General features: G+C 32.1%; 5 protein-coding genes across 10 annotated transcripts in view; 1 reads left to right on the forward strand and 4 right to left on the reverse strand.

Moving 5' to 3' along the window:
* The first annotated feature begins 1,207 nt into the window (after nt 1-1,207).
* LOC133699865 (transcription factor bHLH112-like) lies at nt 1,208-4,454 on the forward strand. Of its 3 annotated transcripts, none has more exons than XM_062123367.1 (8): nt 1,208-1,766; nt 2,036-2,627; nt 2,734-2,838; nt 2,975-3,040; nt 3,154-3,213; nt 3,467-3,517; nt 3,635-3,783; nt 3,865-4,454. In XM_062123367.1, the coding sequence occupies exons 1-8, from the start codon at nt 1,396-1,398 to the stop codon at nt 3,914-3,916; spliced, it is 1,446 nt and encodes a 481-aa protein (XP_061979351.1). In that variant the 5' UTR covers nt 1,208-1,395; the 3' UTR covers nt 3,917-4,454. The 3 variants fall into 3 exon arrangements, with proteins under 3 accessions (XP_061979351.1, XP_061979349.1, XP_061979352.1); XM_062123365.1 differs by having other exon boundaries at nt 1,213-1,766; nt 3,154-3,219; XM_062123368.1 differs by having other exon boundaries at nt 1,215-1,766; nt 3,154-3,219; nt 3,635-4,454.
* A 17,290-nt stretch (nt 4,455-21,744) lies between these two features.
* LOC133698764 (probable NAD(P)H dehydrogenase (quinone) FQR1-like 1) lies at nt 21,745-24,606 on the reverse strand. Its single transcript, XM_062121811.1, has 4 exons — nt 24,450-24,606; nt 23,026-23,119; nt 22,277-22,539; nt 21,745-22,158 (listed from the first exon to the last, which is right to left on the reverse strand). Exons 1-4 carry the CDS (start codon nt 24,470-24,472, stop codon nt 21,927-21,929), a joined length of 612 nt encoding a protein of 203 aa, XP_061977795.1. The 5' UTR covers nt 24,473-24,606; the 3' UTR covers nt 21,745-21,926.
* A 13,210-nt stretch (nt 24,607-37,816) lies between these two features.
* LOC133698357 (U-box domain-containing protein 8-like) lies at nt 37,817-41,559 on the reverse strand. Of its 2 annotated transcripts, none has more exons than XM_062121253.1 (2): nt 38,685-41,559; nt 37,817-38,348 (listed from the first exon to the last, which is right to left on the reverse strand). In XM_062121253.1, the coding sequence occupies exon 1, from the start codon at nt 41,448-41,450 to the stop codon at nt 40,332-40,334; it is 1,119 nt and encodes a 372-aa protein (XP_061977237.1). In that variant the 5' UTR covers nt 41,451-41,559; the 3' UTR covers nt 37,817-38,348; nt 38,685-40,331. The 2 variants fall into 2 exon arrangements, with proteins under 2 accessions (XP_061977237.1, XP_061977236.1); XM_062121252.1 differs by having other exon boundaries at nt 37,817-38,494.
* Nucleotides 41,560-50,412: 8,853 nt separating this feature from the next.
* On the reverse strand, nt 50,413-55,776 carry LOC133699756 (G-type lectin S-receptor-like serine/threonine-protein kinase At1g11410). Of its 2 annotated transcripts, XM_062123186.1 has the most exons (7): nt 54,435-55,776; nt 52,659-52,784; nt 52,255-52,460; nt 51,948-52,158; nt 51,580-51,817; nt 51,150-51,300; nt 50,413-50,923 (listed from the first exon to the last, which is right to left on the reverse strand). In XM_062123186.1, exons 1-7 carry the CDS (start codon nt 55,711-55,713, stop codon nt 50,621-50,623), a joined length of 2,514 nt encoding a protein of 837 aa, XP_061979170.1. In that variant the 5' UTR covers nt 55,714-55,776; the 3' UTR covers nt 50,413-50,620. The 2 variants fall into 2 exon arrangements, with proteins under 2 accessions (XP_061979170.1, XP_061979171.1); XM_062123187.1 differs by lacking the exon at nt 52,659-52,784.
* A 10,817-nt stretch (nt 55,777-66,593) lies between these two features.
* LOC133699757 (G-type lectin S-receptor-like serine/threonine-protein kinase RKS1) overlaps nt 66,594-72,089 on the reverse strand; it is an 8,640-nt gene continuing 3,144 nt past the window's right edge. The window contains exons 2-7 of one of the 2 annotated variants that reach the window (XM_062123188.1): nt 68,579-68,704; nt 68,175-68,380; nt 67,868-68,078; nt 67,504-67,741; nt 67,063-67,213; nt 66,594-66,978 (exon numbers count right to left, since the gene is read on the reverse strand). In XM_062123188.1, coding sequence (XP_061979172.1) covers nt 66,676-66,978; nt 67,063-67,213; nt 67,504-67,741; nt 67,868-68,078; nt 68,175-68,380; nt 68,579-68,704 — 1,235 coding nt within the window. In that variant the 3' untranslated portion in view covers nt 66,594-66,675. The remainder of the gene's footprint in view (nt 66,979-67,062; nt 67,214-67,503; nt 67,742-67,867; nt 68,079-68,174; nt 68,381-68,578; nt 68,705-72,089) is intronic. The other variant, XM_062123189.1, reaches the window with a different exon arrangement.

Here is a 72,089-nt window from a genome sequence, read left to right on the forward strand (position 1 = left end):
TTTTATTGTAGAAGAGAGGTTGGAACTTAAAATCTTTTATGAGGATAATTGACATTAATTAATATTAGTTGAATTAGGAACTAATCAAGGTGTATATATTTATTTATTTTTGGTTTTATGATCTGGTAATATCTTTATCCATGAAGCTATTTAAATTCAACTTTCCAATATAGTTGAAGGCAAAACCTAATTTCATACCACCCAGCAAAATTAATTATTTATGAAAATCTCACAAAGTTCTCTAATAAAAATCAAACTACTATTAATTATTTTAGAAATTTTTTTTTTTGTGTTATGGAAAATTAATAAAATCAACTCATTTTTTAGTTGATTTATAACACTTTAATGGTTTTTTTTCTTCACGCGCCAAGGATTAGAATCCATGGCAGGTAGAAACCAAACCTCCTATACCCTCCACCATCATGCATTTAGGACCGTCGGTTCTATATGGTCCTATTTCTCAGGTTTATCTTTACTTTTTTTTGTTTACTAATCAACAAATGAACACCAACCGTTGGATTTAATAGAGAAAGAACATTATTCGTGGAAAACTATGACGTGTCATCTTGATCAATCCCCATCATAATCATAACCATGCCCATAAAGAACAAAAACTTGCATCCAAAAAATATTTAAATAATTTTGTTGTGTAAGTTAGAGTTAATAAAAATTGAAATTTTAGGAAATTAAAATTATTATTTATTTTGATATTAAAATTAATTCAATTTGAATTTGTGGCCATGCGGTAATTTTCTATAATTCTTTTTATAACATTAGCCCAGTGGATCGATCAAAATTCAAAATCTAATGAGATCGTATTGTATAAAATATAGATAGAGAATATTGGAATGTGTTTGGTATTATGACATAGAGTACTTTTTTACTTGAAAATATATAAGAATTTTTTAATATTTTTTTATACTAACAAATTAAATAATAAAAAATACTAAAAAACATTAATTTCATGATTTTTTTTAAGCTATATGCAGTTCGAAACTTAAAAACAAATGGGGTCTTAGAAATAATAATAATAAGGGAAAATAATTTTTTTTAAAAAAATTGTACCCCAAATAATTAAGAAAAAGTGAGAACAAAAAATAATTGAAATAAAAGTAAAGAAAAAGAAAAAAATTCGATTCAAAATGCTTCCTCTCATTTGTCCAATCATCCCCCTTTGATATGTCAACTATCAATTATTTCTGGTAAATTCCCTTGCCCGTACCCCTCAACCGTTTCATATATAATATTACATAGATTACATTCCCTCAGCCATATAATATATAGCTTCACTATAAAGAGAGATCATAGCTAAGCTAAGCTCAAAGTCACAGGTTGCAAGAAGACACACACCCACAAAGAGAACTCGAAGATTATTAATACAACAAGTTTTTGGCCATGGCGGAGGAGTTTCAGGCCGGGATTTGTGGCGAAAACTGGTGGATGAATTCGTCGAAAAGCGTGTTCATGGGCGGCTTGTCACCATGTTCTACGGTGAGCATCGCTAGTGATCATATGGGAACTTATGGATCATGGACCACGGCTGATATGGTAGACTTGAAGGCAAGGTCAATATCATGCAACGAGTCTAATCATATTACTACCTCAGTGTCCGATGCCTCTATACCTTTCCTAAATTCTCAGAAACCTCAACAGGCTGATTCAGATAGTGGTGGTAGCAGTATTTTGATTGACTCCACCTTGCAAATGATGGGGTATGGCCTTTCGTCGTCATCTTCGTCATCATCGGATTGGAACCAAGCTTTACTGTAAGTTTGGTAAACATGTTGTTCCTTTTCCTGTTTTGTTTTGTTTTGTTTTTCTTTTTCTTTTTTCCCTTCTTAAATTCAGATTATGGTGGAAGTCCAACTTGAAGGTCTTAAATTCCAAAAAATTTCATTTCAACTACAAGTTAGAAAAAAAAATACATGGCTATGTTTATTGTTTCTGTTACAAAAAGCAAGTCAAAATGATCATCATTTTTTTATCAAGTGGTAAAGATTTTAAATCAGTGATAAGATCCTTGATCTTCTTGCAGTCCTGGGAATGGAAGAACTGAGAGTTACAACTCCATGATGCAAGAAGAGATGAATTCAGGAGGACTAAACTCTTCTCAAATCCAAAAAGATTGGAGTCCAAAGAGCTATACAAGCACTGCTGAAGATTTTTCCTTGGATCAACAAAGGCTAAATCCGGTTAACAGTTCCGGCAATTCGCCACCAACTTGCCAGGGATTTTCTACAGGCTTTTCAATGGAGCCTTCAGCATCTTATGGCTACCCTTCAACATTGATACAAAGTTTATTTGAACCTGAATATCCTCAACCACAACAAGCACAATCTCTTTTCAACAACAGGTTCATGAATTACTTGTCGCCAACAGCTCCAAATTATGGGACCAACATGACTGAATTGTCATCTCCTTCTTGGCCTAAAGTATCTCCGTTAATAAAATCTTCTTTGCCAAAGCAACAGCCTAGCACTTTGCACTTTACTAACAACACACACTATTGGAATGCCTCGCCAACTGGAATAAACGATATTAGAGCAAACCTTTTACCCTCATCACAGTCTCAATTTCTTCTGCCAGCTTTTGAAGAGAAATCCAATTGCTCCAACCTCACTACAAAGGTAATTAAAGATGATGATTAAACATTGATTAATTAGCCTTGTTCATCAATTAGTGACTAGGGTTTCGGACTATACATCATTTTTTCTGTGTATTCACAAATTTCAGCCTAGCAAAGAAGTTCGAGACTCGGTTTCGGTAGTTAAGAAAGGAAGCGAACCAGCTTTCAAAAGGCCTCGAATTGAAACACCATCTCCATTACCAACCTTCAAGGTATAGAGAACTCTAAGTATCGAGCTCTTGATGAGTACTGGAATGTACTTGACATATTTTTTTTCATTTTTTTTCTTGCTTGATTATCTTTTCATCTTTTGAAGAAGTGAATGTGAAGATGTTACTTTGTTATCAGGTCCGGAAAGAGAAGCTAGGAGACCGAATAACTGCCCTCCAGCAATTGGTTTCACCTTTCGGAAAGGTTAGCTTTTGGATTTTTCTACTTTATTTCAAATAGTACAAATACCAAAATAAGTCTTTGCTTTATGATTCAATTGAAAGCTCACCCTTTGGTCATGTACTCTACCTGTCCAGACTGATACTGCATCGGTTCTCCATGAAGCTATCGAGTACATCAAGTTCCTTCATGATCAAGTCAGTGTATGTTCTTTTATCTTCCTGACACCAATATTCGAGTGTTTAATCCATTGATTCTCACTTCTTAATTCAAATTAAATAGGGTAAAGAAAAAAGTCACAAGTTCGAGTCCTACTCTTAACAACCGTGTAAATGTTTACATTCATTAATTAATGGGAACCATACCTCATTCAGACAGGATTAAAATATATTTAAGTGCTTAAATTGAGGGATTATTTGTTAATATATGTTTTTGTTATTGTTAATGTAGGTGTTAAGTGCTCCATATATGAAAAATGGCAACCCCATTCACCATCAGCAGGTATAACAATTCTTTATTTCTTCATGTTGATTACTTTTGGCCAACACTTCCACTAGATGAATCAAAAGACTCTTTTGAAGCATAATTAATTGATTTGATATATATTCATATTTACAGGCTCCAGCTGACAAACTGAATGACCTAGAAGGGCCAAAACAAGATCTAAGAAGCAGAGGACTATGTCTTGTGCCTGTCTCCAGCACATTTCCTGTTGCTAATGAGACCACAGCTGATTTCTGGACACCAACATTTGGTGGTACTTTCAGGTAGAAGGATGATATATAGTAAAGCTAGCTAAACGTACAGCTTCTATCCAATGATCAAGTACTGATTCTAAATATCTGTAGTGTTGTATCAATCCAACCAAGATGGAAGGAAATGATCATAACTTCAATATAGGAATTGAGAAGATTATATTAGGAGCTGAGCTACTGCATTGCTGTGCTAGCTAGCTGTATCAGTCTTGAACGAAAAGCGAAAGAAAAGAAATGAAAAAAGAGAAAAGGGAACTCAAGCTTCATAGATGGACAGACAATGCTGGGCCAGCTGCAAGAAGAATTAATGATGTTAGGCTAGCAAATGATCATTAGGAGCCTCTGGAGATCAAGAATATTATAAATATCTATAAGGATTATTAATTAATCCAAGTTGTAGTGCTGGTTAATTAACTAGTAGTTTAAAGGTGGGATTAGGCACAGGAACAACTGCTAAATTCAGCTAAATTTAACAATATTTGTGAAATTAGAGATTAACTGTATGTTGTTGATTGTTATATATGAGTGGGGTGAAGTTAGCAGATTGGGATAGAAGGCCTTTTGTTCCTGTTGCTCTAAGATTGTTGTGGATGGCACCACCAGTCCACCTTTTTCAATATATTGGCATTGTTATTATTGATGAAAGAAAAAGAAAAACAGAAATAAAGGGATCATTGTACTCATTGGCTTGTTTTTTATTCATATATATATATATATATATATAAGAGAGAGAGAGAGGAGTGAGTGGAGCTTATTTGATTGGTTTGTAACTTTTTCTTTTGTTTATGTGTTTGGATTGTGCATGATAGTGCTAAGTCAGAGGGCGGCCCACTATTCCTGCTTTCAGGGTTCTTGTTTATTTTTTCCAGATGAAGAGATGTATGTGCATGCACGCTTGTGTATGAATTATTAAAGGTTGTTAATAAGGAGATTTGAATCTAAGAAATGAGTCTAGTCTCCATAAATCTTGAATCAATTTTTAACCAAGCCTAAATCCTTGGGATTGTTAGAGATGATGGTGTCTATATTCTCACCTACACACTCATTTTCAATTGTGATACAAGGCACACGAGAATTCAAGATTGAAAAAAATTATTATTCTAATTTTTTGCTACGAGTAAATTTTGAATTCAATAATTGAGTATTTTACATACGTGAAGTATGTTTATTAGATGTAAATAAATTATCAACATATAACAATAACAATAATCTCAATGGAAATCCTTAATGACTAACCATACATGTTTTAAAAATGTATATAACAATATAAAGAAAATTATCTTTATTACTATACATGTTTTAAGATTTAGAATTTAGGGTTTAAGTTTGATGAAAAATATATTAGTTTAGTTAAAATTTTGTTATATTTATAAATAATATTTAATGTCATTAAAATGCCATTAGAATTCAGTAAATTGTCTAAATTTAGACTCATTCGATAATATGGTTCAACCTGTTTTTTAAATTAATTTTTATTTGAAAAAAATATCAAATTATTACTTTTTAATTTTTTTTAATAATCTTGATGTACTAATATCGAGACTTGAAAAATAAATATGAAAAAAAATCATTTTAATAAATTTTTAATTAAAAAATTCTTTTATAAAAGTATTTTACACCATGTTACCAAACACACATAAATGTCATTAAACACACGCGTGTGCACACACACACACACACACAAAAATAATATTAGTTACTAGAAATTTTGTGGTAAATTGTTTTATATAAAAGGAAATTATAGTTTTGAAAGAATTGGGCACTAAAATTCACTTTTTTTCTGTTGGGACATGAATGAACATATACATGAGAACGAGAAAGAGAATGCAAGACTTGATCTCATCGTATCCTTACTTCAGGTAGCTCTAGCTAGCTTATTAAACATTCTTAATGGTTGTCCCTTAATTAAAAGTTAATTCCTCCCTAATCATTTCTGCTTTGTACTGTTAATTTATGTAAAAAGTGTTGCTTCTAGGGTAATAATTGTACTTGTGCACACCTTTATTCAACATGAATATCCAGCATGCAATATTGTTATAATTACTGCTGTCTTAATCCATTTCTTGTGTTCAGGCTATAAGAAAATAATAACTATTACAATGTTGAATAGGAATTTTGATTTTCACAATTTATCTAACCCATATAATTAATTGGGGTTTATTTTTTATAATAATAAAATAAACACTTCACTAGACAGTTTTTTTTTCCCTGATAACTAGTTTGTTCATCAATTAAAACTAGATCTCTTCTCTAACCAATCTTCACACAAATCAAAATATACATGTCGATATTACTTATTAAAGACTTGTATATATTTAGAAAAGATTTTTTTATTATTTTTGTGTTGTCATTTCTACATTAATTATTGTACATTGCCTTACATATACAAATCTCTTATTATTCTCAACTTGGTATCAGAGTCATTACACTTTAAATCTATTTTTCCTTCTCTCTAATGAACTCTTTGTCTAAGCCTACGGTGCAAACTTCTTCTTCTCCCTCTGTTTTGGAAGATTTTCTGTTATTGTCATGAATCCTCAGTCTTTTTATTCTCTTTGTGCTTTGGAATCTTCCCTTGCTACTACTACTTTGCAACCTTCTTTTACTACTGCTACTATGACTTTTGCCACTATAGAGGCTTCAATTATAAGCATTGTTTTCAATACTTATCTAGTTATTTCTTTTAAGCTTATAAACACCAATTATATTTATTGGCAAATGCAAATGAAGTCATATCTTCTTGGATAAGTTGTTTTCCCCTTTGTTGATGACTCTTTATCGTCTTCTTCTCTTCATAAGATTGTTGCTGATGGTTCTTCTCTTCAGTTTAATAATTCTTTTCTTTGTTAGAAACAATAGAACCAACTTATTTTTAGTGCACTACTTTCTTTTCTTTCAATAGATATATTATATCTTGTTGTTGATTGTCGAACCTTGCACTGTATTTGACATACTCTTAAACCCTCGCTTCTTTGTCTATTTCTCGTATTATGGAACTTTATGATTCTTTTCAAGATCTTCGTTAAGGTGATGATTCGGTCACTGTATTTATTCAAAAAAGCAAAGACTTTTTTTTTATGAATTAGGCATTGTAGGCCTGCCAGTTTTGTTAAAGGATTTCAATTTGTATATGTTTTTTTTTTTTTAAGGTGAGTTTAAGGACTTGGTAACAAGTCTCGTGACCAAGGCAGAACCTCTTTTGTATGTCGAGCTTCATAGTAATCTTATTACTCGTGAGTTCCTTCACAAGACATCTCTTCACTCTATGAGTGCTGCTATCACTACTCCTTTACTTTCCATGCCAGCTCAGCCACCATCAACTTATGTTGCTCAACGTTAGCCCTCTGGTTTGTATAATAGTAATTATAATTTTAGTCGTGGCAGAGGACAATCTTGTGGAGGCTAATATAATAATTATAACAATAATTGTTACAACATTAATGTCAAGTCTGATTTTTAAGGTTTTCATAGGTCTTCAAATAGCAATTGGAGGCAGGGTAATTTGCAACAAAACTAACAAAATAATGGCTCTTCACAGTGGTCTAACGTCAGGTACTAGTTGTGTCAAACCTTTGGTCATTTAACCCTTTACTATTCTTCACTTCAAAGCTATGGACAATAGCTTAATGTCAATCTTGCGCTCAATAATACTGCCTCAATAAACTTTATAGATTGGTTTCCTGACACTGGTACGAATCAACATGTTACACCTGATCTTGTAAATCTGACAGGGTCCTAACCATATTTTGATAATGATCACTTGCATATTGGTAATGGTAAGGGCTTTTCTATATTTAATATTAGACATACTAAGTTACATACACCAAAATAGACCTTCGTTTTATCTAATGTTCTTCATGTACCACATATTCAAAAGCCATTGCTTTTAGTTCATAAACTTTATCTTGATAATAATATATTTTTTAATTTCACCCATTTGTGTTTTATTTTAAGGATCTCAATACCAAGCCATTGCTTTTTTCTAGTCAAAGTAAATATGATCTCTATGTTTGCCCAAGTCTTCTGCCATGTCAATTTTTTGAGTTTATTGGTCTCCTTGTGTATATGCTTCTGTTGATCTATAACATCATCGATTAGGTCATCCTACTTCCCGTGTTTTCAATTTTTTAATGTCAAAAATAAAATTGCTTGTACCTCTAGACATTTTCAATTTCAGCGTCAAGCTTGTCTGTTAGGAAAGTCATCGCGTCTGTCGTTAGGACATATAGGCTACAAAAATTTTGCTCCACTTGGCATGATATTTAGTGATGTTTAGGGTTTTGCTCCTCTTTTTTCTTCTAATATTTTTTGTTACTTTATTATTTTTGTCAATGCGGACACAAAATATATATGGTATTATCCTCTTGTTGCAAAGTCTGATGTCCTCTTTGTTTTTATTTTTTTTATCAATTTCAAACTTTGGTTGGATGCTAATTTTCACTAAAAATTAAATTTGTTCATACTGATTGGGGTGGTGAACACCACAAGTTACATATTTTTTTTTAGACAACTGTTATTCATCATCATGTGGTTTTTCCTTATACTTATGAACAAAATGACAATTGAACGTTAGTATAGGCATATTGTAGAAACTAGTGTTACTCTTCTCGGTCAGTGTAAAACACCGTAACAATTTTGGAATTACACTTTTCAAACCTTGATTATCTTTTTCATAGTTCTCCTAATTATAATTTTTTATGTATGTTTAGGTGTTTTTGTTTTCTATTTCTATGTCCATATCATAATCATAAATTAGATTTTTTATCCTCTCCATGTGTGTTTTTAAGCTATAACTCCTCTCATATTGGTTATAGTTGTCTTGATCTTGCATCTCAATAAATTTATATTTTTGGTCATGTCCATTTTCATGAACATATGTTTCATTTTAACAAATCTAAATAACCAACCCTTACTCCCTCTTCTAAAAATTCTATAAATTTGTCTAATTTCCTCACGTCACCAATTTTTTATACTCCTATATTTGTAGCCTCTCAGCCTTTCATTAATGCCACCTCACAACAGCTTACTAGTTCTGCTCTTACGTCACCACATGCATGTTTCTCTAATAATCAAACCACAGGTGCATGTTCGACCCCTCCTGAATTGCAACGTGATAGGTCTGTTGTTGTTGATTCTCCCAAGTCTCTCGCTACTAGTTCTCCAATGTCTAATAGTGATGTCTCTGTTGCAAGCTCTACCTCCTTTACTAGATTAAATTTGGTTGTTGACCTGTCCTCTTACATCATCATCAGATTTCTACTCTCATTGCCTTAATGTCTATGGTTCGTTGACATTATATGGTTCTTCGTCTATGACTACAGAAAATGATCAATCTAATAACTTCTTCAGCCTCATTTGATAGTCATAAATCTTTGGAAGTCTATAGTCCTGCCTATAAACCACTTACTTTTTCTGATGCTGATAGATATGAGGCTTGACAAGATGCTATGAAGGCTGAAATTCAGGAGTTGTGTTCCAACGATATTTGGTCCTTGGTTCCTTTTCATCATTCAATGAATGTTATCGATTGTTATTGGATGTACAAGATCAAACATTATGCTGATGACATCATTGAATGCTATAAGGCTAAGTTAGTTGCTAGAGGTTTTAGTCAGCAAGAAGGTATTGGTTACGTTGAGACTTTTAATCTTGTTGTTAAGCAAGTCATTGTTCGGTTAATTTTCATAATTGCGGTGTTACGTGGTTGGAAAATTAATCAACTTGATATTTATAATGTTTTTCTCAATGGGAAACTTGATGGAGAGGTCTAGATGCAGCAACCTCTAGGTTTTGTTAATTCTAATCTCTCTTCTTATATATGTCGGTTGTATAAATCCTTATATGGATTGAAACAAGCTCCTTAGAAATGGTATACTCGGCTTAATGATTATCTTTTCTTTATTAGCTTTCATGCTTCTAAGGTTGACACGTCATTATTCATTTTGTATGTGGGTGATGATATTTTGTTAATTGAAAGCAATTCAATCTTGCTTCACTAATTTATTTAATTGTTGAGCTTCGAGATTTAGGAGCTGTTTATTATTTTTTTGGCATTAAGGTTCATCCTACTGCTATTAGTATCATGCTACGACAAGATGAATATATTTTTGACATCTTTCACCTGGAAAATATGTCTTTTTGCAGCCCTGTTGACATTTCTATTTCAACATCAAAGGTTGTTGAGGTGTCCGATTGCTCTCTTTTTTCCCTTCTAATCCTACATGTTTTTAAAAATTTGTTGATGCTTTTTAATATCTCACTTTTACGAGATCAAACATTTGTTTTATTGTTAACAAAGTCTGTCAGTATATGCATGTTCCTGTAGATGTACATTAGGTTGCCAACAAACGAATTCTGCATTATCTTAAGGGTATGGTTTCCTTTGGTCTTCATATTACATGTAGCTCTTTCTTTTCATTGCATGGTTTTGTAGATGGTGATTGGACTAGTAACATTGACAATCATAAATCTACATATGGCTATCTTGTTTTCTTTGGACATATACTGATATCTTGGAAGTTAGGGAAACAACGCATCGTGGTTCATTCTTTTACTGAGGTTGAATATTAAGCTTTAGCCAATAGTACTTTTAAGGTCTTATGACTTCAATATTTATTATCACATCTATATATTACTTATTTTTAAGTTCCTATGATTTGGTGTGATAATTTGGGTGCTTCCTTATTTATTCACCAAACCTATTTTTTATGCCCTTACTAAGCATATTGAGGTTGATTATTACTCCACTACTTTTTTTACTAATTTTAGGTTCAACCTTCGAGTTAAACCTCCATCCTCAGCTTGAGGGGGCGTATTGTAGTATATAACCTATTAAAAGCTTGTATATATTTTGAAAAGATTTATTATTCTTGTGCTGTAATCTCTACATTAACTATTGTATATTGTCCTCTATATAAGTAACGAAGATTAACTAACTAATAGGTTAAACCTTCTATTATTTTCAACTATCCAGATATGTGTTTATAAAGTTGAAGCTGCTATTTCATTTCATATCAATTTCATTGACACCAAACAAATAGTTTTAGTAAGGCTATCCCCTTTTCTGTTTTTTTTTATCATGGTGATCAGTCTTTGCAAAATTCATGTTCATGCATTTCAAAGAAGCTTTTTGCTAGTACTTGATGTTCATAGAAAGGCTTTGCAAATAATCTTTATTGTATGTGAAAGTTTTGTGCACTTCCAAATAAAGCAAATACAATAAAGTCACGACTACTCACTTCATAGCTTATGAAGAAAAGCAATCAATATTCCTATAAAGTTTGTAATTTACCTATCACTCATCCTTTTTTGTGCATTTATGGCATGAGAATCCCTAGCTAAACAAGCCATCAACATTTCAAACACTAGTAATTGCTGTATATAAACATATCTTTAATGCTAGAACTTCATAGAATGATAAAAAATATCAAGCCCGTAAAGCAAAAGCTTGTGAAGTATAAGTAGGGAATACAAATTGATCATGAAGAGCCTAATCATCAACTGTGCAACATTCATATATGCTTAAAATTCAAGAATTCATGTGATGACAAGTGACTAATCATAAGAAACAAAGGTGCTTTAATGGCTAATATATATCTTCTTGATTGGTATCTCTTACACTTGCTTTATGATTTTTTCATGACTTTGGAATTGATCAATCGGTTTGTTGATGGGGTATATCATAGCATACCTTCAAGCATTAGGATCGGTATATAGCATCAATGGAATTGAAATTTTTTTTTTTTGCCCCTAATGTGAGGTTAATAAAAGAAGAAACATAAAGAGAATACTAAAAAGGAAAAGCATCTAGGGCATCATTGTGATGTTAATAAAGTATGTGACTCCCAGCTGCTGCTGCAGTTACATTCTTTTACTTTAATAACTTGCTTTTCTTTTTTCTTGTTTTGGCTAATCAATGGAAAACTTAAACAATTCAAGATGTCTTATGCTAGAAGTTTTCTTTCGTGCTTAAAAGGGTTATTTCTTTTCTTCCCACTTTATGTCTAATCTTGCAAGCCGTTAAATAATCAAAACATATCTATATAAAAGTTCTTTACTGGCCAAGATGGTAAGCTTTCTCATTAATAATAACTTCTGTGTGGTCCTCGATTGAGTTGTCAATCTCTTTGACCTTATTTCTCTACCAACTAGATTGTTATTAACTTATTGATAATTTGGTTTTTTTAATAAAATCTCGACTACTATAAAATAAATAATATCTTTGACCTTATTGGAACTTTTGTTAGCATTTCAAAATATATATATTCTATTCATAAGGTCATGCCAATCCAAAACTCAGAGAATGAAATCATGGAGAACAACAATTCTAACTTTAAATTGGAATAAGTGAATATTTTTATTTTCAATTCAAGTGATTTCATTTCATCCACTTCATCCAATTACATGGCAAGATGACTGCCATGTGCTAAGATTAACTGGGAAGGCGATCTCAAATCGCCTTTAATAGGAAATGGAGGTATTAATTTGATCCAATGTATTTTACATGATTTTGTTTAACCAAATGTTCAAAGCACAGGGACCCTGATGATTTTTAGCCCTTTGTTTTTTACTGTAATATCTGGTGTTGGAAGAGTTCGCTTTGAGAGCGATGAGGCCCAGCCAATTCTCTTATAGTTAGGTCTTACCATTGATCTTGGGCTACCTGAAAATTTGGGCCATGGCTAAGACTTCGAAGAACAGCACAAAGACCAAAAACAAGTGATGTCATGTGTGTTGTTGCTGTCCTGGTACCCAAAAACCTTGGCCATGGGGCTACGGTCAGTGATGTAGAAATAAGGAGCGGATGTCCAAAACATCAAAAAAAAATTGCAGAAAGTAATGGGAAAGATCATACAGTAAATAGATAATAAACTGACAAGGAAAATCTAGAACTTTTGCAAAGATTTTCTTCATAAATGTGAGGACATCTCTCGTCCGAGATCAAATTGGACACTCGCTTAGAGACATTCCACAACAGTCCAGAAAAAAACAAAGCAAAAACAAAAAGGAAAAGATGGAGTGAGAAAGAGAGAAGTTCACATTGCTTCTGTTGAAAATTTTATAGCGAGAAGAGAGTAATTAGATTCATCTTATTAATTTATATATATATATATATATATATATATATATATATAAAAGAGAAAAAAAATCTTAAGTCAAGATGTTCTTATTATTTTTTTATAAGACATGAATTTTATTTTCTCCCTTCAACGTAGACTCAAAAAAATAACTAATAAAATGTCAATAGTTACTTCTTAAACACCATAAAATTTTCTCTATCTTAAAGCTCTAGATTATGGTTGTCACACCTGGTCAACCTTGACTTGGTTAAAATGCCTGTCATTGGATCGGTAGAAGTAACTATATTGATTAGGGCTAGCCTGAATTTGGTCAGGTTAACTAAGTCTTGGGTTGACTCATTTGGTCAGTAGGTTTATTGTCCAAATTGGTTTAAAAAAACTCAGTTCAGATCAAGCTCTAAGTTAGTAGGTTGCTAGTTTTAAAAAATAATATAAATCATATATTGAGATTTCACCTAAAAACTTAAACTTTTGTGATGAAATGGTTATTTAACATAATATCAGAGTATTGATAACCAAACGATTACGAGTTCGAATCTCATCATTCTCATTCTAATTAATAAAAATTAAGCACAAGATAGTATAGGATTGTGCAAGTTCCAAGTTTAAATGACTTTCACTTGAGTAGTTATGTTAAAAAAATAATAGAAATTATATATTTACACCTAACTTAATAGCTTAAACTTTTAGGTTTATCAACCCGTCAAGCCGAGTTTAATAAGTATGCTATAAATTTTTTAAAAAAGTTAGTAAAATCAACATGTTAACCTTTTCATTAGCTCATGTTGCGATGTCGCGGTCGCACAAATTAATTACCCTAGCTTCAAACACAACACACAATATAGTATAGAGCAAGCAAAGGGTCGATCCCACGAGAAAGATTCAAGTTAGATTTTTATGCTAGATGATATGTAATTTGGGGGGGTTTGGACGTTATCTAGGCTAAAGCAAAAGAAAACAGAAAACTATCAAACTAAATTTAATAAAATCAGAAAATTATCAAGAGAACAAACCTTGGTCACAAGCACACATCCACCTACAGAAATCAGAACTGATCATGGAAACGAAACATCAATTTATATTCTGAATATTTATCTCTTCTTAACATTAGTTAGTTAACGGATCCGCCGTATAACTAGCCCTAACCATCAAACAACCACAGTGTCCGCACTAGTAATTTAATTCAATGGCAGTCTTAAGAACTAGATAAGTTGATTAATCAAGAAAACATAATTGTCCGCAGTCTATGTTTGATTTGATTGAATGTTCTCCCTAAGATTAATAACGTAGATCCGCCATAATTATTAAACTCAATTGCTTCACAAGTTCATATACCACAACTCCGGTTTTGATATCAAACTTAACAATAGATTGTCTACAACAATAACTTAGAGTCCGCTCTAGCAATTAAAATAAACAATCATAGAAAAAATAAGCATAGGAGAACAAACATATTCATCATATAAACTAAAAAAAAAAGGTAAAATAAATCTCACAGTTCTTGAAATCCGAAGGTTTCCGTGTCCTTGCAACCAAGAAAAAGTGTTTAGCCTTGCATGTTTGTTGAACAACTAATCAAAAAGAAGGAAGAATGCATAATTTAGGGTTTCTTAGAGGAAGGGGGCGTTTTTCTCTCCTTGGCTGGTTGCCCCACTTCTCTTCTCTCATTCTTTTTATATCCTAGGAAACTCTAGGTCTCTATTTCACAAAATAGTCCTCCATTAAGTAGACTGTTTACATTTAAGTACTTCAATAACTATTTTCCTAAAAAAGAAGAAACAGCCTTGCATGAAATCTTCAAGCTTTGACTTAGAGGAGCTAAATTTATGAAATAAAAAATTGGATATCGGTTTAGATGCTTCGGAACGTAATTTGGACTCGTTTCTTCGCGAAACCTGTTTGCTGGCAGAATTTAGATGTCATCTTTGAAAAATCATATATCCCTCATATGACATCGTTTTTGGCTGACATTTTGAGCGTTTATATAACTTTGAGTCATGAATCCAAAAAAATTGAGTTTGCATCAATTGGACTTTTGTAGCTCCAGATATTCAAGTTGGAATGGCCGAAGGTCAACACTGGCAGATTGCGAGATTTGACTTTGAAGGCTGCGATTTCCATGCTCTTCCTTATTTTATTTTCTTGCCTTAGATGTCTAGAAAGGTATGGATGTTACCTTTTTAATTCCACTAGAATTACTTCATTTCAACCTCTAGAGCTCACGCTCTGCACAAAACATCGACTGAAGGTCAAATCTGCCAATTATCTCCAATTTACTCCTTTTTGCATCTTTCATCCAAAAGTGCCTTCAAAACATAAAACAAAGAATATCAAGGCATTTTATATATAAAACATAGGCAAAACACTAGTTAAATGTGGGTGAAGCTATTGAATAATATGGTTGCATCAGCTCATCATAAATTGATTAGTACCTAGTCGATCATGAGTAGTATGTCTATTCCTATCAGGATCTTCTTCAAAGCAAGAACATGAGCAAATACAACATCAGACTATATCTACCTATTTTGTCATTTCCACTAAAGTGATTTCTTCTTCTCCTTCTTCTTCTTCTATTCAGGGGCATTTCATGCTTCTTCCCCGTTTTCATGTTTTATTCTACTGTTTTCAATTACACTAATGACAATTATTAATGATGTATTGTACTTTAAATTTTGAATTTTTATATTAGTAGTTACGTTCATTATGTTCGATAGTTTTGACGAGCACATTTATGGGTGGAGTCAGCTATAAATGAGATTTTATTTTAGCCAGCCAGCCACAAAACCAGCTAAATTAACTCCTATCTCTATTTCAATAGAAAATTGACTTCTTAGCAATGTTCCCATCCAAAGAAATAAATTAGTTACCCTATTTAAAGTTCCAGAACAGTCGATTTTGTTCTAAGGTCTTGAGGGGCAGAAATTCAAAAAGGGTACAATTTGGAATGAAAATTCTTTGTACTCTTACAAGTGACCTAGCACTTGCCTACATGAGATTTCATTTTTGACCAATCCATGGCCTTATAGTTAAGCTAGGTCAAATGAGGTATATCACCTTAGCAAAAATTAATGTAGCCTTTTTATCTAGAAGGTTTTGACATTGTTGTAGTAGAAAACTACGAAAGAAAATGAACCCTTTGAAGATCTTCAAAAATCCAGGATATATAAATAATATATTATTTAGTGTTTGAGATAGTAGTTAAACAATATATCCAGATACTTGGATTTCTTCTATTTAGATCAAGGAACATTAGACTAAAGGTAAAAGCTTAAATATCTACAAAAATAGTCCCAATTAGAGAAAATTAAAGACCCTCCGATTATAAAGTCAATATTTTTTAGGAAAAAACAATAAATAATTAAAAAGTATCTTAAATTCAAGAAACAAAGACATTTGTTCTTGAGTGTTGTTATTTATTTTTTAGCCCCGTAAAAAAATTAGAAAAAGGAAATACAAAAAATATTGGAAAAAAAATACATCAGTAGGAAGAATATGAAAAATATCTAGAAAATTATCAAAGACTAGATGAAGATCAAAATATCCAAGGTTGGAATAATTGACAGTTCAATCTTGACTAATGAAGGCCCTATAAAAAAGGATAATTCGATTCGAGAAGGAAAATTCAAAATTAAATGTTTAAGGACTCAATTGAAATTTTTCAGGGTTTTATTTAATTTAGTGAGGGCATAATTACAAGAAAAAATGATTTTTAAAGTTGATTTAGTCTTTAACTAGAAGAAATTGAAATTTAGAGGTTAAATTGCAATTTTAAAGGGTTAATTTGGTCAAATCAGAGGCCTAATTATATAAATATTAAAATTTTAAAGCCACTTAAGGACTTAATTATAGATTTCCAAGACTAGAGATCGATTTGTAAGTTGCGCACAATTTCAAGGGAAACAACGGGTGAAATTAAAGGTCAAATTGAAAAAAATTGAAAGTTTGATTGTTAGTTGAGGGCCAAAATGCACAGATCAGAAATCAAGGATCAAAATGAAAAAAAAATTGAACTTTGGGGCTAGAAATTGAGTTCGATAGGGTTGAAATTGCATGCAATTAAAAGGTGGAAGGTAATTATAGGTGAACAAGGAATAAATTAAAGTTTGCCAAATCCTAAATCAAAAACCCTAATTTCTAGGGTTTAACCTAGACGACGCGTCGGTCAGCCATAGTTTTGGCTGATCAGGTAGGTAATTTCAGGCGAATGAATATGACATTTTCGACCACCTATAGGGTTGTAATCACTACCATTCAACTAAGAAATGCCCCCTCTACAAAGAGTAGCTACTCCTATCAAACTTTTACATCCCATTTGCTTTAATAAACTCAAAAACATCTTGTTCTTGATCAACCATCACTCTATTTTTAGATTCTATATTCATCGGGTTGGCATTTTCAAATGAATAAACGTGGAGCTAAAGACCTTCAAATTGAGCAAGGATGAAAAAAAAAAGAGTATGCTTCTCCTTTACTAAGCTTAAATGATCTCCAATGATGTTTACATCAAAATTGCTTCGGAGAAGCCTCGAAATCGGTTAACTCATTCAGCCTTGACTAAGATACTTATTTGTGTAAATCCACTCAATGTTTTCGTGTGTTCACACTTAGAAACCTTCAGAAGTCTCTTATCAAAGGCTTAAAATTTCTCTCAAAATTAGAGGGTAAAAAACACCTCATATTAGCCTTCAAGTTTGATAAAGAAAAAAAATACATTCTTGAGTTTGTTACAAAACCATCATCCTAAAACCATTAAAGGTACAAAGCTCACAACAATAAAAATATCCAAAACTCTCATATTTTTATCAAAGGGCCAAACTTTGATGAATAATGATCAATCTTTGATCAAATCCATAAAGATCCTAGCTTGAAATCGTTTAATACCCTTTAGAAAATCAGGCCACTGGGGAAAAGAGAAAAAAAAGGAGAAAGAGGGAAGAAAATAGGACAAAAAAGAAAGGACAAAAAGCTTATTCTTGGAGTTCATTAGTAATCAAGTGTATTACTTGGAATTTAAGAGTTAAAAGGATAAATTAAAGGTTGAGCAAGAGATTGGATTTTCGAAGGAAGAAGGGCAATAACTATTCTAACTTATGGGAATATATAATCCTTCATTAAATTAGTAGGTGATATCTATGAGGCATACCTCTAGCTTGTTTTACATGTTGAATGATGTTTGTAAACTTATTTTAGTGTTATGATGTTCTTTAGTTTTGATTTTGATTAATATGTAAAAATATTGTTGTTATTTGTTTAAATCTTGCTTAGAGTTGTTGTTGATGTTACTAGATGCTAAAACAATATGTTTGTGACTGATTTTGATAAAATAAAATTGTTTTGAAATGTGCCAAATATAAAAATAAAGATGTTGATTGTTTTTTGTTGTTAATGCATTTTCTTACCTTTTGGTTTTGGTTTAGTCCTAATGAAGTGTTAAAGTATCAGTTTTGAACCTCAGATTGTCAAGCAAGCTGGTTGTCTTGATTTGGCAGTTTTGGAAAATGGAACTTCATGCATATTATTGATAATTTGATGTTATTTGTTAATTTTTTGGATTCAACTATACTTAGTATTGGTTGTCACAGCGTCAAACAACGGATCTGCCTCCTAATAGTGTGCAAATGGAAAATGTATCACCCTCAATGCACCCCACCTAAGGTAAGCTACATTGTTGTTTGATTGTTTTTTTTATGTTGTGTTTTTATCTATTGGTCTTGTCTGTGGTTCGAGGTAGATCTCTCTTCATGAAGAAGTCTCAACCTTAATAGGTTAAAGCCTAACTATTCTAAAATCCAAATTTTTGCACCACATTTATTTCATATAACTAATTCCTAACATTTCGAACAAAATAATTGCTATGAGTTTTTTGTATTTTGACCAAACCTTAATAGATAATTATAAACTGGTTACGATATCAATTTTTACATTTTTAAAATATGATAAAAACAATTTTATCTCCTTCTTAGAAAATATGTAAGAAAACTTTTTAGGACTAAGTCGTATGCACAAAAACAAAACAATTTTTTTTGCTTTATGAAATGAAAAATTATTTTAAAAATTTTTGATTTTTTTTTTTGAAGTTTCAGAGGAAACCAAATATTTTTAATACCGGGTCTATATCTTACAATGTAAGTCTACAGTCTGATATTATGCAAAATAGTTGGAAAAACATGTAACCTAACATAGATCCCAACCTAGAAAAACAATCAAACAACAATGCAGCTTACCTTAGATAGGGTGCACTAAAGGTGATGTGTTTTTTACTTACACAACTAGTCCCTTACCTAGAATCTCGCAGATCATAGGTTCCTAGTAACTATAATACTAGGTGGTGACTCCTGAATCTTAATCATAATTTTATAATTAAATCCAAAAAACTCTTCTCAACAACACACACCTCCTTAGGAGGCACGAGATAAGCATCATCTTCGCCCCTGATGTCGTTGTGCGCCTCGCGACAACATCGGATATGAATAACTCATATAATTATTTTAGATGGAGAGGCGTTGCGGTTTATCATGCCTACAATACTTTTAATCTGAGAGATCGTCTTGGGTCCTATATATAGTCGTAGAACCCAATAGTCTTTGAATCCAAGTGTTTTAGGTCTGATATATTTTGTAAAACTCGTGTTTCCCTTAGGGTGCTCTAGGAGTGATGCGTTTTTTACTTACACAACTAGTCTCTTATCTAGAATCTTGCAGACCATAGGTTCTTAGTAACCATAATAATAGGTGGTGACTCCTGAACCTTAATCAAAATTTTATGATTAAATCCAAAAAACTCTTCTCAACAACAAACACCTCTCCTCAGGAGGCACGATAAAAGCATCATCTTCACCCCCGACGTCGTTGCTCGCCCCGCGACAACATTGGATATGAATAACTCATATAATTATTTTAGATGGAGAGGCATGGCGGTTTATCATATCTACAATACTTTTAATCTAGGAGATCGTCTTGGGTCCAATATATAGTCGTAGAACCCAATAGTCTTTGAATCCAAGTGTTTTAGATCTGACATGTTTTGTCAAACTCGTGTTAGCCTTAGGTTCGGCTGATCGTTAAACTCAAATGTTTTGGGTCTGATACATTTTCCAAACCTATATTGCATTGGGTTAGACTGATTGTCGAACCTAAATATTGAGTCTAGCATATTCATCTAAATCATAGTGTCTTGGGTTTTGCTAATTGTTAAACCCAAGTATTTTGAGTCTGACATGTGCATTTACTATGTCCATGTCATTTTAATACCTTTTGAATTTATAAAATTTAGGTAAAAATTACTGACTCATCACCCTCACACCTTTATTTACATTTTAAATTGTGCCCAGTGAAAAAAAATACACTCTTACTGTGTATTGTTTGTTCTAGCCTTCATTGGAAATGATGCTAAGTAAACTTGTTGACGTTTACTAGAGGAGCAACTATGCTTCTGGATGACTTTAATTTATCATAGCCTAGGACTAAAGAGTTCAAATGGTCGATATTTTGAACAAAATTCAAAACAGGCGCCATTCCTTCCACAGAATCAGCTCCTTTTAAAATTCCTTGAGCTAGTCTTGCAACATGTCCATACATGGAGTGGCAACTGCAAGGGCAAGGGGCAGAAGGGCAAAAAATAAGGAATAAAGGCCCAAAACAACAAAAGAATTGCAGAAAGGCAAAAACAATTGAAAAGACTACACAGTAATAATAGATAATAAACTGTCAAAGAAAATCTAGAAGTGAAAGAAATTAATAATCTTCTTCATAAATGTGAGGCCATTACAGAAACAAGACCAGATTGAACCACTCAGCTCACTGACATTCTACAATAGTCTAATGAAATAAAATTAAGTGTAACAATAGTGAAAAAATGTTCTGACCAATATCCTATGAGGTCTATTTTTGAATTAGAAATATAAATTTGACAACTCTTTATTTTTATATTTTATAGGTGCATTAAACTCAAGCATCAATGGTGAATGTATTATACTTGAGAATTGAAATTACAACCACACCTAATATATTCATCACTCTCCTCTAGAAGCACATGAAATCTACTTGATTTGATTGGACTAATATATTCATCACCCTCCAGACTTATTCATACTTCTGGTATTCCTTCTGCAGCAAGATTATTGGAAGCTGTGATTAAAGATGGTAACTGGTTGGCCCAATTCTGGATCTGATGACATGATAGAAATCCAGATGTCTATATGCAGTGCTGTGCAGCCTGATCCTTCTGTTAATGATAGTGTGATTTGGCAGGCTGTGTTCTAATTGTGTTTTTACAATCTTGGGAATTGATCAGGTATAAAAGTTAATTGGTATAAGCTTTAATCTTGGCTTGTTATTCTTAACAAGTTATCTACAAGAGCGTGACAGTTTCTTATGAGGAGAAATATTATTGCTGATTGCCTTCTTTGTGGTGCTGCTAATGAGGTTCGTGATCACCTATTTTCTCAAAGCTTATACTGTAAATCAGTTTGGGGTTATATTTTGCTTAAATATGGGTTTTCTAGGCCTACTGGTGACTGGATTTTAGAGTTTCAATGGGCGAAAGAATTGTTGTAGAAGAGAACCTTTACGTCTGTGATTACAAGAATAGCTTGGAATGCTACCATAAATGGTATATGGAAGCAGAGAAATGTGAAGGTCCATGGAACTGCTTATATCTCTCTTCATGCATCAGTAAAATGGATTTGGATGTTAGTCCATTGTAGACTGTACAATTCCAAGCATCTTCAAGAAGCTGTTTTTGAATCCTAATATTTCTACCATACGTAGAGAATGGGGATTGGTGTGACTTTATGTAATCTGATTAGAATTTTTCCTTTTGTAGTAGGGTAAGCTCCTACTTGTTGCTTATGATCAATGGAAATACTTCTGTAATTAGAGATAAGCAACGGAAGTGAAGATTCAAAATGAATTCTCACACTAAATGCATGAAAAAAATTTCATCGCTACAAGAAGCCTTAGTTATCAAGGAATAAAACATAAGTTTGCGCCAAATATAACCAGAAGAAGCACATTATTCATCAGGTGAACATAAGACTGAAATTTCTAGGAAGGGAATACAATTGCTGGAGTTAAATTAAGCTGTTCCCTTGAATTTCTTTGCAATGCCAGCAAAGTACTTCCCCTGGTGGAGAGCTTGTCCTAGCTCCAGCTCAGTAGGCTGTCTGGTGCCATCCCCAGCATAGGTACCTGCACCATATGGACTGCCACCCTTCACTTTCTCAATTTCAAACATGCCGGCTCCAAATGTGTATCCAATTGGCACAAAGATCATTCCATGGTGAACGAGCTGGGTGATAGCAGTCAAACTGCGTCGTGAAAAGAAAAACAAATACATGAATTTCAGAATTCATAAAGTAAACAACAAGAATTATGAACTTGGAAGAAAAACAGAACCGAAGTCCAACGTTTTCAAATGGAACTTACGCGGTTGTCTCCTGTCCACCTCCCTGCGATGCAGTGCTGTAAAAAATTCCAGCAGGCTTGCCTGCAAGCTGTTGTGTGCCCCATAGGCCACCAGTTGAATCCATAAAAGCTTTAAATTGTGCAGCCATCATTCCAAATCTAGTGGGGAAACCAAGAAGAAACCCATCAGCCTCAGCAAGATCACTGGGTGTAATAATTGGGACATCACTCTTTGGTGGTGCTCCCATCTTTCCAAGAACTTCTTCTGGCAGTGTTTCAGGTACCTGTCAATGTGCCAAGATTATCAGGAACTCAAATTATAACTTTTGGGGTAGAAAACTAGATACATTAAAATTCTGTATATCCCTTTCGCAGAGCACAATTCAAAAAATTAAGTGTTTATAGCTCCCATTTTCGACCGATCCATGGCCGTACAGTCAGCTATGTCCAATGAAGCATATGACCTTAGCAAGGGAGGTAACATATAAGGTAGCCTGTCTGTCTAAAAGATTTATGACATTACTGCAGTCAGAACACTACAACAGAAAACAATACTCTTATTCAGTATGCGTTCTTATGTTAGTCTTCATTTTTTTGTGAAATTGCTAGAAGTCTTCCCTTGAATGCAATGATGCTAACTTGTTTGACGATAACTAGAGTGTCAAGGGGTACATGACAAGTCAAATATGCTTCTCAATGACATTTATTTATCTCAGCCTAAGACTCGAGAGTTCAAATGGTCAATATTTTGAACAAAATTAAACAAATACCTGCCATAGCTTGACTTCTACTCCTTCTACAGAATCAGCTCCTTTCTTAATTTCTTCAGCTAACCGTGCAACATGTCCATACATTGAGTAGTAACTGCCGAAGAAATCAAAAAAATTACACTTTGCATGATCAGTGTGGCTATTCTAATGAACACGGAAAGCAAACAGAACCAAACTGTACATTTCCCTTTTCTTTTTTTTCAAAATAAAAGAAAGTTCTCTCAGTCATCATTGATATGATCTTCCCTACAAGATGGTAAAAGGGAAAAGGAGATTTGCGTAAAGGCAATTGATTCATATTGAAGTTATCTCAATGCATGATGGAGACAGGAAGCTTTGAAGGGAAACTATAGCATGCACTATACGGAGGCCTACATCAAGAAAGAAAAAAAAATTCCAAAAAGCTCTTAGGTCATAGGAGTGGTGTGACCAACCATTAAACATCAATTTCGGTGGATGATAGGACTGAACCATCACCAGGGGGACAATTTTAAGTGCATAAATTTATAAGATCAACAAAACTATTAAACCTATTATTAATTTTAATCTCATATCGTACTAGCATATCTTTTCAAAATAAAATTTCAAGCAGAAGATCATTGAAGAGCTCATATAGTGTCTTCCAGGCCATGAAAACGAAACCCATTTGTATTAGTTAATTATGCATATAAAATTAAATGCCAAGAACTAGATTCAAATTTCAATAAGTGAATCAAGTAACCAAATTCTTTATAAGAAAAAGGCAAGCATTCCTCTCTGATCTGAATTATAATTTCAAAAGGTAGGTCCAGCTTAGGAACTATTTTTCTTGGCTAATACCTAATGATGACTGATGTATTCACAGTTTTACCAGTCTTATTGCTTACATTTCTTGTTTCATTGATTGAGATTGATGAAAAGGAAAGAACGCCAGAGCCTCTCTACTTGAAACACTTATCATCAAGTCTTATAGCCTATCACACCTTCTTAGCAAACACAGGTGATAATGGCGTATGAGACTCGTCCGTAATTTAGTGCTAAATGTAAAACAAATCCATGAACTTATCCTACAAGAAACGCCATCATCCATGGATGAATTTGATTCTTGAAATAAATTTAATACCCTGATCAAACTTTCATCAAATTTCATTCAACCCAGATACCAAAGATAAAATTCTGGATCTCTTAAAACACTCAAGAAAACTGCCTTCCAGGAGCCATATAACATCAAGAAAAAAAAAAAAAAAACAACTGGTTATAGCATTAACAATCAGAGATTCATTAGAAACAATGAAAAGAGACTAGAACATCACGACAGCAATCAAGAAATCATCAGTCAGACGTTAATGCACGGCAAGAATCATGATCATAAAACACACAAAGAAACACAATAAAAACAAGAACCCAAAAAGAAGATGATAAGAAGAGATCATAGTAATGCTTACATAATATAGATTTTTACAGCCATTGATAGAGTCTTTCTGTCTTGAAGTATGAAGGAAATGTGTTGTTGACAGGGAAGGAATGGTATGGAGAATCGCTGGAAGGGATCCTTTATTTATATTTGTTGTCTTAGTTGACACTTTTGATTGGTCACTAATTGTATCGTTAGAAATGTCATTATATTTTTTTTTTTCAAGTCCACCTTGTAATTTGAGATTTGGGTTATTTATTATCATTGGTCAAAGTCATATCTCCAAATTACAAAATAATTAGATTTTTGTTTTATTAGTACTGATTTCCCTTTTGTGCTTCATGAATTGATTAATTAATTTGTAACAGGAAATCAACATCACAATTTCACTGTGTAATTTTCTCAATTAATGAAACACTATATTCATATTTTATTATTCCCATTGAAGAAGGTATCTTAAATACCACCTTTTTTTATATAATAATCATATTTTTAGAATATATCTTAAGTTTTTATTTCAACTATTTGTGATGATATAGAAAGTGAAGTTTTTATTTTGCTTTGTCAAAGGAAGGAAAGGATGATTTTTGTTTTTTTTCAGTTTTCAAATTCAAGTTTTAGGGTTAATATTAAAATAATTTATTCATCTTCGTACATTAAAATAATATAAGAAATACCCATTTCAAATAGTTCACAAAGATGTTAGCAAAAAACCAAAAAAGTTGAAGTTCAGCCGGTGTTCATATGAACCTCCTACTCCATTCCTTTTTAATTTTCATCTTTTTTTTCTTTTAATTATATTCTTTTTATAATCTAATTATATGAAATTAAGCTTCAAATTAAAGCATGAAGAAAAAGCATAGCTCATCCTAAATTATCGATAATTTTATTTTGATCCGAAATTTTTTTTTTTTATTTTTCAATCCTTAAATTAAAAAGAGACGAGAAAAAGTAGTTGGAGAAAGGTGAATAAAAAGAAAAAGTTATTGGTTATCGCAATACCAGCAGCAAAAATTATCAAACTTGACGCCAAGAGGTTTCATCCACCAAGATAAGTTTGATGGTGGGTTTTCCTTGTAAACATGTATGAAAAAGAAGATTTAGTCTTGTTTTGATTTTTGAGGTTTAGTTGATTTTGGTTTTCTATAGTGATTTTAGTTTTCTATAGTGATTTTGGGTTATTTTGAGGTTAGTAGATGATTTAAAAAGATTTTTATAGTGTTTTTTAGATATTTTTTGATGAAAATAAATTAAAAAATAAATTTTCATAAACTTCATAAAAATGTGTTAATATGTTTACTTTTCAACTGATACAAAAATATGCAATTGAATAGGATCCTTTCTAACTTGTGGAAATATGACTTTAATTCTCTATTAACAATTCTACTAACTATTATACTCGTGCAATGTCATAGATTCAATTTTATAATAATTAAAATAAATATTTATAAGAATTAAAAGTTCATGCATGCCTAAGTTTGAAAGTTTAGGCTTTCACACCTAGCTTTAAAATAGATAGTGGACGACAAATCATCCATCTAGCGAGATAGTGTATCATTCTCTACAATAATTTTCAACCACCTCTGGTGATTAAAAACTTAGAGAACGGTTTTTTGATCTCTAAAACTCAAATTTCAACCTAAAAACACTAAAGAAAAATATCCTAGGAACCTTTATAACCTCATTTCAACCACTAAACACACGTCAATTAGTCAAAACACTCAAGATCAAATCAAATTAAAAAAAATCTAAATTTCAATCTATTTTTTCTAACATGATCAAAGGCTAAAACAACCTCAATTAAACTCTTCTCTTCAAGATGAACCTAGTGACACAAAGATTGTAACACCCCACCTCACTAGCAAGATATTGTCCGTTTTGGGCCTCCTAGTCCACCCATGTCCAGGGCTTCCACCCAGGTCCCCCTCACGGGTTTGTTCTTGGCAGCCACGCATGGCCCCAAAACGCGTCTTTTAGAGTAGCGCAACACACTCACCCTGTCAGATACTGTCCCCTTTGGGTCTCCCAGTCCACCTATTTCCGGGCTTCCACCCAAGTCCCCCTCAAGGTTTTAAACGCGTCTTACTAGTCAAGGTGAGCATGCACTAATAAGGCCCTGGCTCTGGACGCTCACTTCCGATGTGGGATATCACAATCCCCCCCACCTTAAGACGAGCCGGCCTCGGCTCTGATACCAAATGTAACACCCCACCTCATTAGCAAGATATTGTATGTTTTGGGCTTCCCAGTCCACCCATGTCCAGGGCTTCCACTCAGGTCCCCCTCACGAGTTTGTTCTTGGCAGCCACGCATGGCCCAAAAGGCGTGTTTCAGAGTAGCGCAACACACTCACCCTGTCAGATACTGTCCCTTTTAGGCCTCCCAGTCCACCCATTTTCGGGCTTCCACCCAAGTCCCCCTCAAGGTTTTAAACGCGTCTTACTAGTCAAGGTGAGCATGCACTAAGGCCCTGGCTCTGGACGCTCGCTTTTGATGTGGGATATCACAAAGATCAACCTTTTTTTATCATTGGGATGTGACTAATTAAAAGCTTTCTCTCTTCTATCTCTTTTCAATGACTCTCTCCTTTTTTAACTTTCAAGAATAGAAATATGATAGAAATAAAATTTCATGACCAAATCATAAATGTTATAAAGTACAAGGATCAAAGTGTAAAATAACAGTATGGTGAATGGTATTTTATAAATGTGTGTAATTTATTGATTGATGTATGGTAAAAGCCATCTCTTTTAGTTTATAGTATGATTTTGCAACCCTTATTTAGAAGAAATTTCATTTTGGACTTTAATTTATATACTTGTTCTAAGTTATATCCAAAATCTTTACATTTTATTGATTTGATTCCAGACATTTCAAATAACTCTCAACCTTAAGGACATAATTGTTAGTGCATATAATTTGTAGTTAATTGATTGATTACACATGATATTAACTTTATTAATGTATAGATAAATCTATTATTAATAAAGGCTTCCTGTATCTTTAATATTCATTGATGTTTGATTAATGAGTTTATAGTAAGATCAAGTCCTTAAAACAAAAATATTTGAAAAGAAAATTATATAGTGGTTATAATTATAAGGTTCTTATTACACCAAAGTATTGTTCTTAAATATTTCTAGTCGATGCCATATTAAGTTTAGATATTAATTAGAGCTATTAAAACCTATATATGTATATATATTCTGAAAGAAAACAATTGTTTTCATAAATTGAGATATGAGGGATACATGAAATTAATATGGAGGTGATTGTCATACGACATATACACTAAACTAACCTACATGAGAATTATATATAGATAGATCACATATGTTTATGTAAAGGTTCACGTGACATATGTGTACGTAATCTTTACACTTGAAAACACTAAATTATCTTATATAACAAATATTATGCTATGATCTTGACAACATATTGTCTTAATCAAGGGTAATAAAAAAAGCAAATATTAGGTATAGCAAGAACTATCTGAAAGTAATTGAGTGATCAAAAGATAATTTATCATCCTATATAAATTAAGAAAAATATTTCACATATTCTCAAATACTATTGATTATAAAATCTTTGTGCAAGGTGAAATGAGATTTGAAAAAAGTTTCAAATCTTATACAAATAATCAATGACTATGATGTTGATAATAAATATGATATGACATAGCATATATATATCATATTTAAATATCTGAATTAGAACATTCTTGATGAAGAGATAATAATTACATTAAAAAACTGATCACTGAAAGGTTAAGTCAAATCAGTTATGACTTTCCTAATATTTAAGGGATCATGACACGTAGCTAAATAGTGCACTTAATCTTCAAGTATAACTCAATGAATTGTTGTATTGATAATAAATTAAATTATTTAATTTCTTTAATCTTATTTTATTTAGGATTGTGATTTATATTTTGACCAATATATTACAGAACCTAATGGATTACACACATAAAAAACTAATGGTAAGATTTTTAAACTAGGATAATTAATCAAGTGAGACTTGATTGTAAATAAGTTTTAGAAATTAAAGACTATAATGTATCTATACATGGGATTGTGATTTTAGATCTAGAAAAATTAAGCAGGAACTTGATTGCATAAGTTTCTAAAACTATATTGAAATAATATGTGTGATATTATTAAATGGGTAAAGTGATATTTTGCCACTAACATGATTATTAGGTTTTCTTACAAATAAAATGTTATGCCTTATACTTTTTTTATTGAGAAATAGAGAATTTTTGTTACAAAAAATACAATACAAAAACACCTACAAAAAAAAAACAACACTCAAGACATAACATTTGCTCTCTTCTAAAAAGGTTTTAAGAGATTTATGATCTAGTAATTCGTGTAAATTATTATTAGAGACCAAACAATTGAAGAGTTAATCAAACCTCACAAAGAATATATGATTTTAATGCAATCTTCACTCAAACTTTAATTAACTCTAGATTATCTAATAGAATTTCTTGAGATTCTTAAAAAAAAAAATATTATTTCTGTTCCATTTATATGTTTTGAAAAACTGAACAAGAACTTGTAAGATGATGTGGGACATTCTATTGCGGAGAAAGTTTATATTTTAACCTTAAAATTTTGAAAGGTTTTTAATTATACTTTTTATTTTAAGGTTTATTGATAGAAAATATATATTTTGAACCTCTATGTGGTTTTCCATTTGTTATTTTATTTGCAAATTTATTTTTTTTCATAATGAAACCTCTAATCATAAATTTTTAATTTCATCCTTATATTTCAACCCGATCCTTTCGTTAATGTTAATTAACATTTCCATCAAATTTCATTCAAAGCCATATCATTTTATTTCCTAGAATATGCACATTACACAGACAATTTTGACAAAAGTACATGAAAAACGCAATTGAGAAACGTGGTTGATATTTTGGTACATATAACTGTGGGGTTTTTTATTATTATTATTGTAATAATCCAATGTGGTTGTTGTGACGAATGGTCACGTGCAGTCTCTTTACACGAGACATTAGTTCATTGTTCCATATATAATTAAGCACAATTATCCATACAATTGTATAAGAGTATTCAACTGGACAGGTAATTAGTACTATTATTTTATAAAAATATAAACTAGTGGTTAAACCCAGCGGGATCTAGAGTCTAATTTAAATCGAATTTTTAATTGAACTAGATAAAATATTAACTTAATAAAATATAATTAACTTGAATAAAATTTTAGTAATTTGATTGAATCAAACTTAATAAGCTCAACACCAAAAAATAAAAAATTTGTTATTTAATATTCAATGACTTTTGAGTTGATTCAGTAATATGAAATTTTTCCAAATCAATCCAAACTATTCTCACAATATTAATTTTTATAAAGTAAGTTCTTCCCTAATTCTAGCAACTCAACTATTTCTTATTCATATTAAAAATGATATTTATTTGCATGTAATTAAAAAGGATGGCATTTCATATCATGTGATAGAGGGTCATGATTTAAACATGCAGGTAGTGGTGTAGTTATGAGGTACAAACACCAAGAAATAAAAAAACAAGATGATCATTAACTAGCACAACTTGGGTTGGTTTGATTTCTAAAAGGAATCTGCTACCAAATCGACTTGTATTATAAGATAAACTGAAAACCATTCCCTTTTCTTGAAGGAAAAAAAAAAACTAAGTTCTAGGTAGGGTGATCGATCAAGGCCGGGCATGCTTGATAGTATTGGTGGAAACAAAGCTTATTTTCATTAATTAACTAAACTATCCTATCCTTTGAGAACTCATTAGCTAAGAAATTTAAGGCACCGAACAATGTAAAAAGGCAAAAGGTCAACTAAACTATCAACTTCATGAGATAGCCATAACCAGCTCTTATTACCATTTGCACTGTATTGATTTATATATTATGTTCGGTGTCTTTCCATTATTAGTTCTTAATTAGTTTATTTTCTTCTGTTACTGATATGATTAACGAAATCCTTAACTTAACTTAGTTGACCTCTCAAGCTAAAAGATTAGCATTTTCTAGCAATAACGGGACGTCAAATATAATTAACCCATTTCTAACAATTTGCTTGCACACATGCTTCACACGTGTTAAACCCTGAAGAAGAAAAAAACATTATACCTTGTTAAAGAATCATTTCAATCTAAAAATTTAAGTTGTTTGATAAGATTTCAAGATATGATTTATATTACTTTTTAATATACTCTCTTCAATAAAAGCTCTTTAAACTTGAAATATGTACAGATTCACACTATATTGTATTTAATTTTTATCAAATAAATAAAAATGCTAAGATTTGAACTTGCAACCGCTTAATTATCAAAATTCTGATATCATATTAAATAATTATCTTAATCTAAAAACTTAAATTATTAAATAAAATTTCAGGATATATTTATATTATTTTTTAAAATAAAAAAAGTTTTCCTCGTCAATTGATCTCGAGAGGTTGTTTCACATGCTCTCTTTGTTTGACTTTTCATATAATTAAGAAAGTCATTAATTGAAGTCTCATGTAACCATTTTTTTATTCGTACTTTTTTAAAATACCTCTTGTAGACCTTTTATAAAAAGAGTTTTAATTAAAAATATTATAGTGAAATGTATAACATGAAATTTTAAAGACAATTTTTTCAGGGCAAACAAAAATAGAAAGTACGATAATCTCTAGAACCGAGGGAATATATAAAAAGGTATGCCAAATTTTGGCGGTAGCAAAGACAAAATCAAACACTTTTGAATGAATTTTTCTTGCTCAAAACAATCTGCCGATTGGCAAATGTTCATTAATGCATGGAAGATCTCAAATCCTTAACAACGGAGTTAAGTAAGACTTATTAAACATAAGATGATTTAACATGATTAAATAACATTAGATAATGTTGTTTTAGTGAGAGGGCACATGGGATCATGCTACTAGCTGTTGAAACAATGTTCATCCCTTGTACTAAACATAGCATCATCAATGCCCTTTGTCTTCAAGCGTGCTTCTCTTCTTAATTAATATCACTCCATTACCCCCTCAATTTCATCCCTTTTACTCAATCCATCCATTGTGATTATAACTATAAAGCAAAAAAAAAAAAAACACTATAATTATGTCATCTTTTGTCTACATGGCTCCTTAGTATTCACTCTTTAAAATCCATTTTATTTAATTTGAACATTATCTTGCACGTACGATAGCAACCCCCCATGGTCTTGAAATCAAAAGAAAAAAAAAATCATGATTGGTTATTAATAAATTCGATGGTTAATATATAGAGTACAAATCTTTTTCTCTCCTATCACACATATTCTACCATGATGTATTCCAATTTCCAAGGGACGATCAACTCAACTATCTAATTCTTGGGAAAGCATTGAAGAAACGAACGGAGCCCAGAAGCCAATGTTTGGTCGCTGTGTAATGCCGCAAGTATTTGGTTAGACAATATTCATACATTGGTGCTTGCAATCTTTTTTTAATAATATTTATTAAAATATTAAATTGTGTCACGATGTACTTGATTATAAAAAAAGGAATTATGATGAAAATATGAAAAAACCTTTGAAAACCAGTTTCAACAAAATTGGCTTCTAGAGGTATTAAGTCCTTTTATTGTTTATTAAAAATAAAAAAACTAAAAAGCTCATTTATGTTCGTTGAATTTTTTTTCAAGAGTAAATAAGTTATTTTACTGTGCAAAAAAAATTAAAAGACCGATCTACCCCATCCTATTTGATAATATCAAATAAATCTTGTAAAAAGATCATTTTACCCCCCAATATTCACTTCATTTGTTGTTATCATGGGGGAAAAATCATAATTATAATATATCTTAGCCACAATAAAACATTAATCTCTTTTAGTTTTTTTTTAATTTAATATGGGATAGTTATTATGTGATTTTTGTTGGAATGAAATTTTATAAATATGTTTTATAGACATAGTTTTTTTGGATTAGCAAGCTAACATCAATTGAGATCAAGATTATGTTTAAATTAGGTTCAGAAGTTTTTATTTAATTTTTTTATTTTTCTTATTTAGTTTATAAATCCTAATGATAATTGAAATATTCTAGCTATAAAGATTCATTTTATTATAAGGATTTAGGTTTAAAACTAGTATAAATAAGTTTGTTTAGATTATTTCCAGAAGAGATTATTAATGAAGTTAAGAATTTTTTACATTCAAATTTATCAAATCAAAAAATTTTCTACCTTTTAGATGTAATTTTAGAATTTTAGGGTTTACCATATTGGGTTTGGTTGGGTCAACCAAAATACTAAAATCTTGTTCAGGTCAGTTAGATTTTACGAAGTCGATGTTTGGTTTAATTTAACTAAAATCCTACTTCTAATCAAGCTTTGGATTCCGGATTTCTCGGATCAACTTATCAAATTAGACCTAGTTTAAAAACAATGTAGTATATATCTTCTTATTTACTATTATCACTAGTTAGGTGGCCCATGCTATGTTGTAGGCCCACTTATTTTTTTCATTGTAGAAAAGATATCAAAACGATGCAAATATTTTTTTTAAAAGAAAAACAATCTAAGACTCCGATCCTTGAGTTGGATGAGGTGAATAAGCTCGGTTAATTTAATAACATGATTAGAAAATAAAATATCAACAACAAATAAAAGGGGGGGACAACAATGATTCAATGCAAATAAATGTTTTTCAATATATATATATATATATATATATATATATATATATATATATATATATATCAATGATCTTATTTATACACTATTCATAAAATATTTGAGCTCTAATATTTTTTAACTGAAAAGAAAAAAGTTTAAGATACGCTTATGTTTTTAAAGGAGTACGATAAATTTGATAACCATGTTAAATCTTGATTAATTTAAAATATGATAAAAATATGAGGCAATAAAAAATATTATAATCCTTGTTAACTTTTCAAATTGCATGAATAAAATAAAAGAAAAAAATACTATGCAAGGTTGCACATATTAAAAATCTTATAAAAATTTAATTTAAAAAAAAACAAATTCAATCTATATAATTTTTAAAAAAAAAAAAACTCATAGATGAATCATACCAACTACTTTAAAAATCAAACAGATCCCCTGTGACAAAAAAAATAATCGCAATTTAAAAAAGGTTAAATAAGTGAAACAAATCAGAGAGAAGAGGTATTAATTAAATCATATACCAAAAAATTATTTTTTAAAATTCATATAAAATAAGGCATCAATTAAAAAATATTGTTCTATATCAATTAAAAAAATAACGCGTCATCCACTAATCCCAAAATCTGATCACTGCTGTGGCTGAAAAAACAAGATTCTTTATTTTTTTACCCAAAACTCATTTTCAACCCATTTGTTTTACCCAAAACATCTAGGAAACACCCTTAGAACCTTGTTAAACCATTTCATTGACTCTAAAAACACAAAAAAATTATTTGGTCCAAAACTCAAAATTAACCCAAAAATCTCCCGAAGTCTAGATTTGTTTTAGGTGTTTTCAAGGTTAAAAAAAAAAAAAAAAACTTAATTGTAATCCCCCTCATCATATGGAACCATTTGACATAAAAATGACTATTTTGGTGGTTGAAATCATCATCAATGACAACTTTCTCTCTTTATGACAGAATCCAATGACTCCCTCTCTCTTTTCCAACAAAAAAAACTGAAAAATAACAAAAATAAAGTTTAGTATCAAAATAGAATTTGTAAATACTACAGGGACTAGTAACCTAGTATCTCAAAAGGATGGGGAACGAAAATGAACTTCCACAACAAACTTCAAGCACGCCCTCTATTCTACCTACATTTTACTTTCAATTAAACCCTCCCTCCTTAGAAGATATGCAATTAGGAGCTATTAATTTTGGCTCAAAATATTAAATCGTGCAAGATAAAAGTTTAAGGATCAAATTAAAAATTAAAAAAAAACACCGCTTCAATTCATAGTGTTTTGTGATTGAACAGTAAAAAGAAAGTTGATCTCTTTTAACATATTGTATAAAAAATATAATCTATTAGATTTTTTTATTCTTTATTTCAAAATAAATAGTTTCAGTTTTCAGTTTTTTTGATATTTTAATTTAAAAAAAAAAAACACTCAGAAATCTTTTTAGTGACTTTTCAATTGAAAGAACCTTGAGTAAAAAAAAAAAAAACTTCCAACCGCTTTACCATGTCAATCCTGCGACACGTTCATCCACAAGTAACTTTTTGTAATGCACAGCTTGTTTTAGTTTGGACCCACTCCCGGATTGAGTAAAGAGAAATGGCTTTAGCTCCACGAATGCCTCAAAAGCATGGCCCCTCCCATCATATCCACTTGAGCATTTGCTTACTTCAATGGGGGAGGGGGGACCAAATGTCTTTTATCTTAAAAAAACTTGAGCCTTCTACTCCACCATCATGGCTTTATATAAATCTTGCTTTTTTGGGTGGCTTTAATTGTATTTGTTGGCCTTTGAGAGCATAGCATCATGGAAGTTTTCTTGCCCTTTTTTGGATTCACCACTCACACACACCATAGTTGGTTTGCATGCTCTGGCCATACTGATCGATCCTCCTCTTCTTCCAAGAAATAAAAAAAAATGGCCTAATCAAGGAATGATTTTGTCACCTAGAACTTCATGTGGAACTCTCTTAACCCTTTTCAAGGATCCATCAAACAGTCAAGGTGTAGGAAAGAAGGTGGGATATCTTTTAACCCAATTGATGATCGAAGATACAAGGTAGCATATACTCATCCAAGTTTAGCTCTATGTGCAAAGAAAAGAGGAGATAGGGTTTAATTTTAAGATCTTTCCCCGTAAACTGATATTTGAAAAGCAAATCTCGGTTCAAATTCTCAGTTTCTTTGCATATTTGCAGAAACTGTGTAATCATTTGAATCCCCATGTACGATATTATGACATAATGAGATGTTGGTTTATGTAAGAAGTGGATTTATTCGTTCTCCAAATTGTTATATCACTTCTAAGTTCTAATAAAAAGTGAATGTCGCAATAAGGGTATTTATTATAAGCCTGAAGAAAACCATAATCTTGATAAATAATCAAAAGATAGTTCTACGATTGTCTAATTTTTATTTTTTAAATTATCAAAGTGTATAAACCTAAATAAATGGATCCATCATGTAAATTTCAAATTCAGGTCGGATTGAATTTACTTTTGAAATCAAGTTGTAAATTAAATACATAAAATTAATCTACATAACTTAACAAGTCAACTCATAATTTGGTTTACCTGAGAACAAGATTTTATCGAGTTAATTTCAAGAAATTTTTTTTTTAAAAAAAAAAAATATTTTAATTTGAAAAAAAATTAGTTATTTTGGGCTAAACTAACCCACAGCCTGTAACTGAACCATGTCCATCAACCATGTTAAGCTTTTATTTCTCTTTGGATTTGCCATGACGTCCTTATCTCTTTTTGTTAAATTTGGAACTTTGCAGAAACATATTCTTGTAAAGCCGCTGGGTTACGACTCATGCAGATGACTAAAGTTAGCAGAGGTCCAAAGAGAATGGATGGGCATTGGGCATCTGATTCCAGGCCGTATTAAGAGTAGCCCATCGTTGTTGGTGAGCTGCAATTTTGCAACAGAAAACGTGTGCAGGAAAAACTATCTAAAAAGAACGAACAGACAGCAAAACAAATTGGTGAAAATTTGCAAGACTTGAAAGAACAAAATATCATAGATATAAGAATTGATTTGGAGGTCGATCTGCTCAAGATCCGAGTCATGGATAAGTGAGTAAACCCGAGTTGATATAAGCTTTAACTTAAAAAAAAAAAAAACAACTCAAAACAACATTGTAATAACATAACTAATTAGATCAAGAGCTATTACCTAAAACAACTAAAAAACTTGGAATACATCTTGGAGCTTCATTGTTTTATATTAACAATAAAGCTTCTTCTTTTTCAATTAACTCCCTTCTTTTCTTTTCATTTTTTATTTTTTTTCTTTTAATTTCATTTTTTTCTCAATTTAATTCTTATATTTTTTAACAATCATTCGGCTTAGCTTTGAAATGGTCAAGTTGGTTGGGTAACATCGAGTAAACTCTTATATGGTTTAATTTTAAACTTGGGTTAAGCAAGAAGTCAAGTCAAGAAGGTTTTTGTCATTCTTATTATTTTTTTTCAATTTTCTCTTCATATTTTTTTTACTAATCGGTTGGATTGTTTTTGAACTGTTCAAGTTGACTGAGTCATTTCAAAACAACTCCTATATGTTTAATTTTAAACTTAAACTAAACAACAAGTTAGATCAAACGTTTTAAAATTGATCTGTTAAACTGGATTTAATGAAAATTTTATATAGTTTTTTTTATCTTTTTTTTTGTTATGTTTAAATTTCTTTTTTGATATTATGCACGGATCTAATGCCTAAAGCACCAGAGAGAAGAAAAAAGAAAAACATAACTCTAGGCCAGAACAGAGTAATCCTAGAACCAAGAACGTCACTGTATGGTAGGCTCACGGCTGTCAACCTTGCCGGGGTCACTTTCTGATAAATGCTATTTGCTGCTAGAGGATTAACAACTCGAGTTTTTTAACATGGTGCTCTTTAGAGTTGTTAAGAACTTTAGAAGATTGGTGGACCTAGAAGCTTGGCTATTATATTAAATTTCATATCTTTCTCAACTTTATACCTTTCAGTTCTCTTTTTTTATTTTTTTAATGTGGATATGCTTACTAACAGTAAGTTCTTTAGCCTATCTTTTTCCTTCCTTTCTTTGACGAGAAATCGGTTTGAGACAGAGAGAAAGTTTGACTTTTTTGCCTTCCAAAAATTAATTTCCTCTCTGTTTGGTGAGTTTTGAAAATATTGGTCAAGTAAAACAACTTCCAAGAAAACTTAAAACATTCTTTAAACTTTGAAAAATTGAAGGAAAGAGGGTATTTTCAAAGGGGATATTGATGGGAGACCTGAAGATCCCAAATGTGTGCACCATACGCATCTGATATTTATGAGTATCTGGAGGTAAAAAATGGTTTTTTGTGATGTGATCAGTGGAAATGTAATTAGGGTTTGTGTGGTTTAATTAATTTATGGGGTTAATTTATCAGGTGGATACCAAAAGAAGGGACAACAAGCAAAGACATGAGGAGGAGGTTCATAACTAATTTGCTATTGGTTGCTTTGAGGACATAACATGTGACCTGGTATAAACAAACACGAATCCATGCAAGAAATCAGTTTAAATAGTAATTTTGTTAGAGATATATAGTGATTTTATTAGAGAGATCAGAAGTTTTTCACTGTTTGTCAAGAAGGAGAGAGGAAAATGATCTATCATTTAACGAGGATGTCGCATATCAAACACTAGTAATGATTTTCAGTTAAAATAGCCAAACAAAGTAACTTGAGGGGTGTTTGTTTCCGGAAAAATAATCTGCATTTGGAAAAATATTTTATTGAAAAAAATATAAAATACCAACATATTAATTAGTATTCTCCAGATCACAAACAATGTGTCAGTTCAGCAGATCCTCACTGTATAACATGTGTCCTATGTCTCCTGACACAAAAAGGGCAGTAAACACCTAACCATCATGCAGTTCATCCTGTTGAGGGGACACCGACCACTCAAATCTCCAATCCCATGGGAAAACCTTCTGTGATCCAATCTGCTATTTTTTTTCATCGGTCTTAACAGTGTAGTTCGCTGGGGAATGTCTTTGTCAGGGGAATATGTCTTTGTCAGGTAAGGACAATGACAAAGAAAAGAGAAGATTAACAATGACAAAGAAAAGTTAGGACAAAACAATAGTATTCGGAGTTTTTTGATAGCACACCATGGCCCTTATCTTATATTCCACCAATAGAGAGAGAGAAACAAAGTAAAAGCATTAAACTTTACTTGTTGGAGGAGACATTCACTTCGGCTTGATGCTTCTTTTACCAATTACTTTAATCCACGCATGCCTAAATATTAACCACGAAAACAAGAAAAGCTTCTCATCTTGTATTCAAAAAGAAATCCAATCCACCATCAGCTTTTCACACGCAAAGACACAAATCACTTGTTCAATGTTCTATGCCGGCTGTCTACTCAAAACAGCCTCTTGTCACTGCAACATATTGCCAAAACAAGTCAAAATTGGCTACCAAGAAGTTTCCTAGGTTTCATAAATGTAATAGTTTAAGATGCTTTACTGCTTCTTCTTACTACTTGAACGGAATCAAAACCGCAATCAACCTACTAATACCAACTTCACCAAAATGTTTCAGGTCTGATTCACAAACAAAACTGCGACTTACCGGCCAAAATACCATAGCTTTCTGCATTGAACATAGTAAGAGAACATACAGGTCCTTGAGTTCATCTGCATTTGAGCCTAGTAGACCATATACTGCCAAATGCTATCCTGACTCCCGACCTGAGAGAGAATAAATCCCAGAACCGACAGAGATTATCCAGCCAGACCACCTTCCGCGGTTTAATTTTGGCGTTGAATGCACTTTCAACCATAATTTTTTTACTTTCAGGCTGACTACACTAAGATAGCCTGTCGATCCTTCATCTCCCTCGTGAATGCAAGAGTATATATATACATAGCTTTGATTGGCCAAGATAACAGGGTACATCGCACATTATAAGGAGAGTAAAGCATGCAACTCTTAAGAAACAAGCTCTGGGAAACTAAACCACCAGTTGTGAGACAAAAAAGAACATTCAAGAACAGTTGCTAACCAATATTAGAGAAAAGCACAACACTACTTCCCCCGACGCAAGCAATTCTAGAATGAAATGCTGGAGCAACCACCTTTAGAACACAGCATGGCAGTGATCAGTGAACAACAGAGCAACAGATAACCGTATTTCTACCAAAACATTTGGACTAAGAGAAAACCAAGTTACAACAACCAGAAATCTTTAGGAACACAAGAAAAATGCATGAAAACTTTAACATCTATCTTAGAAATCAACAAAATCACTAAGAGAGCTATTGTAAATCAAGACATCGAACATCACAGCTAAAACTTTATCACAACTTATCAAATCTTTCTATAGATTCATACCTACACAATACATTAAACAAAGTACCACAAGACCTATGGTATTGAGCAAACTCTTAGTATACCAACGCATGTCATTTTCTACATGAATGAATAATTTTATCATATAAGCTAGAGTTCATCCCAATCCCATAAACATGCAGTCTCAGTGAAAATCCAATAGCAACCCAAGCAACGTCAGAGAAGAGAATAAATTGAAGCGTACAATCAGGAAAATAGAGCAAGTAATTGGAGACACAGTAGGAAGGAATGACAGCAATGATGAGGCGAATTGCTGAGCATGGCCAACGAGTTCAAAGTTTTATATACTAACTAATACCATCTAAATCAACCATTCAAGATTAAATAAATCCGATTAACATTGAACTGAACCAGAATAGCTACCATCTAAATCACTCATTCAAGCTTAAAAGGATCTGATTTAACATATTATAACGTACAACCAGCACAGCTACCATCTAAACACTCATTCAAGATTAATACATTAGAACAAACTAACAGTATTCCATTGTTTCCTTTTGCATTCCAACTATCTTCAATCCCAGTATTTGACAGAACAGAAACAGTTGCCATATCAATACCGAATCAGATACTCCTTTTCCAAAAAAAAACCTTTCAGCGAAAGAAAAAAGGTTAAAAATTAAAAGCGGATTGGAGACAAAAAATTTCCAATTTGAAACCTTTGCAACTACAACCATTAAATTTCAGAGATTTGACTTATTAAAAAAAAAAAAAAACATATATCATATTCCCTATCAAATCTCTGATCCTTTTCTTTGTACACAAAACTATCCAAGAACCCAAATAAATCCATGCCCCCAAAACAAACCCCAAAATTCACCTCCATCCCTCCAACACTCTTCACCCTCCATATATAATCTGTTCATGCTACCCCCTACAACTTAGATTTTGCACCAAATTAGCTGCATTCCTTCTAATTTTTTCATTCTCATCATCCAAAAACCCAACACAAATCTCCAACACCCCATCTTTTTTGGCCTCTACACGCATTTCCTCTGCGAAACTACACAAACAGTTCAACGTAAAAAGCGCACATTGCACCCCTCTTTCGCTCCCATTCCTAATAACCTTAACCAAAACTTCCAAACACCCATTAACCTTCCTTATTTCCTCCCTCCCTTCCTTACATTTCACCAACAAACTCAACACTTCCACCGCTCTTTCAAGCCCCATCCCACCAATTTTCATCAAAATTGGCACAGCTCCACACTCCACAGCACGCTTTCTATTATCAACAAATGAACAAATCGCATACAACGCAGTGGCTGCTTCTCTCACTTCACGCTCTTTTCCATTATATAGAACCCAAATAAGCATTTTTATCGCATTCGGGTACGCTCCAATTGTGGCTTTGTTGACTTCCACAACAGCCAAACTTGTCAACATTGTGCAACCAATGGCCCGGGAACTTGGCGACCCGACCCGGATAACATTTATGACCCGACCAATTACACCTTCAGCTACAAGGCCCACCTTGTTATCATCATCAAGAGAGAGATTAAGGAGGAGGGCCAGTGCTTTCTCTTGGATCTCTGACTCGGTCGAGTCGACACAGTTTAGAATCGTTGAGACTGCACCAGACTCAGTGATTTGGCGGCGGAGACACGGGTCAAGCTTGGTGAGTCTAGTGAGTTGACTCAGTGAGTGAAGACTGGATTCCAGAGTCGAAGATGGGGAAACGAGAGCGGAGATTAAGAACTGTGTTTGGTGTTTCTTCGATGGGTTCGGATTCCGATACGAGTTCGGGTCTGGTTGTGATTTTTGGATTGTAAAGCTGGAAATCAAGCTTCTCAAGGCGTGGTTGGGTATAAGACGAGGGTGTTCAGGCAAGGGGAGTTTGGTGATTGGACAACTACGGTGGCCGGAGTCGAGCCACCGTTGAATTGAGGAGCGGTCAAAGGTATGACCCGAAGAGAGAATAACCGGGTCGGACATGATTTCTAGTGAAATTGGACACTTGAAATCATCAGGGAAGTGTGTAGCCATGTTTTCGTGTCTCTAAAAAAACTGGGTTTTGTTTAGTTTGTGTTTGGTTGGGTTTTTGAGTTAGTTTCTCCCACTAGAAATGTTGACTCAGTGAGTTTCTCTTTATAAAGGATAGAGGGAAGGGGGGGTTTGGAGGTTTAGGTTCTTGAGTAAGGTGAGGTTTGTTGAATGACTCTAATGCCCTTGTAGCTTATCCAAACTTTCACGAGGGTTTTGGTGTTTTTTATTTACTTAATTTTTTTCTTCTTTGATTTATAATCATACGAAGGTAAGAATTTCTTACAATTTATTTACCTTTTCATATAAAATATATTTAGATGGATATTTCTCATTTACAGTAAATAAATAAATTTATTTACAATAAACAACATTTTTAAATGCAAGTAATTAAATAAGTTGAACAAATCAATTTAAAAACAATTATTATATTGATATACTTGAGAGTATATATATATTGAAGATAATATATATATATATATAATCTTCAATGTAACTAGCATATATAAAATTGTATTATATATGTTAATTAATCATAATGATTTCGTGATTGTTTAGCATTATAGTAATAATTAATTTTTAAAGTGATTTTACTTAGAAATATATTAAAATAATATTTATTTTTATTTTTTAAAATTTATTTTTAATATTAATATATAAAAATAATTTTAATTTTTTTTTAAAAAAAAACAGTTTCTATCGCGAACATGCACTTTTTGTAATTATCTTCCAACTTAGAAAGGGCAAATAATATTTCTGGACATAGAGGGGCAAATTAGGGATTCAGCATGGGGTTAAGTTCTTTTGCAATCTTATGTGGTTTGTCGTTTAGTTATCAGGAAACAAGGTGGAATGGGGATTCTGGGGGCCTGCTTTTAATGAGTTGAGGGCAGTTTAGGAAGGTACATCATTTTTCTCCTTTGTTAAACGGTCCATTGCCTTTTACTATTGGCTGATAATTAAAAAGGAAACAGAAGAAAACGTGTGAGAGATTAAAAATTTATGTCACGGTATAATATATAATTATATCTTATCTTAAAATATTAATCAAATACAATCTAATAATATAGGTTTTAAATTGAAATCAATATTCACATTAAATGAATAAAAAAATATTTAAAAAAATCATAAAAACATTTTAAAAAAAAACTCAAGCAAACTTGAATGAATCTTGTAAACTTATATTAAATTCTCAAACCTATAATCCATTAAATTCTTGACCAAACCCAATATCAGATTAATCAAATGTTAAAGGATGAAATCAATTAATTTAATTTAAAAATAAAAATACTTCTAAATTTAACAAAGACAAAAAAAACAAAGGCAACTCGTGTTATTTTCAAAACGACTAAACATTTTTATAGAAATTAAATTTAAAAATAATAAAATGTTGGACGATGAAAAAAAACACTTAAAAAAGAAAAATAAAACCAAGGATACTCGTGTCAACTTCATAAATTGGGGTTAATTTCTTAAACCTACAATCCGTTAAATTCTAAACTCGAACTCAACTAAAAAGCTAAACACCCGATCAATTAAATGTTGAGGGATAAAATAAAAAAAAATCAATTTTAAAAAGTCTTGCAAGGTAAAAAAAATAGCAATAAAAAAAAAGATTTGATTTGATAGGAAAAAAAAAAGAATGATGAAATTATAACAAAAAAAATTCAAAAACTATCTAAAATAAAAAAATAGTAATTAAAAGAATGAGAAATAAAATAGATAGATAACAAAAAATCAATTGAGGATGAAACTAAGAAAAATCCTTAATTTCATGAATTATTTTAAATAAAAAAATATAATAAAGAAAATAGAGATGAAATCTGAAGAACAAAAAAACTCATTAATTTAATTTTTTGGAAGGTCAACATGAAAATTAAATGGGAAAAAAAAAAAAAACCAAAAGATCAAATGCGTCAAACCTACAACAATTAATCCACACACACTGCTTGCACGTGGAGGGAATTTCAAGACGCTTTAGGTGTTGCCTTGAAAACAAGGTTTTAGCCACGGTACAATGTTACATTGGTTATTTAAACTCAATGAACATTGTTCGCACATTTCTAGTTTTTTTATATATATTTATAAATTTATTATGTTGTTTGTAATGACATCCAATAACTATTAAATAATTAAATGTAAAAAATAAAATAATTCTTAAATAAAAGGCAAAATGTTTTAAATTTTAATGACAATGATGTAATTTAATTATTTTAAAATTAAATCAAAAACTAAAAAGCTTTTTGATCAAAGTTTAATGTTTTTTTACTGTTAAATGTAATAAAGTAAATAAAAATATTAAATGATTATTTAACATTACTGTTAAATTCTTGTAATGATTAATGTACTCCATTGAAAAGACTTGTCTCCTGTAAAACAAAGCTAAATAATTTTATCTACTAATGACAAAATAGTAATTTTATTGTGAAAAATATATAATAAAACTCTAACTATTTTTAGTTTTTGTTATAATAAAAACTGAGAGGTCGAAAATGAGTTAATTATTGATCTTATGTGAAATGTTTTTTTTTTAAAAAAAATTTGGTGTGACTATTTTTAAAAAAAATCTATGTGGTTTTGATTATTTTTTTCTTGATGAACCAATCCAACTCATATCATATGACTTGGATGTAACTTAGACTTTGTGATTAGTAATATCTAAATTGAGTTTAATAACTATAATTATTATACTAAACATGTTGAATAATTTGTTAAAATTTAAGGCCTTATTGAATAACATAACGTTGTTGTCGAATGGATGAACACCATCTTAATCCTTACTGAATTTTCGTTTGTATCTTTGTTCACTTAAAGTTAATTTAGTTTGTTTATAGATAATATAATAAATATAATTACTTCAAATGCAAATTAATAAATAATAAAGCTATTATCCTAATTAGTTTGTTTTGGATAAGCACGTAATAATTTTAATCATACATATCCTTAGTAAATCAATTAAAATATCTTGAAATGAGCTTCTATAACTTATATTTAATCAATTAATTTAATTTAATTAAAAAAATCATTTTAAAAAAATAAATTTAATAAAAAACAATATAACAAGTATATCATTTTAATGACTAATAAGCTATGAAAAAAATATTATATTACCTTTAAAAGCAAGTTCAATAGTTTTTCTCGGAAGAACAAAATTATTATTTTACTATTATAATTTATAATAATACATATCCTAATATGTAATGAAAAACTTAACAAGTTAATTTTTTTTTAATCTCACCTTTTATGTTGTTTTAATGAAAATACTCATTTTTATCAAAGTTTAAAAATAGCTCAAGATTTTTTACAAGTTCAAGCTCATCATGATATAAACTAATAGGGCGCTTATATACAATTTTGGCATGAATATTTCTTATCAACAATATCATTATATATATATATATATATATATATATATATATATATATATATATATATATATATTAGTAATAAGCTGGTTAAAAATGTTTGTGAAAAAGTTTTTCAATGCATTTATGTTGATTACTCAACAAAATATAAAATAAACTTATATATGTTTACAAATAATTTCAAATTTCTACAAATATTTATGTTCACAAATAGCTTGAGACAAATTTAAATGTATTCAAACTTGTCTAGTTATAAAATAATGGAGTGAAGGGAGAAAAAAATGGATACATTATATTAGTAATCCACATGCAATTTGATTTAGAGCGTGTTTGACAGTGTGGTTGCGGGTGCTTTTCAAATAACTTTTCGTGCCAAAATGCATGCCAATGATGTTTTTTTATTTTTTAAAAATCATTTTTAACATCAGCACATCAAAACGATCCAAAACGTACAAACCATATTAAATTTTAGCAAAAAAAAAAACAAAAAATTTTCAAATTTTTTGGGAACGCGGCCACAGCCGCGTTCCCAAACGGTCCCTTAGTATTCAAACTTGGTCAAAAAACCATGTTTTTATTTATATCATTATTTTCAAATAAATAATATACAATTTTCAAACAAAAAATTGCACAAAAATGATTTTTCACCCTTGCTTAACCATCATTATTTTATTTTTCTTTTAATATTGTTAATCACTATAATAAAAAAAAAATATAATTATTAAACTTAACTTGATTTGGTTGGGAAATTTGGTGACTTATTGACTTGAAATCTTGTCCAAGCCATGTTTTTATTTATTTTTTTAATAATTGAACTTTGACTCGGTAAAATTCAAATTATCTAGTTGTCAATTCTTGATTAAGTTGATAAACTTGAGTAGAATCTCACCTGATTAATTCTAATTTTTTTATTCAAAAATAGGTTTATTTTAATTTTTAAAATCAAGAAAACAACATTCGTTAACGCGGCCCTATAATCATGGGAAATAAAAAACTAGAACACAAAGAGAGAAAGGGAAAGGTAATGGGGCTTGTCACAGATGTACAGAAATTAATGGCTTAGATTGATCTGGATAAAGAAATCAAGTGATGGTGGGAAATTGATAAGAACAAGTTGAAAAATTGCAGCCGACATGCTTGAAAGAGAAATTACAAGTATTATATTCTTATCCTTTTCATTATTAAAAAAGGACAATCAATAATAAAAAAAAGAACCAACGTGGTTCATGAGTTTTGTCACCTGTTCATATTGTGGCTAATTTTAACATTTCCTTGGCCATTTATATATATATATATATATATATATATATATATATATATATATATATATTTATGAAATGTAAAAATATAATAGATCAAAATGAAAGAGCTGAGGAAGCTAGCAAGTTATATAAACACATGTTCAGAAGCAAAATAAAATATGTTTTCATTCATAAAAAATACAGGGAGACAATTATCTAAAAAAAAAACTAAAAATATCACATCGGTTAGTTAAGGAACTCAGGATCCAGCAAGTGCCAAAAAATACTGACAAAAAAAATCCAACAGGTAACACAATTTACAGTTAAGAGAACCACCAACAGCAATTGAAACACACAAGGGTCATTAATAGGAGGTCTATAACCCCAACAACAAAAGCAAAATAAACTTAGCGAATTCTTTTTTTTAATGTTTTTTAAAAATATTTTTTTATTAAAAAATATATTAATATTTTTTTCAACATCAAACATATTAAAAAAAATTAAAACAATACTAAAAATAATATCAATTTTATACTTTTTAAAGCAAACACCCCCAAAAATAAAAACAAAGTGCACTCTACGCAATGTTTTGAGCTTTCTATGTGAATTCGGTGTGGCATTAGTGTATGGATCCTTCTACGGATACAAAATTAAAGTACTTTGATGTGTGTGAATATAACAAGTAGTGTTTGGCTCCCATTGTAAGGGATTATCAAAACTAATGAAAATATTAAACTATTTAAAACTCAATACAAAGATACATAGTTTCAAATAACTAAATTTGAGCAATGGGATTATGATGATTGATAGGATTAATTGAGCTTTTTACTCTATATTCTATTAATATTGAAATGCGGATTAATTGTGTTTGAATATCTCTATTTATTACTCTATTCCCATTATGATTAATTGAGTTTTTTTTACTGTATATTTTATTAATATTGAGATCCTTTAGATTGCTAAGGTTGTCTAGTTGTGTGACATACATTCAATATGGATATGAATAAAAAACTGTTGAATTAAAATAATATTTTCTTAAGTTCTGAATATATAATAAATGGAAAAATAATTAAAAAAATATCAAAACATGAAAACTCAATTTTACCCTTTTATAAATAACCACCTATCATTGACCATGATAAATAAATAAATAAATTAAAAGCTCTCTCTAAGAAGAGCCACCTATGCCCACCAAGATGAAAGCATAAAGTTTCCATAATGTGAGGGTTCCTACAAAATGTGAAGGTTCCTATGAAATCTGAAATTTCTTCTAATATCGCATGTCAGGAGAGATGAATTTAGTCTTGGCTAGTGAAAGCTCCTGGATACAAAGAAATAACTGATGATGTAGACACTCGCATATGATAAACTTTATAAGTGATATTATTATATTGTTTTTTTTTAAAGTAATTTTTTTTTTAAAGAAAAGAGGTGCCTTTTGTTTTATTAAGTAATTAAGGCTATAATTTTCTCATCGATGTGGGATTAATAACATTATCATAACCCTCAAGCGAGAAGCTTGGATAGTTATACATGACTGGAGTTTCCATAAATAACGTTCATGATGATGTGTGTTTATATATGCACATAGTAGGTCACCCAAGAGATATTATCCTACCAGAACTATATAATAAGTTTCATCTTTTTAAAAGATATTTAAAAAAAAGATGTTTTTTTGTGTTTCCGAGTAACTAAGCTTTTCATCTCCTAAACAATATAAGATTGATAGCATGATCAATAACTAATCATCTAATCAAACTTGATTAAAAAGCTTTCCATGGCACAATTGATCAATAACATCACTGCATATGAGAATAATAAGGAGACTTAACTTATTGGTTAACAAACCTTTTCTATATATATATGTAGGGCAATATACAATAGTAATGGTGGAGATTACAACATAAGAGTATGCCTATAATATTTCTTATATATGTACATTCTATAATATGCTCTCTCAAGCTGAGGGTGGAGGATCAACTCGAAACTTGAAACAAAAATCAGTAAACGAAGCAGTATGAAGTGGCTTAGTAAAGACATTTACAAGTTGATCCTGAGAGGAAATAAAACGAATCTGAATCTCTTTCTTCGCAACTCTATCTCGGAAAAAATGATAATCAACCTCAACATGTTTTGTGCTAGCATGAAAAACAGGATTAACAGAAAAATAAGTGGCACCAAGGTTATCACACCAAATGATAGGAGCAAAAACAAACGGAATCTGAAGATCTGTTAATAAATACTGAAGTTAGATAACCTTAGCAGTACTATCGGCTAAGGCTTTGTACTCAGTTTCAGTAGAAGAGCAAGCAATTGTACGTTGCTTACCTAATTTGCATGAAATTGGCGTCTAACCAAAGAACACAAGATAACCATCGTAGATTTTCTATCATCAATACTACCTGCACAATCTGCATCTGTAAAGCCATTTAAGGAAAAGGAAGAACTACGAGTTATATGTAGTCCATATGTTGTCGTACCCTTAAGATAACGCAAGATGCGTTTAACGGCAACCCAATGAGAATTTGTAGGAGCATGCATAAACTGACAGACTCTGTTAACAGCAAAACTAATATCTGGTCTTGTAAAAGTGAGATTTTGAAGAGCACCCATAATTTGATGAAAGCGTGTAGCATCAGAAAACAAAGGATTTGGTAGTATGGTAGCTTTGGATGTAGAGATAGAAGTATTAACAGGTTTGCAAGATATTATACCAGCTCGAGTAAGGATGTTAAATGTATATTTATGTTGTCAGAGCATAAGACCCATACCAGTATATATATACTGTTAGAGCATAAAACCCATACCAGTAGGTTTAACCTCAATACCCAAAAAATAATGAACAGTACCCAAGTCGCGAAGCTTAAATTCTGAGCTCAGTAGCTATATGAGGTGTTGAAGCAGAAGAGAGTTGCTACCCGTAAGCGAGCATGCTACTATCCAAACCACTAGCCAGCCCCTGCATTGCGCTTATTTTGCTGCTAATTGTTCGGCCTCCAGTCTGCAGTATATTGGCCCCTATTCTGATGAGTGTAGAGGTTGCTGTTGGGACGCTAGTTGCCACGAGAACAACCTTTGCTACGACTGAAGTTTAAGCTGTGATAGGACATATCAAGATGAGTAGAGGGCTGTGGTGTTGGCAGTAGTGGTGACTGTGACAGCAGAGATGAAGACAACAGAGAGGGAGTGGCGTCCATGGACTGAAAAGAGTTCTTGTGCATAAATTTATAGGTAAGAAGGTGGTTGTGAAGATCAGCATACGACAACGGTTCTGCCTTGGTTATAAGACTCGTTACCAAGTCTTTGAACTCACTACGAAGGCCACGAAACACATATAGATTGAAATCTTCAAGGGATATGGGGCGACCAATAACAACCAATTCGTCAATAACGATTTGGCTTGCTGCATGTATATACTTACCGATGAGTCACCTTGCCGAAGATCTTGGAAGGAATCATGGAGTTGCATGATGCGAGAATTAGATGGAGACGCAAGAGCTTTCTCAAGAGTGCGCCAAACACATTGCGAGGTATGACAATCTACCACGAGATGCAACACATCCACAAAGAGAGAGAGAGAGAGAGAGGAGAGAAATACACTCAAAATAAGTTGATCATGTTGCTTCCAACGAAGAAAAGCAGGGCTGATTTAGAGGAAGAACCAGTAGAACTGTCAGAAATATAAGATGGAGGACACAATACTGAGCCTTCAACGAAATGAAAAACAACCTTGACCAAGGAGATAGGGCTTCATCTGCATTCATCAATAGAGATAATTTGTGTTCATAAGTTTCCACAAAACAACTTGGTGGGTGTTTGATAGAGCAATGATAGTTGGAGTTTGTGTTCCTATAATGTGCAGAGGAACAACAGAGACTTGCAAGAAGGAGTCATTGACGTGCTCTGTAAGTGGAGGTTGTTGTTGTGGAGGAAGGACACCATCGATAGCAGCTTGTAGATGGCTAGCCGGCTGGGCTACACCATTGGTGATAAGGGAGAAGTCGACGACAACAATAATAGAATTCATTTAGGAGAGAGAGAGAAGGCAGACTGCAAGGGGGAGAGGGAGAGGAGTTCTGACGGCATAAGACTTTGATATTCAGTTGAGAATAATTAGGAGGCTTAACCTATTGGTTAGTCAACATTTTCTATATATATATGTGTGTGTGTGTGTGTGTGTGTGTGTGTGTGTAGGGCAATATACAATAGTAATGATGAGGATTACAACATAGGAGTATGCCTATAATATTTCTTATATAGGTATATTCTATAATAATTGCTATTACACTACTTTGTTCCACATGCTTAGAAATGTAATAAATAATATTTCACTACCATGATACCTCTACTGGGATCCCCTTGGCATAACATTGTGCTGTTATTGAAATTGTATTTTGCTTTAATTATAGTTTTAAAAATATTTAGTTAATCAATATACACTATAATTTTTCTAGAATTCCACTTTAAACCTAATTTTTTAAACCATAATCATAAAAACTATTACAATATCAAATTAACATATGAATGCAGCACTATGAATGCAGCACGTCTGATATATGTAAAGCCTCTACCGAGGTCCAAGCATGGTGATAGTCACTTCATTTATAGAATGCGATCCTTCACTTGTTGATGGATCTCCACTATTGTAACTCTCCTTCATAATAAACGCAGGTTGCTTAGGAGATGGAAGAGTTGTGTCATTACTCAACATGAAAACAACATTAGACATTGATGGTCGGTCCATCGCAGATTCTTGCACGCATAAAAGACCAATTTGGATGCACCTTAAGACTTGATCTTCAGGATACGAGTCGCCCATCAATGTATCCACTAGTTCCAGGGCCCTGCCTTCTCTCCATAGATCCCAAACCTAAAGAAATTCCACATCAATATGCTATGTTAGAGTTGAAATTTTAAAGTCGGCAATATATATATATATATATATATATATATATATATATATATATATATATATATATATATATATATATATATATGTGTGTGTGTGTGTGTGTGTGTGTGTGAGAGAGAGAGAGAGAGAGAGAGAGAGAGAGAGAGAGAGAGAGAGAGAGAGAGAGAGAGATCTTAATACTTACATATCCAACCAAGCTCGAAAAGTTACTTTCATCATAAAAATTGCTGTTTTTTCTCCCAGTGATAACCTCTAATAGCAAAACCCCGAAACTATATACATCGGATTTTACTGAAAATAGGCCTTGCATTGCATATTCTGGTGACATATAACCACTGCAATAACATAGGAAAAGAAGAGCTTAATAGAGTCAGCTATTCAGAAAAAAAATAAATTATGATGAGATTTTTAAAATAATTTTATATTATTTTCTAATATAGTTTGAAACTTTCATAAGTTCTAAATTTTATTAATTTAATTAGATAAAATAATTAAAATTCTGATATTATATCAAAAAAACTATTTTATGTCAAAAACTTAAATTATTCAATAAAATTTTAAAAATAATCTTATATTACACTCCAATATAACTCATTAAATAAGGATAAACTTACTACGTTCCTACAACACGGTTTGTGTTGGCTTCAATTTGGTCTACTCCAAATATTCTAGCCATGCCGAAATCTGAAATTTTTGGGTTCATTGAGGCATCTAGTAGAACATTGCTTGCCTTAAGATCTCTGTGGATGATTCGTAATCTGGAGTCCTCATGAAGATACAAAATTCCTCGACCAATCCCACAAATAATGTTGTGGCGAGTAGACCAATCTAACTGTGACCTTCTTGGTTCATCTGTACCCGAAGAAGCATAAATCTCATCAAATTAATCAATGCAGACTTGTATTCATTTTTCAAGTTTTATAGAATGAGAAAAACTGAAAAATGCACAATATAGGGACAATTTGACAGAATGATGACATACTGAAAATAAAAGAGTCCAAACTTTTATTTGGCAAGTATTCATAGATCAACATCTTCTCTCTTCCTTGGATGCAACAACCTAATATCCTTACAAGATTCCTGTGCTGAAGTTTTGCAATGAGCTCGACCTCATTTCTGAACTCATTAATCCCTTGTCCAGAATACTTTGCTAGTCTTTTGACCGCAATTTCCTTTCCATCATGCAGCAGACCCTGAAAATCGCAATCCAAATTCATCACTCTCATAGTTCAACATGTAAACTGAAGTGATGCTCTGTGTTTAAGGGACTTCAAGGCAGGCTAGGCTACCTTATACACCGAGCCAAAACCACCCTCTCCAAGCTTGTTGGCAGCTGAGAAATTATTTGTTGCCGCAGCTATGACACTAAGATCAAAAAGTGGTAAATCTGAACTTGTTGTACCTTCCTCAAATTCCTTAATTGGTAAGTCTCTCCAGCTATTTGACCTTGAAGTTAATGATAGCGGAAATTCGTTTCTTCTTTTCCTGTCCCTGGCTGTCATCAACATGCAAACTTATTTCTAGCTGGTAAAACTTCTAACGCAAGGTATACTTTTTTGAGCTCAAGACTATGAGAAATATTGAAACTCTAGCTCAGCATCACATCGCATTTTTACTGACTCAACACCCTGAGTTTAATAATGTTACGAAAAATATATTGCTCAGGAGCAACATTTGAAGGGAATTTGCTTACCTTTTCTCCTTTTCTTTACAAACCAACACACAAGGAAGATGGTCAGAAACAATGTCACACCAACAGACACTATCAGGATTGCTTTAATTCCTTTATTGGCAAGAGGTCCTGACTTTTCATATTTAGCTGAAATTGAAAATATAAGAAACGTTTAGTGATATGAGTTGAAAATTAAATCTTCTTAAAAAAAAATCCTATTAGAAAGGATTTAGTCATTCAACCCTTTTTATTTGAAAGAAAAATAAACGACGTATTATATGAAAATTCTAAAATCTAATCATTCGTGTAGCTGGAAAGAGGTTATTTGTTTTTTTGACGCGAGTTTCCAATCAACAAACAAATAGTTGAAAAATCAGGTTGGTGTTTTTTATTATTCAAAAAAATATTTTTCAACTAATTTTCACTTAAGAAAACATAATAAACATCCCTATAATATCAATAAACCAACTAATCCACTCAAAACACTTAAAAGTTTGTCAAAAATACCATATCAAATCAAAAGAAAAAATTATTTGAACCCCAATCTACTTCTTTAAGTAAAATAAAGGGAAAAATACACATAAATGAAACTCTCATAGTCTAATAAAACTTGTTGATATCAAGAATCATCTTTTTAAACTTGTTGATATCAAGAATCATCTTTTTAGTAGCTGAAATATAGCAAACAAACAACTCTATCTTTTTTTTGGTTTTTTTCCACCAACTTTCTTTCTTATCTTTCAAAATTAGAAACTTAAAAATAATAAAAATAAAGTTTTTGACTAAAATGAAATCATAAGAAAATAAGGGGACTATATATTTTTTTAAAGAAACAAAGTATGGGGACCTAAACACACTTGAGAGCGTTTGAAAACGTGAGCCAACCAGCATTTTCAAAAAATTCAAAATTTATTTTTTGCTAATTTTTTTTTTTATGTTTTGCATCGTTTTGATGCGTTGATTTTAAAAATAATTTTTTTAAAAAATTAAAAAAACATTATTTTGATGCATTTCAAAATGAAAAGAACTTTGAAAAACAACAACAACCACACTCTCAAACAAACCCTAACTTGTGCGAGTTTCAATCCAAACATGTAATTTTTTTTTCTTTTATACTTTGGCCTCCTTCTTTCAACTGTGTTTCTCCATAACAAATTATAAGAAATTGGTAGTTAATTTGGCCACAAAATGATATAATTGAAGAAAAGAAATTAATGACCAGAAAAGAAATTCTCAATGGATACCTGTGAAAAAGGTTTTGGTAAATTTTTTATTTTTTAATATATATTCTTAGAAGGAAAGTAAAAAAATGTTAGTCATTTCTATGAGCGGCAATAAAGGCATGTGTGTGACAAAACTACTCAATTCATTATACTAGTAAATAATAATATGATCACTTAAACAAAACAATCACTTTCGAGTTCATTGAGTTGATGAAATTGAACTGAATAATCAATGGATTTCGCGTCAACACATTTATTGACCTACCCTTATCAAACATTATATTCATAAAATTACGTGCTGATTAATAAAAAAAACATTGCTCAGGAAGCTATCTTTCATATAATTGGAGAAACATTTGAAATCTATGCCATCAATCCTAGTTTACTTGTGCACTTAAGCTTAATGGAATCATTTTTACAATTAGTCAATTACTTCTAATAAATAATAAGAAAACTGATTACTTGTGATTTATCAGGTCTATGAGATTTCTTCAAGAATCAAAACTTGTGCATGGCATAGCAAGTGAACAAAGGAAAAGTAAATAAGTTAGTAGTAGTAGAATTGGACATGTACCTAATTCAGCTCTATCCACACGGATGTAAATCTCTTGCCCCACATCTGAAAACGTTCTTGTATCAACCAGATCTCCATACCATCTCAAGCATCCAAGTCCTCTTTCGTCAGCACTAGCATAAGCTGTACAAGAACAATTCCTCAAGCACTCTCGCTCACATTCTTTCAATCTCAAACTCATGTTCGCACTCGCCATTGATGTATCCGGCACCTTCACTCGAGCCATCTTGACGAACCCTTCTCCGCCGTGACACGTGGACACGTTAGGTTTCCTGACACAACCTCTTGACCCGTCTCTCAGGTACCATTCTTGGGGTGACTTGGGTTCGAATCCGGGTAGACATTTGCACATGAAATTATTTGTTTGATATGGGTCACAGTTACTATTTGGACCACATTGGCCATAGGTGTCACATGGTTCTTTTGGGGCGGACCAAATTCCGATCCATTGTTGATCACGACCGTTCCACGACAGCCGCTGCACTACTCCTGATTCGTTCACCACCATTCTTGAAATGATGGAGGGATTATTCATAGTATAGAATATAGATACCTCATCAACGCTGTTAACGAAAGTAACATTGAAGATATAGGTAGGGGTCATTTCGGATACTCCGCTCCATCTTAGTCCAGTCCATGGTCCGCCACGCCACCATCGGGTTTGACCCTTGTAGAGGAACAACTGGGGAAACCCGCTTGGATCAATACCATAGAGAATGGTTCCGGTTCCCGGGTCATCTTTGGACTTCCAAGATGACAGAGACCGGTTCAAACCGATTTTCAGGTCCAGCCCAAGCTTCATACCAGGAAGCAGAGTATCTGTACCATGATCAAAACTCTGCCACAAGACCCCTTTGCTATCCTGTTGAACCAAGACCAAGTTTCCTGAATCCTGGAGCTGAGCCGTGCAATTTGTCATTGATATTGAGGCTGGAACATTTGTAGACCAAACAGGAACACTACTTCGGTTATTTTCATAAATTACAAGGTTACCTTGTTTGTTGATAGCTAGGACTCCGGAGGTACCATTGATAGGATTGTCTCTATTTGCCACCCATACAACAGTTCGTTCTGAAACCTTACGGTACCAAATTCCCACATAACGACGAGTAGAATCGATGCCTGAGCTAAAGAACCCGAGTTCATAGCTTTGTCCACTAGAGACCAGAACATCTCCATCTTTGATTGATTGGTTTGGAGCTATGATGTCAATAGAAAAGCAAGAAGGAAAAACAAGGAAGAGAAACAATGTACTCAAAAACCTTTCTACAGGATTCATAATTTGTTTCAATGATTGTGTGTTGGTGAGGTGAGTAGATGACTTGGTAGTGCAGTTGGAGTTTTAATGAGTGGAGCCAAAAAGCCACCTACTTCATAGAATTTTTTTCGCCGATCATTAGGGCTGCACAGTGGAGCCAACCATTTATTAAATGATCACTTGAATTGAAAGGCCATAGGCCCATAAGTGTATAGTTTCTGGTGAGAATTTTTTGGTCCCAAGTTTGTGTCTGCATGAGCTGTATGTGAGGTGTAATATATTATAGATTGATTCTAGTATCTGCAATTATTCCTAGAAATCTGGTAGTGACCGACAATCTTGTATAGGAATATTTAGTTTAGGAATATTTAGCTTTCCTTAGAATAGGTTGTTTCCTTTGCTGGAAGATATAACTGTGTATATATATGGCCTCCTCACGCTGAGAAGAAGAAGTACGAATTATTCTCACAAAATTACTCTGTTTTTACATGGTATCAGAGCAACAAATTTGATACTGTTTTTTTTCTCTTTTTTTTCTCTTCTTTCTGAAGTTTGAATATCATCAACGTAAATCTGTTGTGTGTCTAATGGCCATCACTACAGACGAATCAATCGAATCCATCCCAACACTAGCACCACAGATCATTGTCCATCAGGACAACTCTGCGTTTCCTGCTGGTATTACACTGGATGAGACCAACTACTCATTATGGTCTCAACTAATGGAGATGCGTATTAGAGCTCGGAACAAAGCTGGTTATCTCACTGGAGAAACGAAGAAACCAACACCAGGAGACCCAAATCTTGGAACGTGGATTACTGAAAATCACAAAGTCAAAAGCTGGCTTATTGACTCAATGAGTCCATTGTTGATGCAGCGTTTTATTCGTCTCCCCACAGCCAAGGACATATGGGAGGCTGTATCAAAAACCTTCTACGATGGATCCGATGAAACCTGCATTTTCGAATTAAATCAGAGGTCTTTTCATACCATGCAAAATGGACGACCATTATCAACCTACTATAATGAACTTGTTGCCATTTTCCAAGAAATTGATCACAGGACTATCTCTCAAGAAGGAACGGTTGAAGGGGTGGTCCAACTGCACTCTGCAATGGCTCGACTTCGAGTTCATATTTTTCTAAGTGGACTTGATTCAGAATTTGATCAGGTCCGTGGAGAAATCTTACGAAAAGACCCAAAACTTGATTTAGAAAGTACATATGCGCATGTCAGGAGAGAACACCAACAGAAACAAACAATGGGAGGCTCTCGTCACATCTCTGAAAGCTCGGCTATGTTGGCTAATCAAACTAGACAAGGACCATCTTTGGGCTCTTCAAAGACTCGTAACAATCAACCAACTGGTAAATCTAGTGGATTTGTGTGTTCTCATTGTGGTGAAACAGGTCATTCTAAACAACGATGCTATGAAATTATTGGCTATCCTGAATGGTGGGACTTCACAAAGAAACCTCGAAAGAAGATTGCAGGCAAAGCTATGGTGACCTCCACTCAGGTAGATCAGTCACCACCCACAGCAAATGTTGCTCAGCCAGGAGATGTTAGTAAGGCTTCTGTACTCTCTACAACTTCTAAGAATAGCACTTGGATTATTGATACAGGTGCATCCGATCATATGACTAAGGACTCAAATCAATTACAATCTTTTTTCTCTTCTCCTAAATCTGTTATCTCCACCGCAAATGGTAGTACCTCTCCCATTAGTGGAGAAGGATCTGTCATCTTATCCAACACTCTCACTTTAGATACAGTTCTTGTGGTTCCATCCCTAGAATATAATCTGTTATCTATTGGCCAAATCACCTCCACCCTCAATTGCACTGTAACTTTTTGGCCCTTGTTTTGTGTTTTTCAGGACATTCTGACTCGGAAGATTCTTGGTTATGGTGTTAGACGAGGCAACCTCTACGACCTGGAGTTGACAGAAAATGGAGGGATGAAATTCAGTCAGGCAAATCAAACCAGTAGCAAAGAAACAGCACAAGAAATCATATGGTTGTGGCACCGGAGACTAGGACACCTCTCTTTTGGTTATCTGAGGAAACTAAAACCACATTTTTTTCCACTGTGACTGATTCAAAGTTCCAGTGTGACACTTGTGACCTGGCCAAGAGCCATCGTATTCCATATTTACCAAGTTTGAATAAAAGTTCTATCCCGTTTGCAGTTATTCACTCTGATGTCTGGGGTCCTACAAAAATACCCTCTATTTCTAAAGCCCGTTACTTTGTCACATTTATTGATGAATGCACAAGAATGACTTGGGTGTCTTTGCTTACCAACAAGAGTGATGTTTATCAAGCATTTCAGGAATTTCATAATATGGTTAGCACCCAATACCAAACACAGATACGTGTTCTACAGTCTGACAATGGTGCAGAGTATGTCAATGCTTTTTTTGACAAATTTCTGAAGCATCTTGGTATTCGTCATCAGACCTCTTGCACCTATACTCTGCAGCAAAATGGATTGGCAGAGAGAAAAAATCGACAATTGCTGGAAGTGGTTCGTGCCTCTCTTTTTGGCATGAATATGCCTCGTTTTTATTGGGGAGAGGCTGTGAAATCTGCTGCTTATCTCATTAATCGCACCCCTTCTAGCGTTATAAACTTTCAAACCCCTCAGCAAAAAATGCACTCTTTTTTTTCCCTTCCTCACTTTCCAAATCTTGAACCACGGGTCTTTGGTTGTACTGTCTATGTTCACATTCCAAAGAACCTGCGCACTAAGCTTGATCCATGTGCCAAACGATGTGTGTTTGTTGGATATTCTGAATTTCAAAAAGGCTATAGGTGCTATGATCCTCAAACCCAAAAACTTCATGTCACTTTGGATGCCTCGTTTCGTGAAACAGAACCTTACTACTCTGAGAATTTTTCTGGCCCTTCTCTTCAGGGGGAGACTTATACTGAAGAGAATGGTTTACAAAGAGGTGGAGGAAATGAATTTATAGAGTTAGAAGAAGTAAACACATGGCTTGAGAAAGGTGGTCATCAAGTTTTTGAGAGTATCCCTGGAAATGATAATGATGTGTTGGAGCAACTGGAAATGCCCGCAGATGCACCCGATATGGCAGAATCATCAATACCTTCAGAGTTGCCTACGTCTACACCATCACCTGAAGAATCAACCCAGAATGTTCTTCCTCAGGTAACTTCAAATCCCAGTATTGATGAGTCTAATGAAATACATGATTCTGATAGATGTATTGCTCCCAAGTATTCACAAAGATCAAACAAGGGAGTTCCCAAGAAACAATATGAACTTGATTCGAAAGCCAAGATCAAATACCCAATTAGCAACCATGTGTCTTCCCATAGATTGTCTAGATCGTATGCATTTACTGTTAATCAACTATCCACTGTGTCTATTCCTAGTAATGTGCAGGATGCATTAGCTGATCCAAAATGGACAAAGGCAATGAATGAGGAAATGGAGGCCCTGCAGAAAAATGCCACTTGGGAACTTGCCCCGTTACCAGAAGGAAAGAGAACAATTGGATGCAAATGGGTGTTCACGGTGAAACTTAAAGCCGATGGCAGTATCGATAGGTATAAAGCAAGATTAGTTGCAAAAGGATATACACAAAAGTTTGGTTTGGATTATCAAGAAACTTTTGCACCAGTAGCCAAGATCAACACAATTCGCATCCTTATATCCATAGCAGCTAATCGAGATTGGCCTCTACAACAATTTGACGTAAAAAATGCGTTCCTCAATGGAGATTTAGAGGAAGAAGTCTACATGGACTTACCACCTGGAGTTAATTATAGTTCCTCACGTAGAACTGAAGTCTGTAGATTAAGGAAGTCACTATACGGGCTAAAACAGTCACCAAGAGCTTGGTTTGGGAGGTTCTCTTCTACAATGAAGGCATTTGGATATAAACAAAGCAATTCAGACCACACTTTGTTTATCAAACACAAAGAAGGGAAGGTAACAGCTTTAATTGTGTATGTTGATGATATGGTTGTGACAGGAGATGACTCATGTGAAATGAAAGCATTACAGGAGTATTTGGCTACTAAATTTGAGATGAAAGATCTCGGACAACTCAAATATTTTTTGGGAATTGAGGTTGCTAGATCGAAACGTGGAATCTTCCTTTCACAACGAAAATATGTGCTAGACCTTTTAACTGAAATTGGAATGCTTGCCTGCAAACCAGCAGAAACGCCTATAGAGATGAATCACAAGCTTGGAATTTTTCCAGATCAAACTCCAACAGACAAAGGTCATTATCAAAGGTTAGTTGGAAGATTAATATATTTGTCACACACTAGGCCAGATTTAGCTTATGCCGTGAGTGTGGTAAGCCAGTTCATGCATGCGCCAAGTGAGGAACATATGAATGCTGTATATCGGATCTTAAGATACTTGAAGAATGCTCCAGGAAAAGGACTGTTGTTCTCAAAAAATGATGGTTTAAATATCGAAGGTTACACAGACTCTGATTGGGCAGGGGATCAAACTGATAGAAGATCCACATCGAGGTACTTTACTTTTGTTGAAGGTAACCTTGTAACCTGGAGGAGCAAGAAACAGAAAGTTGTGGCAAGATCGAGTGCAGAAGCTGAGTTTCGTGGTATGGCTCATGGTATATGTGAACTGTTATGGATCAGAGGCGTATTAAAGGATTTGGGAATTGAATATAAACAGGCTATGACTCTTCATTGTGACAACAAAGCAGCCATTGAGATTGCACAAAATCCTGTACAACACGATCGCACCAAACACGTTGAAGTTGATAGTCATTTCATCAAGGAGAATCTCGATCACAAGATCATACAGTTTTCATTTGTCCATTCTGAAAGTCAATTAGCCGATATACTCACAAAAGCAGTTGCAGGAAGAGTGTTTCATGGTATAACCGACAAGTTGAGCATGATAGATATCTATGCTCCAACTTGAGGGGGAGTGTCTGCATGAGCTGTATGTGAGGTGTAATATATTATAGATTGATTCTAGTATCTGCAATTATTCCTAGAAATCTGGTAGTGACCGACAATCTTGTATAGGAATATTTAGTTTAGGAATATTTAGCTTTCCTTAGAATAGGTTGTTTCCTTTGCTGGAAGATATAACTGTGTATATATATGGCCTCCTCACGCTGAGAAGAAGAAGTACGAATTATTCTCACAAAATTACTCTGTTTTTACAGTTTGCACACCTCTTGTGAGCTGATTGCGGATTAAAAGAAAATCTTGTCAAGTTTTAGTTCGTTAAATCACGAGTGATCGAGATACACACAACGTAAAATATTTTATAAAACATTAACGAAATTCAATAGAAAAAAAAGATGCAATTTAATGAAAAAACTTAAAATAATCCTAAATAAAATAAACAACAATTAAAAAAATAAAAAATAAAATTTAAATAATAAAAAAATTATAAAAAGTAAAATAAAAAAAACATATATATAATCAAATAAACCCGGAAAAACATCAAATTTTTAGTTACTTTCATTTCAACATTCTCATGTTATTACCAAAAAAAAAACTTTATTTTAGATTAAATGTAACTACTCGTATTTTCAATGGTTATGTTTTAAAATAACATTTAAGAATTCTCATGTCGAACTTCCTACCAACCAAGTGATATTATATTTTGAAAGGGGAGCATGAGAATTTCTCATTTCATAAGAGAAATATATTAAGTTAGAATTTCTTAGTAAGAACTGCAGGAAGGCTAATAGAAAAGGTAACATAATTTCCTGGTATCTTGCTTATCAAGAGTGAGCCTATTGGTATGATTTTCTCTTTGTTTTTCTTTTATTTATTTCTCCTTTTTTATTTTTTAAAGGGTTAATAAACATGGTTGTATGACCCAAATCGGTCCGAAAATTGAACAACCTAGAGCTGGACTACTATGGGTTAAAAAAAACTTGGTTGATTGATTAAACACTTGAATTAATCTATTAACACGGGCGAATCAAACTTGACCCGGTAAAAAACTGACCATCATCCTATTAACTTTTTTTTCTTAAAAAAAATAGAGTTGAACAAGTTAATCTTGCCTCAAATCAATCTTACAGCCATGGTTAGAACTTAAAAGTGAAGGCAAGATCGTGATATTTTACACGAAAATAATTTAATCAGGTTCCGCTACTTATAAATTTTATAAATTTAGAAAATGTTACTGATTCTTGAAAAAATATTTGATGCGAGACAATCCTGACACATATAGCACCTATGTTGTCTCTATACATTCCCTAATAGTTTTCAATTTCCTGCTATAACCGTTTCAAATATGTATGACACAATGAAATGCAACTAGATTTCCCGAAATACGAACACATAATATAAATAATAAATTTAAATTTTTTTAAGAGTTTCAAAGATCTTCTTAAACAAATATAAAGTTGTTTAGGTTTTATACAAAGATTACCTGAAAATCAAATATTCTTTTTAATTTTGAATAATTTTCTTAAGGCTATGTTGTTACAAACCATAAATTGTCTAATTGTCCGGCCTCTAACATTAATCTATACGAACCATCAATGAGAAATCTTTTAAACCCTTTTAGGAGAGAGAGATTGTTATACCTTCGAGTGCTAACTCTTTTCTTTTGTGTTTGAGGTGTTGCTGTACTCCACTCTACTCATAAAAAATCAAAAGTATAACTTTCTATTTATATAAAAACCTCAAAACCCTATAAATGACAGAATATAATTTTGTCCCTTAAATAATATTACACATATTATTTTAGGTTAGTTTTAAAAATTTATTCAATCAAGTCCTTACTTGATTGTTTATAGGTCTAGAATTGTAATCTTTTATATTAATTACATTCTAGTCCTCAATCTTTAAAATTTATTTACAATTAAGTCACATTTGATTAATAATTAAATTTTAATTTTTGACCAATGCTTTTTATGTGTGTGACCTATTAGATCCCCTAATAAGTTGGCAAAAATATAAATAATAATCCTAAATAAAACAAGATTAATTTAATTAAATAATTTAATTTATTACCAATTCAAAAATTGATTGACTTATATTTGAAGATCAATTACAATGTTTAACAACTTATCATGATTCACCAAAAGTTAAAAAAAGTTATAAGTGGTTTGATTTAACCTTTCAGTAACTAGTTTCTTAGTGTAATTATTATTAATTTATCATGAATGTTTCGATTTAGACATTATAGAATGAAGTATTCAACTTTGTTAAATCATGTTAGTTCTCAATATTATAGTCATTAATTCTTTGAGTAAGATTTTGAAACTCTTTTCAAAACTCATTCCACCATTGTCAAGGGTTTCACAATCAATACTATTTGAGAACATATGTAATATTTTCTCTAATTCACCTAGAGTAATGAATCCTCTTTTTATTACTTAAATACCTTCATATAGTTTATGTCATACCCAATATTTGTCTGTTTATTATCCTTGATTACGATAACATGTGGTTAGGATCAAAACATAAAACTCTCTATATAAGATAAATTAGTGATCTCAAGTTTAGAGATTACTTAAATAACTATCACGTGAACCTTTCCATAGGCATAAGTGATCTACTCATATAAAATTCTCTTGCAAGCCAGTTCAGTGTACATGTCATGTGACAAGCATCTATATATTAGTTATAGGCATCTCTCATACTTTAGTTTATGAGAGCAATTGCTTCCTTTCATAAAGAAAGGAACATAATATGCATCGATCTCAACAACTCTAATTAATGTCAAGTCTTAATAGAACATTGACTAAGACATTTAAGAATAATGCTTTAATGCAATAGGTTTCTCATAATTATAACAGATTTATAATTTTTCATGCAGTCATTTTGTACTTACTATCTAATCTCCTTACCTCATCTTATCCCTCCATGGAAAATGAATGTTTTTGGTTTTCATGCAGGTTCTTGCGCAAGAATATATTAAGATTGACAGGATTACTGACTTGGTATTGCAAATAGATCTTGTCTAAACCTTTTATAACTACTTTGTAAATATATTATTTTAAAAAATTGAATTTATCATTAATATATATGACAATCATGTTGTTTTTTTTTTTATATTTGTACTTTATAGGAATTTGAGCGAAATAAAAGATACTTAAAATCTCATTAGCCTTGATAAAATTGAATTGTTGAGTGTGTAGATTTGTGAAGAACGTAGCATTCTTAATGAAATGGATTTAAATTAAGAGACTTGTTGTTATCCATTTTTTGGGTTTCCATAAAAAAAAAAGAGAAAATACAAAAAAAATATATATCAAAAAAAATATTCAGAAGAAATCTAAAAAATAATAGGAGCGAGAAAAGGATGTTGGAATGCTGAAAAATAATCAAAAATTGATTGAGGAGATTTAAAAATGCAAAGGGTTGAAATTTGACAGTTTATCGTTAGCTAATAAGAGTCCTGTTGACAAAGAAAATCCAATTTCAAAAAAATATATTCAAAATAAGATGTTTATAGACTCAATTAAATTATATCCAAGATTTAATTGGATTTATAGATGGTTTGATTACAAGAAAATTGATCTTTTAAGTCAATTTAGACTTTTATTAGAAGAAATTAAAGTTCTGGGGTCTAATTATAATTTTAAAGAGTTAATTTGATAAAATCAGAGGTTTAATTGCATAAGTATTGAAGTTTGATGCTAATTAAAGACTTAATTGAAACAATCTGAAACCAAGAATCAAACCAGAAAAAATACTAGAATCAAGGATCCAATTATAATTTATCCAGAAGTTTGATTACAAGGCTGTAAAAACATCCAGAAATATCATTTAAAATTGCAAAATCGGTGCCTCTTCAGCAACGGTTCCATGCAGCTGGCTGTTCACTGCCTTCATCAGTAACGGTTCCATGCAGCTGGCTGTGAGACATCACAGCAGCAACAGCGCCAATTCATTTTAATTATGGAGCATATGTCACGGCTGTCATCCCTCTGCAAACGTTATCAAGCTGGCTGTTACCAGCACAAGGCCTCTGGCCTATAAAAGTAGGAGAAAAGGAGTGGAAGGGGAGAAGGAGAGAAGGAAAAACAGACAGGAGCTGGGAAGAGTGAAGATCAGAAAAGCAGAAGGAAATAATGTAATCAGAGGAAATCATTGAGATCAGAACCAGCGTTGCCATCATCCTTCGTCATTTCAGAAAATCAGAAACAAAGAAGAAGAAGAGTGCAGGAATGAAAACAGTAGCAGAAGGAAAGAAAAAAAAAAACGTCGCTCGATCACAGCACTGATCACCCTCAACTTCATAACTTCATCTTCATCTTCAGGCAGCAGCTCCAGGGGAAGTTTGAGAGAACCAGAGAGGGAGAGAAGAAAAAACCAGAGGGGGGACAGAGGGAACGAGACAGCAAAGAACGACAGAGAAAAAAGAGAGGAGAGGAGGGGAACGACAGAGGAAAAGACAGCGAGAGAGGGGAAAGACAGGGGGGAGAACGGACAGAAGAGGAAGAATGGAGAGAGGAGAGGTGTTGGTGGATCAGCCCTTCCACACTGTCATCTTCGTCTGCAACCGCGAAGCCGCCACTGTGAACCAACGAGCGCAGCAGCACCACCACGAAGTCAGTGCAGAGAGGGGAGAACGTTGAAGGAGGGAGATAAAGACGACATAGAGAGGGAAAGAAAAAAGAACAAGGCAGAAACACAGCAAAAAAGAAGAAGAACGAGACAGTGGGGAGAACGAGAGAGGAGAAAGAAGAATAGGAAGGAAAACAGGGAAACCAGTTGAACCAGAATTTACAAACGAAAAGAAGAAGATAGAGGTCGCATGTTGTTGCCTTCGTTGCTTCCAGGTAAGCTTCTCCAATTTTTCAGCACTGTGCACTTGCGGTTAGAAACCAGTTGGGTCCAGCCCCGCCACATGGGCCGGGCTGGGCCCAGCTAAAAAAAAATAAAATTAATTATAATAAAATAAAATAAATATTTCAAAAAATCAGTGATTTTCTGTCAATTTTTCTATTGTATTTTAATCAACATCGGTTTGTATTTTTATACTGTAAAGATACAAATTTGGTATTAAAATACCCGGTTTTCGACAAAAACATAAAAAAAAATATTTTTTGTTTTCATGCATACGGCCTAATCTTTAAAAAAAAATAAAAAAAATAAAATCATATCATATTTTCATACAACAAAGATTCAAAAATTTGTATTAGCATGCATTTTGGCTTTAATAACCAGTTTATTAAAGTCACGAGAACTAGGCCAATATTTTAAAATTTTTTAAAAAAATTATTTTGTTTAATATCTGGGGTTACGACCTTATGTGAAGACGTATTCTGGATATTAAATTCTTTGGTTTGTCGTTAGAATTATCCGATAAGATAGGGATCTCCTTACCGAGGAGGACTTTTCTTAAACCATACACGAATCAACAACTAGAAAACCTGACAAGACCTTAGATTTTATCAGACAATAAAATAATGCAGCTTACTTTAGGTAGGGCATATTTGGGGTGCTAATACCTTCCCTTTACGCAACCAGTCCCCGTACCCGATCTCTAAGACCAGTTAGGGTTCCTAGTGACCAAAATATTAGGTGGCGACTCCATTTTATTTTTTTATTAATAAAAGATAAGAATTCTTTGTCTCCCCACATTTGCCACATAAGATAGATTTTGAGGGGGGATGTTTTCGCCGCGACACCGCACACGTGCGACAAGACAATAAAGACATCTTTGTCTAGATTGTCGGTTAATTAAAAAATAACTACACTACTTGGTTCGACATGCTTAGAAATATAATAAATAATATTTCACTACGATGATACTTCTACTAGGATCCACTTGGTATAGTAGTATGGTATAATATAATGGTGTGATTGAAATTGTATTTTATTTTTATTAAAGTTTTACAAATATTTAGTTAATTAACATACATTATAATTAATTTTTCTTGAATTCCACTTTAAACTTAATATTTTAAACCATAATCATAAAAACTATTGCATATCAAACATTAATAAACATATGAATGCAGTACGTCTGATATATGTAAGCCTCTACCGAGGTCTAAGCTTGGTGATAGTCACTTCATTTATAGAATGCGATCCTTCACTAGTTGATGGATCTCCACTATTGTAACTCTTCTTCTGAATAAACGAAGGTTGCTTAGGAGATGGAAGAGTTGTGTCATTACTCAACATGAAAACAACATTAGACATTGATGGTCGGTCCATCGCAGATTCATGCACACATAAAAGACCAATTTGGATGCACCTTAAGACTTGATCTTCAGGATACGAGTCGCCCATCAATGTATCCACTAGTTCCAGGGCCCTGCCTTCACTCCATAGATCCCAAACCTAAAGAAATTCCACATCAATATGCTATGTTGGAGTTGAAATTTTAAAATCGGCAATATATGTGTATGTGATCTTACTACTTACATATCCAACCAAGTTCGAAGAGTTACTTTCATCATAAAAATTGATGTTTTTTCTCCCAGTGATGACCTCTAATAGCAAAACCCCGAAACTATATACATCGGATTTTACTGAAAATAGGCCTTGCATTGCATATTCTGGTGACATATAACCACTGCAATAACATAGGAAAAGAAGAGCTTAATTAATAGAGTCGGCTATTCAGAAAAAAAAATAAAATTATGATGAGATTTTAAAAATAATTTTATATTATTTTCTGACTTAGTTTGAAACTTGTATAAGTTTTTAATTTTATAAATTTAATTATGTAAAATAATTAAAATTTATGATATTCTGTAAAAAAAAAAAACTATTTTATCTCAAAAACTTAAATTATTCAATAAAATTTTAAAAATAATCTTACATTACTCTGCAATATAACTCATTAAATAAGGATAAACTTACTACGTTCCAACAACACGGTTTGTGTTGGCTTCAATTTGGTCTACTCCAAATATTCTAGCCATGCCGAAATCTGAAATTTTTGGGTTCATTGAGGCATCTAGTAGAACATTGCTTGCCTTGAGATCTCTGTGGATGATTCGTAATCTGGAGTCCTCATGAAGATACAAAATTCCTCGACCAATCCCACAAATAATGTTGTGGCGAGTAGACCAATCTAACTGTGACCTTCTTGGTTCATCTGTACCCAAAGAAGCATAAATCTCATCAAATCAATGCAGACTTGTATTCATTTTTCAAGTTTTATAGAATGAGAAAAACTAAAAAATGCACAATATAGGGACAATTTGACAGGATGATGACATACTGAAAATAAAAGAGTCCAAACTTTTATTTGGCAAGTATTCATAGATCAACATCTTCTCTCTTCCTTGGATGCAACAACCTAATATCCTTACAAGATTCCTGTGCTGAAGTTTTGCAATGAGCTCGACCTCATTTCTGAACTCATTAATCCCTTGTCCAGAATACTTTGCTAGTCTTTTGACAGCAATTTCCTTTCCATCATGCAGCAGACCCTGAAAATCGCAATCCAAGTTCATCACTCACATAGTTCAACATGTAAACTGAAGTGATGCTATGTGTTTAAGGGACTTCAAGGCAGGCTAGGCTACCTTATACACTGAGCCAAAACCACCCTCTCCAAGCTTGTTGGCAGCTGAGAAATTATTTGTTGCCGCAGCTATGACACTAAGATCAAAAAGTGGTAAATCTGAACTTGTTGTACCTTCCTCAAATTCCTTAATTGGTAAGTCTCTCCAGCTATTTGACCTTGAAGTTAATGATAGCGGAAATTCGTTTCTTCTTTTCCTGTCCCTGGCTGTCATCAACATGCAAACTTATTTCTGGCTGGTAAAACTTATAACTCAAGGTATATTTTTTTGAGCTCAAGACTATGAGAAATATTGAAACTCTAGCTCAGCATCACATCGCATTTTTACTGACTCAACACCCTGAGTTTAATAATGTTACGAAAAATATATTGCTCAGGAGCAACATTTGAAGGGAATTTGCTTACCTTTTCTCCTTTTCTTTAGAAACCAACACACAAGGAAGATGATCAGAAACAATGTCACACCAACAGACACTATCAGGATTGCTTGTATTCCTTTATTGGCAAGAGGTCCTGACTTTTCATATTTAGCTGAAATTGAAAATATAAGAAATGTTTAGTGATATGAGTTGAAAATTAAGTCTTCTTAAAAAAATCCTATTAGAAAGGATTTAGTCATTCGACCCTTTTTATTTGAAAGAAAATAAACAATGTATTATTTGAAAATTCTAAAATCTAGTCATGGGTGTAACTGGAATGAGGTTATTTGTTTTTTCGATGCAAGTTTCTAATCAACAAACAAGTAGTTGAAAAATCAGGTTGGTGTTTTTTTTTATTCAAAAATATATTTTCCAACCAATTTTTACTTAAGAAAACATAATAAACATCCTTATAATATTAATAAATCAACTAATCCACTCAAAATGCCGAAACATTTGTCAAAAATACCATATCAAATCAAAAGAAAAAATTATTTGAACCCCAGTCCACTTCTTTAAGTAAAATAAAGGGGAAAATACACATAAATGAAACCCTCGTAGTCTAATAAAATTTGTTAATGACATCAAGAATAATCTTTTTAGTAGCTGAAATATAACCAACGAATAACTCTATCTATTTTTCGTTATTTTTTAGCAACTTTCTTTTTTATTTCTCAAAATTAGAGACTTAAAAATAATAAAAATAAAATTTTTGACTAAAATAAAATCATAAGAAAATAAAGAACTATGTTTTTTTTTAAAAAAAACAAAGTATGGGGACTTAAAAACACTTAAAAGCATTTGGAAACACAGACCAACCCGCGTATCCAAAATATTCAAATAAAAAGAGGAACGGTGTCAAGGAAGCTAAAAAGGGTGTGGAAATCAGAAAATATCACTAAATTATAAATCACCACTTAACTCTAGTGAAAAAAAACAAATACAATTGAACTTTAAAAAAAAACATTTTTCTCTAAACAATATTTTTTTTTGAATGTGCACTTTTTGTTAGGATTTTGTTGAGAAATTGTGGAAAACTTGGGAAAACATGTTTACTAGCAGAGAAAGAGAGGAACTGAGAGGTTTTTAAGAGCTTTTCCATCGAATCTTCTTAAAAAAATACTATTAGAAAGGACAAATTCAAAAAATCATATTGTTTAGAGGTTAAAATCAATATTTTTTTTTTAATTCAGGGGTATTGATTTTTTCTCTCAAGTTTTGAAGCGCATTTTATTATTTAGTCAACACTAGTTTTTGGTGCTTGCGACATGATGCAAGTCTATTATTTTTTTAGTAAAATATTTGAGCGTTGTAATTTACATTTTAATCTCAACCAACTAAATAAGGTGGTTTTATTTGAATCATATTGAAAAAAAAAAGAAAGATGTAATGATAACAAACAGGAAAGTATAGATATAAAAAACCCGATCAATGACAACAAGAAAAAAAACAATACACTATCAACTTGAATTAAAAGTTGAAATTAAAAAGAACAAAACCTTTATAAAAGATTTAAGGAAAAGAAAAAAAATCATAAGAATAAGTATCAAAATTAAAATCACCAATATATGATCAAATAAACTTGAACATGTTGAATTTTTCAATGTAATTTTTCACAAAAACAAAATCGTAAATATACACGCATTTGATTATATACAACACTAACCATTGTGTAAATAAATTAAAAGAAAAACTAATCAATAATAAATAAAAACATAATTGGAAAAACTAAGATATCAAAGTAAATAAAGATATTTAATCTCGCAACACGGGTCATTTACTTGGTTGTGTCTCATAAGTTTGTTTATGAAAATAAATTTGTAATAGAGATTGACCCACACATAGAATTTATTGAATAAAATAAAATTAGAATAAAAATATTATGAAAGGTTGCATATATTAAAAATATAATTAAAAAAAAAATTTAATCTATATAAAAATCACAGATAAATCATACTAACCTCTGAATAAACTAAACACACTCAATATAATTAAAAACAATAATCACTATTAAAGGCTAAAAAATCCAAAAAATATCATAAAGAAAGGGGTTTTAATTAAAAGTTAAAAATTATAAAAATTATTTGAAAAAACACATATAAAAAAGCCATAAATATATAAAAAATAAAGATACGAGGCAAGGCTCTGCTAGGTCTGGTAAACCAAGCTTAGCATATGGTCTCATCAAGAAAAAGTCTGCACGCAAGCCTATACTTTTTTTATTTAGTTGTCTACCCCTTTTTCTTTGAAAAAAATAGAAGATACGTCGTATTTAAATCCTAGAATCTGGTCATTGGTGTGGCCGGAAAAATGGGGTTATTTGTTTTTTAGACCCGAAACATCTACAAAACATCACAAGAACCTTATTAAACTAATTCATAGCCTTTAAAAACACAAAAAAAAACTGGTCCAAAACATGAAAATCAACTTGAAACAAAAAATCTTTCGGAGTTTACATATGTTTTTTAGGTGTTTTTAAGGTAAAAGAACATCTAATAGTAACTGTTATCATTATATGGAATCATTTGACACAAAAATTGATCATTTTAATGGTCTAAATCTTTCCCAACACTAACTTTTTTTCTCTAAACTATAATCTAGCAACCCTCTCTCTCCTCCAAAAAAGAGAAAAGAAAAATAAGGTTTGGCACCAAAATGTATTTTTTAAAAAATTATAGGGGCCAATTAACAAATAGCTTAAAAAGACAAGGAATAAAAATAAAATTTTTAAATTAGTTGCAGATCTACCATCTATTTTACCTGATTTTTTCACTTTAGCCATTTATTTTTCAATTCAACCCTCACCAAAAAATAAAACATGCAGTTAGACTCTAATTTGAGTAAAAAAAAAAAAACTCAATAGTGCAAAAACAATAGTTTAAGGATCAAAGTAAATTTTTTTAAAAAATACACCATTGTAGTCCATAATGATATATAAGATGAAGAATTTCAATTTGATGTTAGTGAAAAGGCCATGTATTTTAAAATTATACTTAATGCTTAACTAGCGATGCTTTATGGCCATGTCACAAAATTATGATAAACATGGTCGCCGATGGTCAATTTGTGGGAAACTAGCCACTTGACTTGCCTCGCCATGGTCAGGTTATATTTTTTGAAGAAAAAACACGAATATATAGACGTTTTAAACATATTTTTGATATAAAAGATTTTTAATTGTAAATTGAAAAGCTTATATATGTATTTAATTAAATAAATTAAGAATTGTTTATGCTGATAAATACAAAAAAACAAATTATTAACAAAAACTAAAAACCGAACTAGAAAATTAAAAAATGAAAGTAGATAAAGATATATGATCTTATATTATGTCCATCAATTTGATTATATTTAATAATTTTATTTTTTAAAATTAATTTTTTATTTCATTAAATAATAATAAAAACAAATATACACTTAAAAGCGATTGAATACTATCTAAGAAAAAAAATGCTTTCAAGGGTTACACAATAAAATACTACTAATATTGAAAAAAT

This window comes from Populus nigra, chromosome 7, assembly GCF_951802175.1.
Source record: "Populus nigra chromosome 7, ddPopNigr1.1, whole genome shotgun sequence".
NCBI classification, from domain to species: domain Eukaryota; kingdom Viridiplantae; phylum Streptophyta; class Magnoliopsida; order Malpighiales; family Salicaceae; genus Populus; species Populus nigra.

Excerpts from the sequence above, each read along its gene's own strand:
- LOC133699865 (XM_062123365.1), top strand. The coding sequence starts at position 1,396 with ATGGCGGAGGAGTTTCAGGCCGGGATTTGTGGCGAAAACTGGTGGATG. Across the intron at positions 2,628-2,733 it reads GCTCCAACCTCACTACAAAG|CCTAGCAAAGAAGTTCGAGA; the intron begins GTAATTAAAGAT and ends CACAAATTTCAG. Across the intron at positions 2,839-2,974 it reads CTCCATTACCAACCTTCAAG|GTCCGGAAAGAGAAGCTAGG; the intron begins GTATAGAGAACT and ends CTTTGTTATCAG.
- LOC133698764 (XM_062121811.1), bottom strand. The coding sequence starts at position 24,472 with ATGGCTGTAAAAATCTATATTAT. Across the intron at positions 22,540-23,025 it reads TAGAAGTCAAGCTATGGCAG|GTACCTGAAACACTGCCAGA; the intron begins GTATTTGTTTAA and ends GCACATTGACAG. Across the intron at positions 22,159-22,276 it reads GGTGGACAGGAGACAACCGC|TTTGACTGCTATCACCCAGC; the intron begins GTAAGTTCCATT and ends TTCACGACGCAG.
- LOC133698357 (XM_062121253.1), bottom strand. The coding sequence starts at position 41,450 with ATGGCTACACACTTCCCTGATGATTTCAAGTGTCCAATTTCACTAGAA.
- LOC133699756 (XM_062123186.1), bottom strand. The coding sequence starts at position 55,713 with ATGAATCCTGTAGAAAGGTTTTTGAGTACATTGTTTCTCTTCCTTGTT. Across the intron at positions 52,785-54,434 it reads TGTGGATAGAGCTGAATTAG|CTAAATATGAAAAGTCAGGA; the intron begins GTACATGTCCAA and ends TTTCAATTTCAG. Across the intron at positions 50,924-51,149 it reads TTTCGAGCTTGGTTGGATAT|GTTTGGGATCTATGGAGAGA; the intron begins GTAAGTATTAAG and ends GAATTTCTTTAG.